We start from the raw sequence: 72089 nt of genomic DNA on the forward strand, positions 1-72089 counted from the left end.
GATATTTTCTAGATGCTTCTCAAAACCATTTCCTAAGCTGATAACGTCGTCCAAGAAAGCGAGACACTCAATCCATGTGAGACCTTGTTAGACAAGTTGTATGACTCGACTGAAAGAGGCTGGACTGTTACATAGACCAAAACTCAGTCTTACATGTTCAAGTAGACCATATTTTGTGATAAATGCAGTCTTGTATCTGTCTTTCTCTGCTACCTACAGCTGCCAATATCATGCCGCCATGTCCAGTGAACTCATTAAAGTACTCCCTCTCAATGTATCTGGTTTAATGGTCTGTAATCAGTCCACCATCTTTCTTGCGAACCAATACTGGACTAGCTGCGTGATCAGATATTGAAGGTTGTATGATACCCTTCTTCAACATTTGTTTTATATTTTCATGTTCCTCTTTCTCAAATTTCAATGGTGTCCTTCTCAACTTCTGTTTTGCTGGTTTAGGGCCTTCTGTCGGTATCTCGTGTTTTATTGCCCTATTGAAGAGTCCAAGGTTAAAATCGTTTTTTGCAAATATGACTTGAAATTCAATTAAAAGTTCAAAAAATTTCATAGCTTGCTTACATGTTAGGTTATTTGCTGAGTTCTTAAACATTTGTCTGAGATGTTCCGGAAGTTTTAAATCTAAGTCTTCAATTGTTTCCTTCTGAATACTTTGTTTTTCTTCTCTTTTTATTCTGTTAACTGTGATACTATCAACTTCAAGTCCTGCGTCAAGGATCTCTTCTACTTCTACTCCTGTGCCAAAAGTGAGATATTTTCGAAGCATAGTTTGACGTTCTGTAGGATTCCTCAGTAACGCTATAGGAGAAGTTTTATTACATACAAGATGTGGTGCTAGTAATATTTTTAAATCTTTCTGAGGATGAATTACTACATCTGATTCAGGTTCAGAATCACTTCCAATTGGTACATATCTCATTCAAAAAGGAGGAACAATAGCCTTCTCAGTCAGCTTTATTCTGTATATCTTGACTTCTGTGTTTTCTTCATTTTTAATAAATGTAAGGGGTAAAAATTCATTGTTAAGCTGTATTGAATTTTTCTGCAAGTCAATTATTACTTTGTTATGTTCGAGGAAATCTATGCCAAGAAGTACAGTATCTGGAATATCAGCAATAACCATGTTCCAATTAGACAATGTCTTTCCAATCTTTATAGGAATATCATTCGCTACCCTAGCCAGCATGTGACTGTCTTTTGTTATTCCTTTCAAATTAACATCATCTGTTAATCTTGGTTTCGGATTCATTTGATCGAAAACTGTCCTATTCAAAACTGAGACTTTCGCTGCTGTGTCAGTAACTGCATTAAATGTCATACTACCTATCTTAATTGGTAAAATTAAAGATTATTTCTGACGAATACTAGAGCTGTTTTTCTCATATAAAGTGACTTCATAAATCTTGTGTGTATCCTCATCTTTTTTCTCAACATCAGGTTCAGGCGGTCTTTTTTCTAAGTTGTTATAGGTTGGAAATTGGCCTACATTTTCAACCCGCTGTAGTTTAAATAACCATCTGTGTTTCTCACTCTGGGTGATGGTGACCTACTTCTGTCAAAATTTCTTTTAGGACAAGATGCAGCAACATGTCCAAAATTCCCACATGCAAAACAGGTACTATTTTCTAATCCTTCCCTCTCTGGACTAGGTGCAGGTGAGCTTTTTCTTAAAGCTATTGGAAACCTTTCCTCTTTTCCTTTCAAGATTTTAAGTATCTGTTACAATGACTTCTTCATTTCTTGTATGTCGTCTTCATTTTTCTTTACTCTGATGTCCATTTTGGATTACTCTGACTGTGGCTTCTCCCTATATATAGCACTAATAACAGCCTCTGAATCTTTTATTTCTGCAGGGTCCTCAAATGTTACTCTTTTGATATCAGTTGTGTTACTGCTTCCCATTATTAACCTCTGATTTGTATTTGCACTTTTCATATACTGCGTGGCTTCATCTAAAGAACTTGGATTTTAATCCATAGCTACTAATGCTGCTTGTTTTTCAATGCATCCATTAAGAAAAGCATCTACAGCTACAATCTGAATGAAATAATCTGGAGATTCAGGGTATCCATCTGAGGCTAATTCCTGAACTCTATCTTCAAACTCTTCCAGTGACTCATCTGATACTTGTTTAGCTTCTTGCAATTGACGCCTTCCTTCCAAATCTGTCATTCATCTTCTTACATAGTACTTGAAAGTTATCCATTATCTCTACTGGTCTTGAACTGTAGAATTGGAGTGCTTTATCACGAAGACAGACAATTAGATTATCTAACTTCTGTTCCATTTACAGCGATTGGCAGTATGACAAAACTGTGTGAAATATAGGCGCCAATCTGCTTTGCCATCAAAAGTGGACATTTTTTGGTGTTAACGGTCCATCATCGAACTTTTAACATATCTATCTTCAGTTGTCTGGTTCTTAGTGCTAGTTGGTAGCTTTCTCTTTGATCTCTTCTTTTATAGGAAGTGTCTGATGCTTAAGCAATGCTGTCTTACTAGGTATCGAAATTTCAGATAATGTTGGGTCTTTGCCATATATCCCTGAAGGTGCCATCTGATTAATTTTTAATTCTAATTCATGTTTTTGAACCAGTTCCTTTTCTCTTTTATTCCAGTGATGCTCCCTTTCTTCTCTGGATAGCTTTTATTTCTCCATGTTGTCTTTGAATTAATTCTGCATATAAGCCAGCTTTTCTTCAAATTGCGTATGTATTTCTGCTATGTTCTTATGATGCTGTGCCTCTATATCTGTTATTTGCGTCTTAAATTCTTGCCCTTGTTCTTCAATTGCAGCGTTAAAACTTTGTAATTGTTTGTTTGTCTTTATCTCGAAGATTTTCTTGTAAACATCTGACATATTCTTGCATTTCGTGATTAAATTTGAGCGAGCCTTCTTCCGGTTCAAAATTAATGTTCCCTGTATCAATAAGGTTGTCCCATACATTTTCAGGTATATCAGGTATCAATTTTAAATCTTGTATTGACAATATTTTCTTTTTTTTTCTTTCCTGTAAAATTGCATTTGTCCTTGACTTTCCAATGTTCTCGAGTAATAATAAATCGTCATATGTTGCGGTGTTGATATTCAAAGCCATGGTAACCTAAGACAAGAGGCTGTCACAACGACAGGAAACCGGATTTATTAACATTTATTTGTGTCCTGACAATATCACAAGAACCATTACTGATGAATGGTTAAAGTGAAAATCGTCAATATCAAATTTGACCTCGATTTTGTCATCAGTATCAACATATTAAAATTTGAAAAGCTTAGATTGAATGGTTCATGAGTAAATGCAACAACTTGAACGGAAACGTTATTTTACAATCTTTCAATAACCATTACTCCTAAACGGTAAAAGTCAAAATCGTCATTATTGAACTTGACCTCTTTTTTGTCATCAGTAACAACATATAAAAATTTCAAAAGCTTTGGTTGAATGGTTCATGAGAAAATGCAGGGACACGACTGGAAACACCATTTTTCAATCTAACAAGAACCATAACTCCTGAACGGTAAAAGTCAAAATCATCATTATTGAACCTGACCTCAATTTTGTCATCAGTAACAACATATTAAAATTTGGGAAGCTTTAGTAGAACAGTACATGCTTAAATGCACGGACACGACTAAAAACTCCATTTTTCAATCTTTCAAGAATCATAACTCCTAAACGGTAAAAGTCGAAATCGTCATTATTGAACTTGACCTCTATTTTGTCATCAGTAACAACATATTAAAATTTCAAAAGCTTTGGTTGAATGGTTCATGAGAAAATGCAGGGACACGACTGGAAACACCATTTTTCAATCTAACAAGAACCATAACTCCTGAACGGTTAAAGTCAAAATCATCATTATTGAACCTGACCTCAATTTTGTCATCAGTAACAACATATTAAAATTTGGGAAGCTTTAGTAGAACAGTACATGCTTAAATGCACGGACACGACTAAAAACTCCATTTTCAATCTTTCAAGAATCATAACTCCTAAACGGTAAAAGTCGAAATCGTCATTATTGAACTTGACCTCTATTTTGTCATCAGTAACAACATATTAAAATTTCAAAAGCTTTGGTTGAATGGTTCATGAGAAAATGCAGGGACACGACTGGAAACACCATTTTTCAATCTAACAAGAACCATAACTCCTGAACGGTAAAAGTCAAAATCATCATTATTGAACCTGACCTCTATTTTGTCATCAGTAACAACATATTAAAATTTGGGAAGCTTTAGTAGAACAGTACATGCGTAAATGCACGGACACGACTGAAAACTCCATTTTTCAATCTTTCAAGAATCATAACTCCTAAACGGTAAAAGTCAAAATCGTCATTATTGAACTTGACCTCTATTTTGTCATCAGTAACAACATATAAAAATTTCAAAAGCTTTGGTTGAATGGTTCATGAGAAAATGCAGGGACACGACTGGAAACACCATTTTTCAATCTAACAAGAACCATAACTCCTGAACGGTAAAAGTCAAAATCATCATTATTGAACTTGACCTCCATTCTGTCATCAGTAACCACATATTAAAATTTGGGAAGCTTTGGTTGAACAGTTCATGCGTAAATGCATGGACACGACTGGAAACTCCTTTTTTCAATCTTTCAAGAACCATAAGTCCTGAACGGTAAAAATCAAAATCGCCATTATTAAACTTGACCTTCATTTAGTTGTCAGTAACAACATATTAAAATTTTAAAAGCTTTGGTTGAACGGTTCATGAGTTAATGCACGGACAACATTTGATTGCCGCCCGCCCGACCGACCGGCCGCCCGCCGTACATCTCCAATTCAATAACCGACATTTTTGTCCCAAAAATCCGGTTAAAAACCGAAAACCACGTAAGATAAACAAAAATCACGAAAAAAATAATATTAGGAAATACAAAAATATTGATTTCAGAGCATCCGTCAACAATATATTTTCTATATGTTCAAAATAAATAAGTCAAACTACACGTATCTTGTTGTCAGAGCATCCGTCAACAAGTGTTTCATATGCGGTCAAAATATGTGTAAAACGGCACATATACAAATGAACGCAACACGATTCCAAATCAATAACTTTTTACTAGAAATATATTTTTTATTTACTAAAAATAGTGAAAAATTACAATGTTTGATCACAACATCAACGAGTATGTATGTACGTATGGATACACACACTACCAATGTTGTAAATGGGCGAATGGTGAATGAACGAATATATGAGTTACCTTTTAGTCGGGAGTATCCAACCAACTAGTTTATCAATCAGGTCTCTAGTTCTAAGTATACGTCTAGACACAGAGGTTGTTTGCAAGTAACTGATTCAAATCGTCAAGTTCCGGCTGTCAGCTGATTTATATTGCCGGTTTCCGGTATGACCAAATACCAACTTTATCAATACAACAAAACCAACAAATAAAAGCAACAGTAGTCTATCGGTGTTAAAAAGACAGAATAGATTGAAGAAAACAAATCCGGGTCACAAACTTAAACCTAAGGAAACACATCAACTATTACGGAAAACAAAGGACCAACAGGAACACATACGTCAACATACATACAAACGAACTGTTAGTATGATGATAGTAACTGCCATATTCCTTATTTTTTTTACAGGACACATGGTGGGGTGACATTAAAACAAAATAAAAGATTTAGTATAGTTGTCAATGAAATAACTCTTCACAAGAGTCCAAATGAGTTTGACACAGCATAGTCAGTTTTAAAAGGCCTCGAAATGACTTATGTAAAATAATTCAAACGCGAAAAATACCGGCCTTATCTATGTACAAAAAATAATCAAAAAACAAACATGTAACACATCAACAAAGGACAACAACTGAATACAAAGATCTTAATCATCTTCATAACCTGGGAAAATGGTGTAACAGTACAACATCAGAACGAACTATAGCAGTCAGTAGATAAGGCTTAACTTTCAAGTGGATACAGGTATCGCAAGATTAAAGATAAATTTGAGAAAGGAAATGGTGAAAGTATCAAAGTGACAACAACCCGACCATAGAGCAGACAACAGCCGAATGCCACCAATGGGTCTTCAATGTAGCGAGAATTCCCTCACCCGTAGGTGTCCTTCAGCTGGCTCCTAAATAATATGTATACTAGTACAGTGATAATGGACGTCATACTAAACTAGATTCATGAATGTGTATATGTTTATGACAATAATATTTAACCCGAACCTGGGTCACCTAAACCTACCGCTTAATGACAATGTTAAAAATATAGTTATAATGACAACACTACGTGGCAGAAATATAACATGTATATCGCAAATACATGCAAGAACATTCATCACTGCAAACCACTCAAACAAATAAGAGAAAAACCCGACACAAAAAGCAAACCGAGAACCAACAACGAACATATTCCAATATCTGTTCATTTCATGATAAGAATACGTATCACGGCTTGTGACGTCAATTGCGCTGAACCGACATCTAGAACTTTGGTCCGGACATTTCAGCAACGTCATGATGTTTGAACCGACGTAAATAAGTTTTACCCGAACGATTGAAGGGTATGAAGGGATTGTTTAATTTCTTGTTTAAAATTGTTTACTTGCCCGAAAAGGGATAAATATAGATTCTACCACTGCATCGAGCTCGAGTGTGATACAATATTTATCCATTCGACACAATTAATTTTTCAAATATCATACGGGATTTGGTGATGAAATTTATTCTCTAACGTAACGGTATCCAAATTGCAACGAGTACCCAAATTGCACCTATTTAGCAAAAATAGCAGTGGAAATCTTACAACATTTCCTAGAGACTGAATAAGTTGTATTTTATGATCCGATAGTATGCACGTCTTTCAACATAGGTAAATATATTTAGATATACACAAAACGTTTACAGTACTTATCAACAGAGGAAGTGTTTACTGAAAAAGCAAAATGTACTGAAACGTGGCCATGCGACGTCATCAAAATGTCATCTTTTTAATATTAGCAAATACAATATGTTTCATGTATCCATTTCTTAAAAAAAGAAGAGTAAGCATGGACAAATATCCAATTGTTCAAAATATTTGAAAAAAAATAAACAAAAGCTCTGTTATTCGACTCTTTACGATGCAAATTTGAGCATAGATGTAATTTGGGTACCCCTCATTACAGAATCATTGATGGTTTGGAGGTTAGTTTCAATGATTCCATATGAATTGAAAATCAAATTGGTGTACCTATACAATAAAGAAGGATACGGCTACAAAATAAACACAAAATGGAAATGTTTGTCTTGATCATAAAAAAAAAAAACGCAGTTGCAAAAACTGTCAAAATAGGTGCAATTTGGGTACCGTCACGTTAATGATTTTATACCATCTTTTAACTTACTTTTAAACGACCTGCAAAAAGAGGTGTTCTTTCTACGTGATGTCTCAGACATGGTCGCTTTTTTCATAATATCACAATAGGAATTTAAAGGGAAAAAAACAAGAAAGTTTGACGTCATAATGGAATTTTCACAAATTAAGTTTTGAGATCAAGCAAACCACATGTTGATTAAATTTAAAAAATCAACAGGTCATTAAAGGGAAAATCAAATTAGAGTTAGAAAACAGATTTTCCAATAGACTTAAAACAATGGCGCTTTTTATACATTTTATTACTTTGAATTCGCCATGATAATTGGAAGTCATCATTTAAATATTCAATTTTACAGACGGAATGATATGTATACCAGAATCAATATTGAACTTACAGGAATTGTGGAGAAAACAATCATTAATAAATGACTGAATAAATAGTCAACGATAAATCTTACGGGGCGATGGATCATATAAACATGATTCAGTACACAACAAAATATTTTATATAAAAAGTCTAAAAGGGTACAACATCACCAAAAACCCAATATGTTAGATATTTCGGATAACAGATATCCTTCCTCGGTAATATCACAATTAATGACAAATGAATCATGTCAATTCAAATTAAGACTTTATCAAAATCTTGAATTTATACAATTTAAGCGAACTCTAGAACACTTTTAAAAGGTGGTGACAGTTGAGATGTAAACAACTCCTTGGAAATACAGTCCTGACCGATCTAAGCTGGTATAATATTTAAAATATGACAACGGTAGAGCAGTTGCAACAGAGACTGTGTATTTAAACATTCCAAAAATATAGTAATTTGATGATAAGAAAAATGAGTAATAATTTTTAACTAAGGTTAAGTAATAAAACGTGGCTTGATCGGGCTTGATCGGGTCGATCTGATCAGCAGTGCAAACCTATTTTAATGTAGACTATCCCGAACTTCCTTGTCGATTGAAACAGACCAGTCTCCCGATCACGTAATTTGTCTTTATCGGGCTTGATCGAGTTGATCTGATCGGCAGTGTGAACCTAACTTAATTAAATTAACGGTACCAATTTTCTTGCACTTAACATTCGGGAAAACTCAGCCGATTTTGTCTAGTCGGATTACAATCGTGCCTATGTCGTGACAGACTGTTGTATCGTATCAAAATCCTAACAATGTTCTGTGTATTCTGGACGGTGTCCTGTGGAACGGGAATGATCTGGAGAAATTTTGCATTGCTGTTTTTCTGCCGATTGAGTCCCGATTGCATCTAGATCTTGTCGATTGCGAACCGTTCTTGCCGACACCGTTCCGGAACAGTCCCGTTATAAATACGAAATTCGCCCATGATACCCACGTCAGAGTCCCGACACTCACAAAAACAATACGACTGAGACCAGACAAAGCCGTTTGCAATGCGATTGAGCGGACCGTGATAGGATTACGTGTCGACAGAACATGATCATCCCGAGTTTGCCGACAGTTTTCGAACGGATAATTTCCGTCAGCGTCGGTTCACTGTCTGGTCACTGTCTGATATTTGTTGGATTACATTCGGTAGAATCGGGACGCAGTCGTGATACACTCGGTCGAATTTTACCAGGCGAAAGATACAAATTGGATTAGAGAACGGGATTATCAGGATAAATTCGCTTGGAAACGGTTGAATATCGATGCTTCCTGAACAATATCTGATTGTTGTCTTGATTAAATTATTTGTATTACAAATTTCAATTAAAGTTTAAATTTCCATCCACGATTCACATGATCTTGATCAGACTTTTGACAAATTTTAATCGGGAACGGTCCTGTCAAGGACGGCAGTAAAAATCGTCAATGTGTGACCCCAGCTTAAGAGAAAATCACATATAAAGTGTTTGTTTCGATTTTTTAAGACCGTAAACTCTAATTTCAAGTTCAACGTATTTTCCATAATTCATATAGAAAACGCATAGTTTAGAGCTTTAACCTCAATTTGCGTTAAAACCTTCACTTCTATCTATTCTGCTGTTAAAATTTTTTGAATGCAAAGTAAAATTAAAATTGTTTGTGTTCTATAACAGTAGGAATTCTAGTGTTTGCTTATTATTTATTTGAATCTGAAACTGATTATATAAATAATAAGCTGTTGTCCTGTGAAAGAGCTTGTTTTCCAACAACCCACAAAACTCCTTTTTAACACTAAGGTTAAATTATCAATTATAATGTAATGCGATTATGATTTTTTTTATTTGACTAAACCGGGTTATGCATTGTGAAATCTATGACCAAACCGGGTGATAAACATTGACGAAACCGGCCAGTTTCCATTTTGACATGACCTATTTCTTTCGTTCCATTCTCAAAAATACAAGTATTGGGATGCTATAAATGACAAGTTTTGCAATCTCCGTGTAAGTATCTATCTTGCCGCACCTTTCTTTCCGTACAATGTGAACAATTGAACGAGAAATTAAACAATTTCGAGGCAAGGTTCACTCAATTTGTCATTTTGACATGCATGTTTACTTATTTCACCGTTAATATAAAACGGTTGTAGAAAATATAGCATATCAAAATAGAAATAGTTGTATATGTATTTATATTCTTCGATATCATAAAAAAAAAAGAAATTAATGAGAAACCTATCTTTCTTCTGTCTATTGATATTCCGTCAATGTGCCGGAAGTAAGATACCATCGAGTTCGAACAAATTTTGCCGGTATGGTATTATATAGGGGAAACGGTATAACATTTTCCCAGCATTAGGTTGGCCTCTTGTGTACCCCACAAAAGGCCAACTTAATCCTGGGAAAATGTAATACTACCGTTTTCCCTGAAGTAGTCTATCGTTTTGTGTATTATTAAAATCCAGAATTCTTTTATCATACACGGCTGAATGTTCTTCTTTCAATTTTTTGATATTTCGTGAATCACATATTGATGTGTCTTTTCGTACGTCTGCGTATAAGGTAAAATATTTTAGCAGTTCACAGTTTGTATTGATAACCACTTCCATCCCTTTACTTCTCGTTATACCATAGGAAGAAGCAAAATTAAAAAGTTTATTTCCAATTCTCCCTGAAAAAGTAGGACATATAGAGTGTACTACTTTCTGCATGTGGATTGATAACAACACCTTTGCTTATTATAGTTATGTTGAATGTCTGTGTTCTAAATGGCGATGGACTTTCAACTCGTATAAAACTATTACAAGACTTGACATTGACGTAAAATATCACTGTTAAAATAAAAAAAATAAAAAAAGTTAAATCTGAAAAATAAATTAAAACACAGTTTGAATATAAATTATCTGTTATTGAACGTTTCTATAACTGCAGCAAAACAGCGTGGTGGATACAGCAGACAAATATAAAGATACAATTGTCTTTTTATTTGTGAACCGAAACGGTTGATTGAAGTAAAGAACTATCCAATGGAAGTATTAATTTTCTATTCTTCATCCCTTGCGATTCACTAGCCAGAACATATACCTATTACTTTATTGTTTTAAACGGGCAAACATCAACTTTTTGATATGGACGGGCTCTAACGTCCATATTTAGTGTGTGTTGCTTTTGAATAGACTAACGTGCATAGAATAAGGTCTCGACGTTTTCTAGACTATAACTAAACCAACAGTAAATACCCTGCTCAGTACAGCTTAAAACACGATAGCAGCAAAATTGTACACAAAATTTCAAAAAGCCGGGTCTAATGTTTTCGCTACTACAGGAAACTACCTTGCTATTAGTGGTGCGCAACATCTTCAGATATGAAAAGTATACTTGGATTCAGATTCAAAAAATACTGATAAAAAGTAAAATGCCCTTCAAATTACCCAGAGAAGCTTTGACAACGTAAATCTCGTGAAATCCAACACTTGTATACAATTTAAAAAGTACATGAACTAAGTCGTTCATATGACGTCCAACCGTTTATTAAATGAGAATTGTTCAAATATTCAAAATGTAAAAAAGACAGCTTTGCCTTTTGTGTTGGTTGATACCTTTGTGATAGCCTTTTATTGTACATTTATTTGAAAATTGAATACATATCAAAACAAGGCTTTTTTTATTTAACAAGTTGTAGATTTTTTAAAAATTGAAATTTCATAGCAAGTGAATTGACATTTAAAAAAAAAACAGCTGTCAAAGCTCAAACTACAGCTTTCAAGTTTGATTTGTTTTTTGTTTTCAAAATGAATTTATGTTGCACTGTTATATAACTGTCCCGGTTTGGCCCGGGGGAGGTTGGGATCCCGCTACCATGTTTATCCCCGACACAGTCTGTATGCGTGTGTCTGTCCCAACTCAGGAGACTGTAATTCAGTAGTTGTCGTTGTTAACATATTTGTCTTTCGTTCATTTTTTTGTACATACATTAGGCCGTTAGTTTTCCCATTTGAATTGTTTTACATTTATCATTTTGGGGCCATTTATATGGGCTTTTCTATTGTTGAACGCCGTATGGTGACTTATAGTTGTTAATTTCCGTGTCATTTAGTATCTTGTGAAGAGTTGTCTAATAGGTCATCATACCACATCTTCGTGTAACTAAAAAATGATAACCTCAATCAAAAGAAAATTTCATAAAGCACAATATTTGTAATCTTTGTTCTTACTGCCCTCGTTACTACAGGGAACCACAACATGTTCAGATATAAAAATATACTAAATAGTTGACTAGTATTTATATTTCATGATTTATTTGTTACAGATAGTAACTCAGAGTAGTTTTGACAACCTAAACCTCGACAAATCAAACACTTGTTTGCAAAATTAACATAACCAAGTCTGGTTAATACGACATCTGATCACCATTCTTTTAATAAGAATTTCAAAACAAAAAGTATTCCATCGAAATGTAAATGAAGCCATTAAAATGGACATTGCCTATTTTGTTGTTTAGTACCTTTGTCATAGCCTTTTAGTCTACGTTTATTTTTTATTTGTATACATATCATAACTAAGCTTTTTTATTTTAAAAGAAGGAGCAGATTTTTTTTTAAATTATAAATTCATAGCAAGTGAATTCCCTCACTTGTATGACAGTCGCTTAAAATTCCGTGATATTGACAACGAGGTGTGAACTGTCAAACAAAGCACCAATTATAGCTTTCAAGTTTGATTTTTTTCTTCTGAAAATGAACTTAACATGCTGCTAGAATACACATCTTTATTCGGACGTTTTTGTCAAATTTGGAACTGTAAATGCAAAGAACTATTAATAAAAACTGATGTTTTTTAAGCTAATAAATATACATCATTTAAAAGGAAATAGTTAAAAGAACCTTGGAAATATTTTCAACTGAATATAACACAGATTTTTTTTTTATATTTTCTATGGTATAAGTGCAATCAGGGAAACTCCATCCCTAATGCAATAAGCTTTAGACATTTTTTTAATATAGTTCGATATTTGTTACAAACTGTCTTTTGCCATGTCTCTCGGATCATAGACCGATCCCATGTGAATAGTAATATTCTTTGTAATCCTTGCAAGAACGCTCTTCGAAAACGTGTTTTTCTTTCTTTAATATCAACATTTATAGAATGTGCCATATCTTATCCTTGTCTGACAGTTATCTTTTAGCGTAGTATATGTTATTCCTTTCATCATGGTTTATTCCTCGTTTCTCGAATTACAGACCAATCCAATGTGAATAATAATAATCTTTGTAATCTTTACTATACGCTGTACGGAAGCGAGTTCCTTCTTTTGCCGGCCATTTAAAGAATGTCACATTTCCTCTTGTCAACCATGCCGCCCACCAGCTAAATGTTCCAGACGATGAAATAAAATGTTCACATAACGTTACAGTTGCTAAGTCTACCCAGGCTGAATTTCCCTCTAAAAACACAGCAGTTATATTTTTGGGCATGTTATCCTTCGCCCATTTTATTCCGTTTGACGCTACGACAAACACTAAATTCTCCATTTTAGATTGGTACCACTCAACTGCTTTCCTTAAATATTCCTTGGATGGCACATTATAGCCAGCATCCGGGTATTTTGTCCAGTCACCGCGTCGTATATGAACGCCGATCAATGTTATCTTTTTATGTGAAGTCTCATTATATACCTTCATATATTTATGCTTGTGGTTTTTGTGATATGTACTATTTCTGTAAATATTATATCCTTTAAGTTTATTGTCTAGAATTAAAGTCGCCTTTTTAATCATTTTTTCAGTGAAGGTAAATTGGTCTCTCAATTCCTCCTTATATTGATCAAAATAAAGGTAGGATTGTAAATATTGAAGTAGTCTAACGTTTTGTGTATTATTAAAATCCAGAATTCGTTTATCATACACGGCTGAATGTTCTTCTTTCAATGTTTTGAGATTATGTGAATCACATATTGATGTGTCTTTTCGTACGTCTGCGTATAAGGTAAAATATTTCAGCAGTTCACAGTTTGTATTGATAACCACTTCCATCCCTTTACTTCTCGCTATACCATAGGATGAAGCATAAATAAAAAGTTTATTTCCAATTCTCCCTGAAAAAGTAGGACATATAGAGTGTACTACTTTCTGCGGATTGATCACCACGCCTTTGCGTATTATCGTTATGTTGAATGCCTGTGTTCTAAATGGCGATGGACTTTCTAGTCGTATGAAATTATTACCAGACTTGACATTGACGTAAAATATCACTGTTAAAATGAAAAAACCAACAAAAGTTAAATCTGAAAAATAAATAAAAACACATTTTGAATATAAATTATCTGTTATTCAACGTTTCTATAACTGCAGAAAAAAAACAGTGTGGATACAGCAGAAAAATATAAAGATACAATTGTCTTTTCATTTGTGAACCCAAACGGTTGATTGAAGTAATGAAATATCCAATGGCAGTATTCATTTTCTATTCTTCATCCCTTGCGATTCACTTCCCAGAACATATATACCTTTTACTTTATTGTTCTCGTCCAGATTATGCATGTATAGTGTATTAATTTACGTTTTTTGATTGAGTTAAGCCTGCCAATTGATATCTTACCGTGTGTTTTTCTATGTTGCGATGTTATGCTATTGTTTCAGAAAAAGGGAGAAGGTTTGGTACCATTAAAACGTTTAATCCCGCTGCAAATGTTTGCACCTGTTCTAAGTCAGGAATCTGATGTACATTAGTTGTCGTTTGTTTATGTAATTTTTACGTGTTTCTCGTTTCTCGTTTTTTTTATATAGATTAGACCGTTGGTTTCCCGTTTGAATGGTTTTACACTAGTAATTTTTGGTCCCTTTATAGCTTGTTGTTCGGTGTGAGCCAAGGCTCCGTGTTGAAGGCCGTGCATTGACCTATAATGGTTTACTTTCTAAATTGATATTTGGATGGATAGCTGTCTCATTGGCACTCACACCACATCTTCCTATATCTATGTATTATACACTCATCACTGGATGTAAGAAAACCCATTCACTATTCCAAATATTTTATTAGACACAATAAGGATATTATCGTTTACTTACTATCATTTTATCCCATACAGCAAACATATAACACAACTCCGCACATGTAATTTAGATTACAAATATAAATGAATTTGTTGAGTGAAGTTTCATTCAGTGAAATATTAACTTTAATCTGATTACAGATAAGGACAAACACATATATAATTTAATCCACTTATAGTGCATTAGATTGATTGATTAATTGCTGTTTATCGCCACTTTTTAGGCACTATTATGCTATTATTTGACGATGAGTTTGTTGTTGTTTAAATTGTTGTGGGGAAATGCCGGAGTGACTATAGAAACAAACACCGTAGGAAAACTAACACCCCTTATCAATAAATATTCGGATCAAACGCACCTAGAATGTGACGGATTCGAAAGTACAACCTTAGTGTGGACAGTGTGTTAGTTATACAGCAGTTCAAATATTCAGACCACTTTGCCACACACACATAACATAAGTGCATTTGGAATCATACCACAACTTCTTTTTTTTATATTTGGATGAGGAGTTGTCTCTCCTTCCTTAGGTAACAGCAAATAGATACTTTTTTTTACTTCTGGGATGGAGAGGTGTCTTATTTGCACTCATACCACATCTTCTTATATCTACTTATATTGTACTGTACTTTTTCTATGTCTATAGCTATATAAATAGGGAGCCAAAAACACATAATGTATTGTATGAAACTTACATCTCTGTGCACCTATTCCTTTAGAAGGTTCATTCTTCATTACTTCTGTCAAAGAAAAAAAAACGTAATTAAATACCAATGAACATACATTTAATATTTTTAACACATACATCCTTGATAAAGAAGGTAACACTTAGTATAGAATAACATCGTTCATTACAAATGGTCATCTATGTAGCGACATTCTGCTATTATACCATATTATATATACTTGTTGACTGAGTATAAGTGGATTATTATAGATTATTACAGGGCATTTTCCGTGTTGGCCCCGTTATCAGCCCAAGACTCCCATATCATGCTAGAAGGCTTTAGTCCGAGAGCTTGGTGTGGGCCAAGGGCTGATTCCAATGACAACATGAAAAACGACATGTAAATGTCTATTTATCGCATATTTTCAAGCTGGATAAAAAAAAAAGAAAGTATTTATTAAATAATGTTTAATATTTTCAACAAAAGTTCAAAAAACATTTAAAGATTATTTTTTTTTAATGTATCACAGTGAGCTAAAAAGAATGTATCACAGAGAGTTACATATGTAACAAACTTATTAAACTTAAGGTTTGTGAAAAGTTTAACAAATAATTAAACATATGCATTATTTCTCAGAGTTATAAATATTAATTGTTATATTTCCAATGGAAGCTAGAGGCAAGGTGAATACCTGGAACTATTTCCACTTTTGAATTTTACTTTTTTTCTGCTACAGCAGATTTATAACTTTCTACTATAAGTTATATAGCTCGCTACTGACGGATCCATTATTAGAGGGCAAGTAAAAGCCATAGGGAGTAAGGTCCGTTGTGTTGGTTGTGTGAGGTAGCTAGAGTGTATTATAATTGATTCGATCTTAATTGAATTCTTGGTGTGCCATGTTTTATCCTTTTATTTTGACATCAAATTTTTGCATATATATTTATTATTTCGATTGTCATAAATGGGCTCTTACGTTGTATTTAATGACGGTATTTTTTAAATTATTACTTTTTCTCTTATCCTACCGATGGTCGGTGGTTCTCTCAGGGCACTTCGGCTTCCTCTACCATTAAAAACTAACGCCACAAAATAGCACACCAGTGTTGAAAGTGGCATTAAACACAAATCAATCAATCAAACCATTCGTTCTCTTACTATTTCTATGTTTCGTGTGTTTTATGTGATTATTTTACTTCTTAAAATGATTGAGCGAATGTCATAAGTAATTATCCAGACCAACGGTGAACCATAGTTTTACTACACGTATAAAATATAAAGAACCCCTCACCATATATCTTTTTTTTTAGTAAACTATGACAAATATAGTCAATTCCTTAACGTCCAGTGGAAAATATTTGACTATATGTTAATATCAACAATATCATTATGTGTATTTTTTCAAGCACAACAGATTCTGCAAAACCAAAGTAAAATGAGATGAAATGTCAACGTCACGTTTTCCATGTCACCTGTTTCAACTAAATAACCCCTAATTACTGAATACTAAAACTATTGTCACACCAGTAGTTGATACAGTTGTAAAACATGGATATGCAATTCTATTTTAGGTACTTATTTGTGTTTCTACTGAAAATTTACGAGACTAATATTTACCTTGATTATACCTGTGCAGAGCCAATTCCAGTAGATTGATTAAATTATGACAATGAGATTGGTCGATATAGAAAAATACACTTCGTATGCAGGTAAACTAAATCGGCTTACTGAAGGTAATATTCTACACAGAAATTCCAGTTAAATAAATGCATAGGCGAATGTAGGATACATTTTTGACTTGAAAGGGCCGTTATTTCATAAAAAGAAAGACTGTTTTCAATGGACGACTTGACTTGAATAAAGATATCAAAGGATATACTCCTAATGATAATCCCTGCTGATTCCGAGATCGAAGTGTGTCGGTTTTGAAAAATATCCTGTTCGGAAAAACAGTGTCCAAAATGAAATGTTACCCCAAATATAACAGTTAGCATACATATTTCTTATTAATTTTTCAACCTGATCCTATACCACGAGGCTTGAAAAATGGCACATTCCAGAAATTAATCCCGACTGGCCATTGCGTACATAGTTGGTACACTTTTGTTAACATCGGAAAGGGTGCTCACACACAGGTCCGCGTAATAAATAGTTACTCATATACAATTTTTCTAAAGTAAAAATTCGGTGACACCAAATACCCTTTTTTTCTTGAAAATTTTATATTGGTTATATATATAGGGAAATCTGAGATAGGGAATCCCTGAAGCGTGACAGGAACGGCCTCTTTTTTAGGCAGTCCCCACTTTTGCAAATTGTTGGGTCCGCCTCTTGAAAGAATCTTGAAATCTTGCCACTCACTGATAAGCGCAAATTGAAACAAACTAAGACTTCAAAACTACGTTGTAATATGTATCTCATAATCTTTACTCACGACTTTTAAACATAAAGTCATTAGCCACTCGTGTGGTTCAGCCGCATGACAGTTGTGCCAGATATTTTTAGATTAAAAGCAATATTTATTAGGTGGTTTATAAGTGTTACCTGGTGAAATACTGTAAAACACGATGTTCATAAACTTTTACCAGTCATAGATAAATGGTTTGCTTAACAAAGGCTAGGCCTAACACAGTTTTAAAATCATTCGGTTCTTTTACGCCTCTATTTATATATGACGTCATATATAAATTATAATTTCAAACACGGTCACAGTCTGCTTCTGTGCAGTTTTCCGAAGCAACTCAAAAATAATAATACTTGTAAAAAGTGCATTTACGGTTATTTACTTTTCTAATTATTATAGATGTACATTGCAAACCCCAATCCGTGTCAATCATATTAAATATGTTTTGGCAAATTAAAGAGTTCAATCACAGCGGATATCGGACTCAGATATCGGAGGATACAATTTTCTAATTTATTTCATGGTACCTTTTGTGAGAATTATGGTGGGTTTTTTTTGTGTTTTTTGTTCCTGCTTTTTTTTTATAGGATACTTGATAAAAGTTGTGTGAGGTTTTTGTTTGTGTGTGTGTGGATGGGTGGTTTTTTTTACAGGAAAAACTTCATAAAAGATCCTCTCCTATCACTTCGTGTTATCCCTCAATCTTGGTGTGGATGTGGGGGAGGGGGTTCTTTGGAACCTATATTTCCTCTTCGTCTGGTGTTTTCGAGTGTGTTTTTATCAATTAATTAGGTATAGGAGTGCTGATCATATTTGCCATTAAAAGTATATTCATATATTTCAAGAAAAAAAGCAAAAACAACAATTAAAATGACAAAAGTCGCCATGTAAGAACAATACCTCTTATAATATTATAAGTCGATAAAATAACCAGTAGGTAAGCCACCGTCATATTTTCATGGAATACGAATAAGTTTCCAAGATAACAGACAACACCTGCATTGGTTCCTTGTGTTCTATTTATAGATATTTTCCCAATGTTGTTGGGCAGTTAATAGATCATAGGACAAATTTCAAAAACAAGATACTTTAATGAAGATTTTGAAAAAAAAGCTTGGATAAATTTGGCCCAGTAGTCTCAGGGACAAACATTTATCGAACAATGACAACGACGGGCGACTGACGTCATAGTGTTATTGGAAAAGCTCTCTTGGTCTTTTGTGCCAGGTGAGCTATAAATTATAGATATGCATTATCTTAGTATTATATAGAAAGTTATCAAGTCTTCGCTAATGATTTACAATATCCGTTCACTGCAGTGTAAACAAGAGATGTGTCCAACCTTGACCTTTAATATCTCCGTTGTGGTATATGACTTACGACGATATTTATACATACATGTATACAGGACATACCTTTGGCCTTTATCAAATTCACAAATACATATGATTTAAAATAAATGATAATTTGTAGAATTCATTGACTTTTTACGCATGTTGAACAGATATGCTATTTCTTTTTTCTCTTTAATGTATGACATTTGTCCAACGGTAACACCTTTGTTAAAATGTTCGTTTTTATTTGAACAATATCATATTGTGAATTCAATTCAAAGTATGGCTGGTTGATAACAAGTTTGAGCAGCGAATTATAAACAGTTGTTAGTTGTTATTATTCAATTGTTAAGTATATAAATACATCTTCAGGTCAGCATGCGCGTATAAGAACAAACAACACAATACACCAAAGTACAACCTTTTCTTGAAAAATTTAGGTTTAAATAACTGCTCACTCATTGAAATAGTATACATGTATCATATCAAGTTTGTTGATAATTCTTTACTTCCATGTTTGATTGACATATAAGTAAAAAAAAAAAGGGCAGAAGCTGTTGAAGAAACAATCAAAAGTTATAAGAATTAGAAATTCCCACAAAATCAAAGAAAATTTTCTCTAAAAAAGAAACTAGTCTAAAATGAGAAACCCGACAGAAATACAATGGTCTAAATAATTCTACATAACAAACTGAAGATAGGCAACATGAATCCCACCAATAACATGCAGGGCTCTAAAAAATGTATCCTGCTAAATTAGTGCCATCTTGTTGGTCATGGCATGTACACATTTTGAGATAAGTCGCATTCTGTGACGACACAATCGAAGAAAAGATTATTCTTCATCTTTTTTTACCTTTCTTCATGTGAATTTCAAATATTAAATTCCTCCTTTATTGACCTTTTCTGCTTATTAATAATTCTAAAGATTGATAAGTAAGCGTTCCTCCCTTAACATTAAGGAAATGCAAGGTTAAAATGAGGGGAAATGGGTTCATTGTGTATTCAATTGACGGGTAACATTTTACCTTATTTAAAAGATATCAATAAATTTTGTTTAGTTTATGATTTTTTTTTATTTGACCATTGATACAACATGAACAGATAAAAGTTTTGCCAACTTACATGAAGTTCCCTTCTATATATACTATGAAAATAATATTTGATAAATTCTAAAATGAGTTTATATAAACCTTTAATAACTGATATTTGTGATAACTATTTATATATAAACAATTAAAAAATATATTAAACTAGCAGAGAAAATAAAACATTTGTTTAAACAATGTTATAAATAACTCAAGTGATCACATCCTGAGGAAATAAAATACTGACTTCCGTGCTCTCGTATACAAAGATAAGTTTGACTTCCGTGCTCTCGTATACAAAGATAAGTTTGTAACTAGTACTTAACATTCAGAATTTTTAATCTCGATAAGGGGGCGATATTGAACATGATATAATTTAAACTATAAGGTTACAAAAAAATGGAAATAGTTGAAGCTAGTTTTAAGTTTTACCTCAAAATTTAGATTATATTCTTAAGATGGGATGACCACCAAAAGATTGTTAAACAATCACATACATACAATGCGGTATGGGCTTTACTCATTGTTGAAGGCCGTACGGTGACCTATAGTTGTTAATTTCTGTGTTAGTTGGTCTCTTGTGGAGAGTTGTCTTATTGGCAATCATACCACATCTTCTTTTTTATATTATATACTGTACCAATTTTTCTGCACCAGATGCACAATAAATGTCTCTTCAGCGATGCTCGAGGACAAATTATTTGAAAATCCAAAGCTTATTAAAAATATAATGCCTCGTTCACACGGACATTTAATTCGAATTGAATTCGAATCGAATGCGAATTGAATTCGCTAATCGCGTTCACACACTCTTCTTTTTTAATTGAAATTGATTCGAATTGGTTATAAATGGTATTACCCAGTTCGAATTAGAAATACGTTTTTGTAAATACGAATGAAAAGTTGACGTCGTTTGGACAGTAAAGCAAATTTGACGCACAATATAATTCGAATTATAGTTGACGTTAGGACGTAAAACGTTTCGAATGCGAATTAAACCAATTCGAATTAGTAAATGCGAATCGAATTCGAAATACATGCTAACTCAGCATAAGAGCTATAAACAAAAATGGAGCAAAAATTATAGCCAAAGCCAGGCAAGAAATCAGAGCTTTGCATGAGGCAGATACATTCCTTAATTTAGATCTTCCCGTTGTTTAGACAGATGTTTTGCTATTTCTTCTCTGGACAGAACCATTTGATCAATTACATTTTCCCAACTATGAAAAAAATATAAAAAACTGCTTTTATTGATGATTTCTGAAATATCAAATTCCGTATAAAAAAAGATATGGATTGCCTGTAGGCTATCAACATGGCTAACAATATAAAATGTGTGTTTTCACTCAAACGAAAGCTCTCACGGTTATCAAACCATGTAGACCAAAATAACTTGATTTATCACGAAAGTTTTTTAAGGTCACCGTACGTCTGTTTACAATTATCCAAACATACAGTACCACCTATAAAATGGCCCAGTTCAGCGTCCTTAGGGGACTACAAAATGTGAACCAGTTCAAACGCGAAAATCAATGGCTCTATGATAACTTTATTTACAATACCTTTGAATTCCCGTGGGTCCTCATTTTGTATTCACATACGAAAAGTTGTAAAAAATCAAAATAAAATAAAATTTGTAATCATCTTACCTGTTCAGGTATTTACATTAAAAAAACGAAAGAAACATATTAAGTTTAGTACAATAAATTCGATCAATTTCCTATCGAAATCCAACAATCACTATGAATTATTCAACGTAAATATAATTATGTAGTATGTGTAAAACAATCTTTCGTATATGCTAATATATTACTGTGCCTGGCGATCGTTTTACCTGTTCAAATGTCATTCAGTTTTATTGTCGGTGACTTGAAATTTTGTCGTTTAATCATTTTATTGTCGTCATCATGTAAATGTATAGCATACACAATTTTCTACGTGCACTTGATACACTATTGTAACTCGTGATTTGTCTGTTCATTTTATTGTATAAATAAGGGAACAATAAACATCATATATGACTCGATAAGGGACTGGTCTTTTTCTTTCAATAGGGGGAGGGTCTCTTAAGTTATTAATTCTAAGGTCGCATATTCAAATAAAAAAATAATTCCAAGACCCCTCATGTTCAAAAATTAAAGACATGACAATCCCCCCTCCCTTTTTTCCATATTTCTCAATACCATTATTTTTTATAACAAAATCCAGATGCATACAATTTCTTTTGTTGCATTACTATTATATATTCAATAATATATTGCATTAGAAGGGGGTCTAGATCTTTAAGTGGGTTAGTAGACGATGACTTCGTGGAACTTTAGGGGTGGATCCAGTCATTAAAGGGGGGTCCAACTATATGTCCCCATTCAAATGCATTGATCGTCCAAAAAAGGGGGATTTCAACCCCGGAACCCTCCCCCTGGATCCGCCATTGAACTTTATTTAGTTATGCCTGTTATGATATCACTCCCATTCACTAAACATAAGTTAGTTACAGACGCCATCATGAGTTTGGTTGACCGTTATGGAATAACCGTTTCACAAATGATATCTTATATGTTCCTTACGTCGCACTACGTACAATCCCCCTCCCTATTTCATGAATGTGACCTACATAATTAGACTATTTACCGGGTTTGTAATAACATGAGCAACATGACAGGATCTGCCTACCCTTCCGGAGCACCTGAAATCACTCCACCTTTTGGTAGGGTTCGTGTTGCTTAGTCTTTAGTTTTCTGTGTTGTCATGTGTACTATCGTTTGTCTGTTTGTCTTTTTCATTTTTAGCCATGACGTTGTCAGTTTATTTTCGATCTATGAGTTTGACTGTCTCTCTGGTATCTTTTGTCCCTCTTTAAGTTACAAAGTGATGAACTTCAGAAGAAGAAACCACTTTCTGAGAGGACCGTGTTGAAACTTAGGATAAGTATTAGTATAATTGTGGCGAGTAGATCGAGGTGAAAAATAATTGTTACCAAAAGTAATATTTTTATTGAAAATGGGAATTGTTTTATGTGGTTACCAGTATACATCTCCATATCATAAATGAAAACTATTCACATTAAAAAAATTAGACAAATGCCACGTTTTACTTTTATATAGTACCATTAAAATATATGCGCGATCATGAGTTTTAGACAAATCATGTTTTAAATGAAACAGCTATTTTAATTTTAGTATCAATGTTCCTATGATATTGAAAGGGATATACTCAGAAAAGCTTCGAGAAAACCGCAAAACTAAGATGTTAAATCATCAGACTATAATATTGTTATTCTTCGTGTCCGATCATGGCTCAGATGAAACAGATATTTAAATGACAGACCCGTAGCCAGGAATTTCCAAAGGGGGGTTCGTTAGACTCACAAACTCGACTTTAACAGTCACAATTCGAACAGAACATTGACTTTAACAGTGCTTATTTGTTTTCAAGGGGGGAGGGGTTCGTCCGAAACCCCTGGCTTCGGATATGAATGATGTTTGAAACCAGACATGCTGACAAAAGAGATATTCAATGTATATATGTTTCATTTGAATCAAGTGTTTTGCACTTCTGCTGATGACTAGCTAAGATACCGATTTAATGTATTCTTAAATGGGCTACAATGTTTAGATGTTTGAAATATACATTTTTACATGCTTAAGATGTAAATAAAAAAATGTATTTTTTTGTTTTTTTTAAACTTAAAAGATTTCTCTTTTCTCAATTCTAAAATAGAAATTAATGTACATTTTTATGGATTGAGCGATGATCATGTTTAGATACAAATTGCAAAACGTTTATGTGCATGCATATTAAGGTCGAGGACAAATTAACAATCAATCAAAAGCAAGTTATATACAAGGTAGGACAACCAAAATGACAAAAATATAATTTAACTACCAATGGGAAATGAGGGTATATTAGTAGATTCAGACATTTCAATTTATCATAGCAAAAGGCCACCTACGGCCTATAAGTGTAATTATGTATATTTTATTGGTTTTTCAGTAGAAATTCTAAAATGATGTGCTTCTTTAATTCGCTTTGTGAATAAACCTATGATCCAAATCCAATAAAATTTGTTTGCACATGCGTAAATTGACCACTGCAGAATAATGAATTGTATCAAATTGGCATGCATTTAATATATTTCATTAACTTATAACACTTTAAAACTCTTAAATGATGCACATGTTGTTACAAATTCATTTATTATGACTGTAATGTGTTGCAATCAGAAATTGACATATTTGACCTAGATACGACAACCATTCTTGCTTGCTGTCCCCCCTTCTGAAAAATCACATTGCAAGTCGATTGCTTGTTTACAAAACAAGGGAGGTTCATGGTGACACTCGAATAAAACATAAATCAAAAGGCCAAAATGAAGGAAAAATTTAAAGAGCATTGAGGACTAAAAATTCCTAAAAGTTTTGCAGCACAGCTAAGGTTATTTATTCCTAAGGTAGAAAAACACTATATAAGTTAAATCGTCAATCGACAGTTTAAGTTAGTTCTTTCCCCTAAATATTACCCTTGTTGCTAGATTTTCCTCATTATATTGATAACTAAACTGGATATACAGAAATTTTGTACTGAAAAACGTATCAATAAATGTTTGCAATAGCAATAGATATCCACAGCAATTTACTTAAAACGACTGGACTTGCATTTTGAAAATGATAATTATTATAATCTAAAATGGCTTCACAGTGGTATCATTTTATCAGTGTCTTATTTTATAACACTTATGATATTATATTTCAATTAAGTGGATTCAAGGAGGTCATATAAATCTCCTTGGTGGAGATTATGTATACATGGATAGGTTAAATATCATAACAAGCCGACTAATTTTTATTTTAAAAAAGCAACAGATGTCAATAACAAAGTGATGAATGCATAAATTAGCATTGAACACGTTGTGCCTGTATGACAGACCTTAAAAGCATATAAGCCATACAAACAATGATCAAGCACTAAGAGTATTTTGATCCACAATAAAGATCATATCCTTTTGTTATTATGATGTACACTTTTTACTATATTACATCAAATGTGATTATAGTAATGCAGCATTTTTTCAATCACTTTTAGTTTATTTATATCAATTTATTCATCGAATAGTGTAATTGATATTCTTCTTTTTATTTCTTTTTTTTTTTTATCTATTTTTAAAATCGTTTTTGCTATCTTTTTGTTAGTGGTTTTGAACCTTAGAAATGTATAATTAAAATGTTCTTCGAGTCACAATGACATGCATGTGCGAAAAAGTTTTCACTTTCGTAGGCACTGCATGCCCAATGTAATAAAACGTACACTAGGTAAATAATGTATTCCAATATGTCTACAAAGTAGTGTCATTTTATCAGCACATAAGTGTATGATAATTATGATATAATTTTAATTTCAGTATTGTGGAATTCAAGTAGTTGAATGAGTCTCATGGGAAAGTTCAATTTCTTAACTGTATATTATATGCTGATACAAAACACGACTAATAGTAAAGTGCTTAGTATCTGCATGAATGGCAAAACACAAAATTAGAAACTAATAAATAACGAACACATATATATTTTAACTATTTTTCTCTTTTTTTTACAAGTTAGATTAATTCATCGTAAACAGTTATACAAGTAATCTTATAAGTTATCAAAGGAACCAGGATTATAATTAAATACGCAAGACGTGCGATCGTCTATATAAGACTCATCAGTGATGCTCTCATCAAAATAGTTATAACGCAAAAAAAGTAAATAGTTGAAGAGCATTGAGGACACAAAATACCCAAAAATTGTGCGAAATACGGCTAAAGTAATCTATCTATTAGTTTATCGAACAATTTAAAGTTTTGTAAAAATGACCATATAATTGATATTCATATCAATACCGAAGTGCTGCCTACTAGGCTGGTGATACCCTCGCGGACGAAACGTCCACCAGCGGTGACATCGACCCAGTGGTGTAAATAGTTGTCAATGGTAATTTAATACGCAAAACTATCGATGCTTTGACATGGTTGTTATATTTGACTTGAGTCATCCACATGCTTAAGATATAAATAAAAAAATGTTTTTTTTTGTTTTTTTTAAACTTAAAAGATTTCTCTTTTCTCAATTCTAAAATAGAAATTAATGTACATTTTTATGGATTGAGCGATGATCATGTTTAGATACAAATTGCAAAACGTTTATGTGCATGCATATTAAGGTCGAGGACAAATTAACAATCAATCAAAAGCAAGTTATATACAAGGTAGGACAACCAAAATGACAAAAATATAATTTAACTACCAATGGGAAATGAGGGTATATTAGTAGATTCAGACATTTCAATTTATCATAGCAAAAGGCCACCTACGGCCTATAAGTGTAATTATGTATATTTTATTGGTTTTTCAGTAGAAATTCTAAAATGATGTGCTTCTTTAATTCGCTTTGTGAATAAACCTATGATCCAAATCCAATAAAATTTGTTTGCACATGCGTAAATTGACCACTGCAGAATAATGAATTGTATCAAATTGGCATGCATTTAATATATTTCATTAACTTATAACACTTTAAAACTCTTAAATGATGCACATGTTGTTACAAATTCATTTATTATGACTGTAATGTGTTGCAATCAGAAATTGACATATTTGACCTAGATACGACAACCATTCTTGCTTGCTGTCCCCCCTTCTGAAAAATCACATTGCAAGTCGATTGCTTGTTTACAAAACAAGGGAGGTTCATGGTGACACTCGAATAAAACATAAATCAAAAGGCCAAAATGAAGGAAAAATTTAAAGAGCATTGAGGACTAAAAATTCCTAAAAGTTTTGCAGCACAGCTAAGGTTATTTATTCCTAAGGTAGAAAAACACTATATAAGTTAAATCGTCAATCGACAGTTTAAGTTAGTTCTTTCCCCTAAATATTACCCTTGTTGCTAGATTTTCCTCATTATATTGATAACTAAACTGGATATACAGAAATTTTGTACTGAAAAACGTATCAATAAATGTTTGCAATAGCAATAGATATCCACAGCAATTTACTTAAAACGACTGGACTTGCATTTTGAAAATGATAATTATTATAATCTAAAATGGCTTCACAGTGGTATCATTTTATCAGTGTCTTATTTTATAACACTTATGATATTATATTTCAATTAAGTGGATTCAAGGAGGTCATATAAATCTCCTTGGTGGAGATTATGTATACATGGATAGGTTAAATATCATAACAAGCCGACTAATTTTTATTTTAAAAAAGCAACAGATGTCAATAACAAAGTGATGAATGCATAAATTAGCATTGAACACGTTGTGCCTGTATGACAGACCTTAAAAGCATATAAGCCATACAAACAATGATCAAGCACTAAGAGTATTTTGATCCACAATAAAGATCATATCCTTTTGTTATTATGATGTACACTTTTTACTATATTACATCAAATGTGATTATAGTAATGCAGCATTTTTTCAATCACTTTTAGTTTATTTATATCAATTTATTCATCGAATAGTGTAATTGATATTCTTCTTTTTATTTCTTTTTTTTTTTATCTATTTTTAAAATCGTTTTTGCTATCTTTTTGTTAGTGGTTTTGAACCTTAGAAATGTATAATTAAAATGTTCTTCGAGTCACAATGACATGCATGTGCGAAAAAGTTTTCACTTTCGTAGGCACTGCATGCCCAATGTAATAAAACGTACACTAGGTAAATAATGTATTCCAATATGTCTACAAAGTAGTGTCATTTTATCAGCACATAAGTGTATGATAATTATGATATAATTTTAATTTCAGTATTGTGGAATTCAAGTAGTTGAATGAGGCTCATGGGAAAGTTCAATTTCTTAACTGTATATTATATGCTGATACAAAACACGACTAATAGTAAAGTGCTTAGTATCTGCATGAATGGCAAAACACAAAATTAGAAACTAATAAATAACGAACACATATATATTTTAACTATTTTTCTCTTTTTTTTACAAGTTAGATTAATTCATCGTAAACAGTTATACAAGTAATCTTATAAGTTATCAAAGGAACCAGGATTATAATTAAATACGCAAGACGTGCGATCGTCTATATAAGACTCATCAGTGATGCTCTCATCAAAATAGTTATAACGCAAAAAAAGTAAATAGTTGAAGAGCATTGAGGACACAAAATACCCAAAAATTGTGCGAAATACGGCTAAAGTAATCTATCTATTAGTTTATCGAACAATTTAAAGTTTTGTAAAAATGACCATATAATTGATATTCATATCAATACCGAAGTGCTGCCTACTAGGCTGGTGATACCCTCGCGGACGAAACGTCCACCAGCGGTGACATCGACCCAGTGGTGTAAATAGTTGTCAATGGTAATTTAATACGCAAAACTATCGATGCTTTGACATGGTTGTTATATTTGACTTGAGTCATCCACAATGCATTAATGTGTGTAGCAAATAAACTCATCATAGATACCAGTCTACAAAAGACTCATCAATGACGCTCGAATAAAAAAAAATTAAAACGCTAAATTATGTACGATGTTGAAGAGCATTGATGACGACTGAATCAAAATGTTCCTCAAACAATATAATTCGTACTTTATCAAATTTCTAATATAGTTCCAAAACTAAGAATACAAGAATTTCCCCATGCAGTGCGTTTAAGAGACAGTTTTATGCCATTATATGTATGCAAACAAATCAATATACACTGAACGAATTGGTTAAAATGGATATATGAGTAACAATTCTCTGATAAAACGACACGTCTAACTCCCTGAAGATAGACTACGAAATATCTAGCCATAAAACTAAATTATCGTTAGATGAAAGTCTGAAGAGACCAGTAAAATCATTTCTGCTGAATAACACAAAATTTGCAACAGTATTTTACTGATGCTGATATCTTATACAAGTTAATTAAATTGAAAAATCAAATCAACAAACAAAAGCTGATGGAATCGCATGAACATTAAAAAGAGCGCGACTGAATACATCGATAGGATATGCGTCTCTTTTATAGACGAATCATAGCCCATGGCAATAGACACAATTAGGTCAAAATGTCACAATCTGGAATAGGACAAAACAGGTAAATATTACAGATGAGACGACGATGTTGTACTATCTAAAGATCGAAGACTTAAAAATCCTGCCAATCGCTTGTGAGTTTATACACAAACATATCATTTCGGTCGGGAAACAATTCGTGAGTTTGACACTAAAACTTACCTACTGTCAATTTCAGTCGGTCTTCTTTGTTCTGCTTCGGAGAAGTTTTGTGTGAGGAGCACATTCTTGCTAATAAAGTCCGTATAGTGTAAACATGTAAGAGCGTATAACGTATCAGTTATGGTACGGAAACAATTTACGATTGAGTAGAATGTATTCTACATTTTATAAAGGAGAAGTTGACGATTGGAAAGTTGGACTCATTAGTAAAAACGATTATTACCCGATTTCGTCGATCTGTGTCATCATCAACAAAAAGATAAAAAAAAATCTGTCTTTCTAGTTTCGGAATTAAGTACCCTTCATTTCAAGTTCACTGGGATATATGAGATACAAGCGCGTACTAAAGCAAGGGTTATTGAGTGACATGATTTCAAAAAAAATATCTGAAAGTGAAATTACTGTGAGGGAATTTGTATTTGTGAAATACAAATTTTTGTAGTTTTCGAGGATAGCTTTCTCAAAGAATTAAAGTGTTCATCTAAATATAACTGTAGTCCAATTCTAGATATGGAAAGATCCCCATGTAGGTTTTACTTCTCAGATACAGTGATATAAACCAACGCACTATGAACTAAATATAAAAAAAAATTCAAACCGGATTTTACGCATTTAATCTGTTTATCAAAATAAAATTACTGTTAATCTTTTAATTCTCACGAGAAATAAGTTTCAATCGACGAAAGTTAATTTTCCGGTGATGATATTCATAATGAAGTGTTCAATTTTGTTTTCATAATTCTCATAGGAAAATGATTTCGTTTTAGGCTTGTTTTTTTTATTTCATTATGATTCATCAATTCAACTACTAGTTTTCAAAGTAAATCTGTAGAATTTTCTTATATGTAACCGATTTGTTTTGGTCAAATTAACACATTTAATTACACACGTGGAACAACTAAAATGCATTTCCTTCAATCGCGACAATTTGCGGTATAGCCTTTTTGTGCTAATACGACGTAAAGCAACCAACAATAAATCAATCAATCGAGACAATTGGTGGACATAGATTAATCAGCTTATATCCAAAAGCAATTATTTTACTAAACATTATTTTGAATTTTGTTATCTGGATGTAACCTATCAATATAGACTACTTACCGGATTTGTAATAACATGAGCAACACGACGGGTGCCACATGTGGCACAGAATCTGCTTACCCTTCCAGATCACCTGAGATCACCTCCAGATTTTGGTGGGGTTCGTGTTGCTCAGTCTTTAGTTTTCTCTGTTATTTCTTGTGTACTATTATTTGTCTGTTAGTCTTTTTCATTCCTTTAGCTTCTTACACTTTTAAATTTCTCAGTGAAGTTCTTATAATTGTTACTAACTTTATATATATATATTAAGTTAGAGTTACTAATTTTAGTCTGTTACGTACTTCCTTGTTCATTAAAGAGCATATGCAACATATATAAACAGATTTTATAAAAATGGGTCTTTTTGTTTAATTCGTTAATATGGAATACAATACCTTATCGTGTAATTATAAAGAATAATAAAGAGACGGGGGATGTGTAAAAAAAACCAGACCAAATTCACCTTATCTAAAGTTACAGTCGCGTCATTAAATTAGGTGTTTCATAATCTAATTAATAATTTCAGGGAATTTAATCTTTCGACACCGATACAATTGGTTATCAAAGGTACCAGGATTATTATTTAATACGCCAGACGCGCGTTTCATCTACATAAGACTCAACAGTGGCGCTCAGATCAAAATAGGTGTAAAGCCAAACAAGTAACAAGATAATATCAATTACAGAAAATAACATTCACAAAATCAACAGCAGATATGGATGGTATCGTACCGTTTTAATGTGAGAAAAAACACCAAACCGTTCAACATATTTTTTAATAAATCAATATAAAAGACGAAATCTCTAGACATCACTTTCCATTAATAATAGACACTAATCCGAAAAGACCAGTAAAATATTTACTGTTAAATCATAATATGCACAATACAAATCAAACAGAAAAAAATAGGAATTTTAATCAATCACGTGCACATTTCTTTTTTATAAATATGACATAGTTTCGAATCAATATCATTATATATACTATATACATCGTGAAGAAAACTGGTGGCAGAAGTCGGAAATGCTTAATTTCTTTTTATGAAAAACAGTAAAAAAGCATTGTTATGATTTATTCAATCTTGAAGGACACATATGCCATATGTTGATTGTTATATATATATATAGCCTATGTGTATACTTGATTTTTGTTTATTCAAGACATTAATTTTTGCTTTGTTTATTTTGTATTCATTGAATAAAGTTTCATTGAAACAAATTAGAATTACATAATTGTATTCTATACATATATCCCCCAATTTGTTTCGATCTTACCAGGCAAGCCATAAAGCCTATACATATTATGTATGGTTTAATTTAAATTTAGTAATAGGTTTAATACCCACTATTAATATTTCTAATATAACATTGTTTTTTGTCCAGATATTGGTCAGCCAAAATAATTTGTTTTGATGAAAAACCCCAAATAAATAATAATATAGTGTGTAATAATTAAAATATATATATATAGTTGTGCTTCTTTTCAATGTGTTAAGGTAATTATTTTATTCTAAATGATTAAAATTTCAAATTATATACATAGAGATTTACAAATAAAAGCTAATATTTGTTGTTCATGTTTTTGTTTTGAATTCCCTTCAAGTACACCATATATATTTTAACACAAAATATGAGAACAATAAAAAGGAGGAAAATAAAACGACATAATACAATGTACGGAAAACAAATACGACAAACATGAACAAGCATGAACTGAAGAATAACACGCTCTTTTGGGTTTGAAAAACAAAATGCTTTTACTTTTTTATATATATATATTTAGTAATCCATGCGCCAACCTTTTACGTTTACATCTGTTGAGATTTGTAAGTACGGAGAATAAATTGTTTGATAAACTATGACATGTTTGCTTAAAAATTATGTCGAAATGTGAAGCGTTATTTAACTTATTTTACATATATTTAAAACACAGTACAGATTTTATTCTAACTTACCCGTGTTTGGTTTAAGAGCTATTAAATAATGCATACAATTCCATCAACAACTTAGCAAATTTGTTTTTTCATATTGTCATATGTTATGTAATTATCTGAACATGCTCATTGATTAGTTAGTAAATGATATACTCTTCAACATGTTGAATATTGACATAGGCGTTCAAAATACGGAAGGAAAGGGATATTCAGTTATACTATTTATATGTATCTATATTTGTATGTGTTAGTGTCTAAAAACTAACATCGTGTTCAATAAATGCAACAGTATTTATCAGTGACAAATTTCCATAAAGCGTTTACGAATATAAATTAATAAAACAAAAGAAAAAATGAAGGATTCAATGGAAATCCAAAAAGAGCGAGACGGGGTGCATCAATAGGGCGATGGTCTTTACTAGAACTTCAAACAACAACGCAATGTAATTGGTATTAGACTGACATAATTGACCACCTACCAATTGAAATAGCAGATTAGCTTGAAAAGCGTTTTTGTCCTTTGTTAATTTATATATCATTGTCATTTTGTTCATTCAAACTTGTGCCTATCGCTGTTTTTAGAAATTTACAGGTTATTTTCCCAACAAGTTTCATAATCTGTTGTATTGTATTCTTGTCTATCGTTTTTGCTAATGTGCTTTGTGTATTATTCGTTTTTGTTTGTTTTCGTTGACATATTTGCTTGTTTTTGTAGTGATAAAGGTTATAACACCATGTTAACTGCTGTACCTCTGTTTATGGCATATATGCATGCCTATCAAGTTTGTTTTTTGGTTCACAGATCGTTTTCAATATAATAAAATTGTATGTGACTGTCAAACACCTGAGAGGGTTTAGCTAGCAATAAAACCAGGTTTAATCTACCACATTCTATATAAGAAAACGCCTGTATCAAGTAAGGTATATGACAGTTGTTATCCATTCGTTTAAAGTTTTTGAGCTTATAATTTTGCCATTTGCTAAGGGACTTTTCGTTAAGATAGTTTTTAAATTAGCGGGTTCTTAGTTTGTTTTGAAATTGTTTCTTATTTTTCAGTCCAAATTGAACTGCTATTTGTATGTATGCATTGTATTCAGTACATTAATACTTCAGTACAATAATGTATCAAAAGCAATGACTTATTATTAAGATAAGATAAGTCCTAGGATATACTAACCTCTTTTCACCACAAATTCATTAAGATTGTTTCGAGAACAGTTTTGCTCTGTGTATACCAAATTAACTTATATCGATTTAAATGTAAATGTGAATATGGTATTATCTGCATTTTTAGGGAAAATTCAAAGTATTTTCTGATTTGCTCTTTTTGTAAGCTTAAAAGAAGGTACATTGTTCTATTTGGGTTTTTTTTTATGTATAATTATTTTATAATTATATAAGTCTCCGTCTTATTTACTGCAATAGTTTATAAATAATAAAATGTTGTTAGGTTGTCAAATCGCCAAATTCCAATTGACGATGATGTACAGAATACCGTGCTGCCTTTAACTATGAACAAAACCCACACCTCATAGTCAGCTACAAAAGATCCAGATATGATGAACTATTTAATTGTGAAAACTCAATTAACAACAAATGAACAATATCATTCAAATAATAGGTTGTAAGGATCGCTCTCATTGATTATAAGAATGTTTGTTTTATTAGCAAATTGAGATATTTTAAGTTTATGTGTCCTTTATTATAGCTGAGTCAGAAGATCGATGAAATTTACAACATACGTTTAATATATTCATAATAGATTTTTATAATAATAACGATGTTCGACAAAATCAAATAGATAATAATGTATTAAGTATAGTATGTCAATACGATGGACTGATGAATCATATAAAAATAAGAATTTATGGTATGATTGTCAATACTATAGGGGAAAATATAGTTTTCACTAATTTCATACTGCATATAAGCTATAGAAGATGTCAGTATCATAAAATAACAAACTATTTAAAAGACAAACCAACGGCTTGTTTAATACAAGAACAAAATTGCAATAGTACAAAACAATACAAAACATCAGGAACTTAAACAAGCTCCTGACTTTTGTCATACACATAAGAATAATGCGGGATCGAAAAAAAAAGTGTTGTATGTGCTGAACTCTATAGTACACAACATTGGATTTAATAACATTTGCTTACCTAATAAAAAAAGGAAGCAAAAGATACAAACGGGTTGATCAAAGTAATAAGTCGTTAATAAAATAATAAAATATTTGAAATATGAAATAAACTGACAACGCCTTAGAAAAATCACCAGAATCAGAATTAATACTACCTTTGTACAACATTAGTAGTTAAACATTGCTTATTTGAAGGATTTATTGTTTTAGAAATGTATCAATCTTTTCAAATTATTTATACAGCTGTTCAAAGATTGACATACTTATGATATATTATCTTTTATTAAACATGCTCTCAATTGTCCGTTCCTTTTTCATCTCTGGTTTTCATAAGTGCGTATGTGTTCTACCGGTAAGTGCAAGATAATTTAACAATTCTAGGACCCTTTAATATTTCGACGTTTATGTTTTATCTTTGCTTTCTGACAAAAGATGTTTGTAACATGACATTATGTTCTAAAATATCTTTATCTTTTTCTTATTTCAAAAAATTATCATTAAACATCATAACTAAATTATATCCCAAAAACACAAAAAGAGAGAAATGCACCACTCTATTTTCTCATTTAATTTAAGTGCTTAGAGAAATAAAGCATTTCTTATAATAGTTGTCGCAGTCCTATGTGGTTGTTATTGATTCAGAAACGTATTAATCAATTGTTATAGTCAGGTAAACATGATGATTAATCTTACTTCTGATGTTTTTATAATTGTTTAGTAAAATAACAAGCTGTTGGTGGGGTAAATTGAATTTTGAATAGCTTGGTGTAATGGAGGAGCACTGAATTTAAAAAAAAATGTTTTCTAAATCAGTCTGTATCTATATGATAATTGAATTTTCTTTCCAATGTATTTATAAATAAACTCATCATAGACATCAGGACTAAATTTAGTATATACGCCAGACGTGCGTTTCGTTTACAAAAGACTCATCAGTGTCGCTCAAATCTAAAAAAGTTAAAAGGGCCAAATGAAGTACGAAGATGGAGAACATTGAGAACCAAAATTCCTAAAAGTTTCATAAAACTATTTCTGGCCACATGGAGTTTACACTTATGACTGAAATTGAAATTTTTTCAGTAGAAGTAAATGAAAGTAACACAACACATTCTGTGCGTCCAAAGTACTTTCCTCGATTGACTTTCGTCAAACTCTCAAACCCAAATAGTTGAGAGATAGGGGCGTAAAAATGCGTTAAAATAAAATCATAGGAGTTACACATGCAAAAGAGACCTTTACAAAACTAACCAATTTTTCAATACTTACAATAGAAGCGTATCACAACGGAGCCTGAATTTGCTTAATGTCAATAACTGCACGGAAATAACAGGTCTTTAAAGCTGAAATTTGTAAATTACTTAATGGTCGTATATCACATGAACGTTTTTTCCTTAACGTATATAGAAATGGAAGATTTATAACATCACAGAATGCAAGAACAAAATAATTGAAATAAACATTATGCTATTTGGAGAATGAAGCATTCAATGTGCACAGTCAAATAGGGCAGATGAATGTTTTAGAGTAGGTTTGTTACTTAAATTTGAGAACCAACCTGCACGATCGAAACTATATGTGCTTTTTTTTCAGTTTTATACACAGGTCTTCTTGACCAATATGCAAATACGTTAATTTAGTGTTAATTATTAAAAAATATTTTTTTTTCATTCGATACATAGATATATTATGTTTTATAGTTTGGATGTAAATAACTATAAGAAAGGCTTGCGAACGGATCTTCACTTTGATATAAATCTCCAAAGTGTAAATAAAATATAGCGCAAAGGAGGAAACATTTTGTTGAAATGAGCAGGAGGCATAACAAAAATACGTGTTTGCCTTGAAAAAGTAAACATAATAATATAATCAAACCGTTCAAATCTATATTAAATTCTCTGATACTAAATATGTTATTAGAATCTGGAAATATGTGATGTCACTATGATGTCGAAACAAGTTAATGTGTACATGTAACCTTAAATACCCTTTTTACGTGTAGTTTTTGTCGAAATATATATATATATATGAGCAACACCATTATTCAAAGAGATAATTTACACACAGTATCAATTTTAAAATACATTTAGTTACAAATAAACTCATCATAGATACCGGAATTGAAATTTTATATGTACGCCAGACGTGCGTTTTGTCTACAAAAGACTCATCAGTGACACTCGAATCATGAAAATGTTTTAAAGGACAAAGTACGAAGTTGAAGAGCATTGAGGACCAACATATCCTTTGGATAAAGCTGTTGGCATAAAAATATCATAACTCAAAATTAGGCCATTTTTCAGTTTTTTATGAAGTTTAATGTCCTAATACCAATATGTAAGACAATATACATGTCCAACAAACAGATTATATCATGCACACCTGGACATGTTGAAGGAAGATATTTGTTAAAATTATCATACATTTTGATTTACGTATGCACGGTGGAAAATGAATTCATAAAACTTTCTCCTTTTGACCAATGATAATATATCATTACTATAATGGATATCTTATTGCCTCTACTTGCTGACTTGTTTCTTTATTATTATGAGGCTGACTTCATGCAGGAACTTCTTAGGAAGAAAGATAAGAAGTTAGCAATATCCTTTCACTCTACTTTCCGCCATATAGATGACGTTCTTTCACTAAACAATTCAAAATTTGGTGACTATGTGGATCGCATCTATCCCATCGAATTGGAGATAAAGGATACTACAGATACAGTTAAGTCGGCTTCATATCTTGACTTACATCTAGATATTGACAATGAGGGTCGGTTGAAGACAAAACTTTACGACAAAAGAGATGATTTCAGCTTTCCAATTGTGAACTTTCCATTTCTAAGTAGCAACATTCCAGCAGCACCTGCATACGGGGTATATATCTCCCAATTGATACGATATTCCCGTGCTTGCATTTCCTATCATGATTTTCTTGATAGAGGGTTACTGCTCACAAGGAAGCTATTAAACCAAGAGTTCCAAATGGTGAAGTTGAAATCATCCCTTCGTAAATTTTACGGAAGCCATCACGAGTTGGTTGACCGTTATGGAATAACCTTACGTCGTAACTACAATCCCCTTCCCTTTCATGAATTTGACCTACCGAATTAGACTATTTACCGGATTTGTAATCACATAAGCAACACGACGCATGTGAAGCAGGATCTGCTTACCCTTCCGGAGCACCTGAGATCACCCCTAGTTTTTGGTGGGGTTCGTGTTGTTTATTCTTTAGTTTTCTATGTTGTGTCATGTGTACAGTTGTTTTTCTGTTTGTCTTTTTCATTTTTAGCCATGGCGTTGTCAGTTTGTTTTAGATTTACGAGTTTGACTGTCCCTTTGGTATCTTTCGTCCCTCTTTTATTGCGTAGTGATATATATTGTTTTCATTTTTATTTGAACGCATTTTAACCTTCGAATCGATGTAAAGATGAAACATTAAACAGTATAATAAACTCATCATAGATACCAGGACTAAAATTAGTATATACGCCAGACGCGCGTTTCGTCTACAAAAGACGTCGGTGACGCTCGAATCAAAAAAATAATAGAAAGGCCAAATAAAGTATGAAGTTGACGAGCATTGAGGACCAAAATTCCTAAAAGTTTTGCCAAATACAGCTAAGGAAATCTATACCCGAGGTAGAAAAGCATTAGTTTTTCAAAAAAATAAAAAAAATTGTAAACAGTAAGTTTATAAATAGCACATGTTACAAAGGGTCGATTTAGGCAGCAGTGATTTACCGCTGTTTAAATAGCAGAGTGTAAACTGACAAAGCGGGAAGAATAGAAAAATATCTATTCTAATAAAAAAAAAACTAGAGGCTCTAAAGAGCCTGTGTCGCTCACCTTGGTCTATGTGAATATTAAACAAAGGACGCAGATGGATTCATGACAAAATTGTGTTTTTGTGATGGTGAAGTGTTTGTTCATCTTATTTTACTGACCATTCTTGCTGCTTACAATTATTTCTATCTATATTGAACTTGGCCCAGTAGTCTCAGGGGAAAATGTTAGTTAAAATTTACAAATTTCATGAAAATTGTTTAAAATTGACTAGAAAGGGCTGAATAACTCCTAAAGGGGTCAACTGACCATTTTGGTCATGTAACTTATTTTGTAGATCTTACTTTGCTGAACATTATTGCTGTTTACAGTTTATCTCTATCTATAACAATATTCAAGATAATAACCAAAAACAGCAAAATTTCCCAAAATTACCAATTCAGGGGCAGCAACCCAACAACGGGTTGTCTGATTCATCTGAAAATTTCAGGGCAGATAGATCTTGATCTGACAAACAGTTAAACCTATGTCAGATTTGCTCTAAATGCTTTGGTTTTTGAGTTATAAGCCAAAAACTGCATTTTACCCCTATGTTCTATTTTTAGCCCTGGCGGCCATCTTAGCTTGTTTGACGGGTCACGCCACACATTTTTTAAACTAGATACCCCAATAATGATTGTGTCCAAGTTTGATTTAATTTGGCCCAGTAGTTTTGGAGAAGAAGATTTTTGTAAAAGTTAACGACGACGACGACGACGGACGACCGACGACGGACGACCGACGACGGACGACGGACGCCTTCGGGCCAGGTGAGCTAAAAAAGGTAAAAACAATCAATGTTTCGTTTGCGTTGTTGGCAACCATTGTTATTAAAGATACGTGGTCTTGCTTTTCCCAGACTAATAATGATGTCTTTACTGAATTGTAACAAAAAGCAACAGCGGTCAAAAGGCAAATGTAGGATAAGTGGAGATATCATTTTGCTATATCTGTATTATATTTAATATGCCTTGTTATTGGCTCTGTTTCATAATAAGTATAAAGTAAAATCACAAAAATACTGGACTCAGAGGAAAATCCAATCGGAAAGTCCATAATCACATGGCAAAATCAAATAACAAAACACACCAAAAACGAATTTTAGCTTAATAATAAATGTTCAGCTAACAAAAATGCATATGAAACCATACTAAAACAGATACATCTATTTTGTTAGAACAAGGATAGAAGTTAATACTAAGGTCATCAAAAAAAAAGGCGACCATGACTTTACTGATTATAAAGACTACAATAAACATGAAAAGAAAACTACGATCTATATACATTGTCAAAAAGGAAAACATTTACCTTCGTCCGTTTCGTAGCTATACATGTTATAGATCTGCTCCTACGTGCCATACTTTGTGTGAAATAATATCAACTTTACTATCATAAGAAAAATGTAACACATAAACTATTTACAACTAGGGGTATTCCGCATTACACAAGTTGGACAATAATAAAACAATCAAAATTATAGAAGGGCAGATAAAAACTTAAGTTATGCTATACTAATATACTTCAGGTTAGATAACAATATATCAGATAAAGTCCATACGACAAGTAAATGCCCAACATTACTGCCAATTTGATTCATTTAACATATAGCAGATATCAGGTCATTTAGTATGTTAAGTTAATATATGAACAAAACAAATCAACAAAAGATCGTGTAAATGATGCAAGTTTAAGGAAATTTTAAAAAAAGAAAAAAAAGAAAAAAAAAAGGATTCCACCTTGCAGACCATTTGTATAAAAGCATGGCACTTCGTTTTGGTCGAATGATTTATTTCAAATATAGTATTTGTTTTTGTTGAACCAATAGTTAAATTATTTAAACATAAAAGTTATGAGACATTCTTTCTACTAGTATATCAGCATGTCAAAATATTTCTAGATGACAAATTTAAATGTAAAACATACTGATATGAGTATTAATGATTGAAACATTGTATCATAAAAAAAACACTGGCTACGCTTACATTGAGATTTAACAACAGAAAAATATATTGTTACATTGAAGACTTATTTTCGGAATGTTCTAACGTGTGGAATTTGTAAATTACAATATGTTGGTGAAACAGAAACACCATTTAACATCCGACTAAATAACCATCGGTTATTTTCTACAAAAGAAAGGAACTGCCCAATTACAAGGCACCTTTTAAGAGCAGGACATGATTTTGAAAACGTCACAACTTTTATTCCAACTTCATGTAGTTGTAGCTACAAACATATTTGATGCCCCATCAATCAATATGTTACACTGTCCCTCAACTCTTGTATAGATTAAGCTACAAAAATACTTGTTTGTCATGCATCCGATTTCACCTTGAGAGATGCACACGCCTGATGAAGCTAATTTGTTTAGCGAAATATAGCGTATTTCTATTTTACATCTAATAGAACTTTTAAATGTATCAATAAGGGTGTTTTAGTTATGTTCTTAGACATTTATATATATATGCTTCCAACAAAAAGACTGGACGAAAATATAAACAACGCCATAGTAAGATTATATGTTCACCTGAAGCATGGGTATACATTGAAAGTTTCTTCAAAAAGGGATAGTGTAATATTGAATTTTTCAGTATGCAATATAGACGTGCACAATGCCGCACCACTGGTTTGTGATGCATGCTTGAGTGGTTCATAACAAATGCGTCGGACTAAAACATGCTCAAATAAAAACTTACTGGATTTGTAGAGACTGTCATTGTGAATAAAAAAAAATGTATTCAATTTTGACTATAAATATCAAATAAAAGTTTTCAAGATCAATTTTGATACATTTTACTACTCCCATCGTACATAGAAGTGCTTTAATTTAACAATAACGCAATTTGACCGTAGACACAAATATTATTTACAAATACGTTTTTTTACGATTGTTAGCTGGTGCCCATGAAAACATATCTCATGGTATAAATTCATATGTTTAAATGCCACAAAACTGAATTTATGTCGGGTCCGATCAGGCGATTTGAGACGGCGTAGTACATGTATTTCTATGATAACAAAGATGTTTTAACTTAAAAAAAAAAGAATATTGCATGTTTATGAGACTTGGGCTTCTCTTAAACTGAGTTTTACTGTTAATATTGTTTTGCGTTTATTTTTTTCTACATTGGCTAGAAGGATAGGGAGATTTGAGATCTCAAAAAAAACATGTTGAAACCCGACGCATTTTTGCGCCTGTCCCAAGTCAGGAGCCACTGGTATTTGTTAGTCTTTTATGAATCTAATTTCTTTTGTATTGAGAGTTTGGTATGACGTCCATTATCACTGAACTAGTATACATATTTGTTATGGGGTCAGCTGAAGGACGCCTCCAGCTGCGGGAGTTTCTCGGTGCATTGAAGACTCATAGGTGGCATTCGGCTGTTGTCTGCTCTATGGTCGGGTTGTTGTCTTTTTGAAACATTCCCAATTTCCATTCTCAATTTTATCATAATTTGTGCATATATTTGATTTTTCTATTTGCCAATTGTGAACATATCGTTACCACCTAACGTTCCGTAATTTACCTACCAATAAAAATAGGACAATGGTTTGCCGAGGGACAAAAAAAGCAGGCGAATGTCAAAACAATAATTACTTATTTGAACTATAAACTTTAAATGTTCGAAACAAAATACAGAGTAATATTTATAACTATATGTACATGTTGTAAACCATAGGTTAGTTTTGAACCTAAAACGTATTATTTGCACTAGACTAGTATGTACTTTATAATGTTACATTCAATATTTTGTAAAATTGAGATTGGAAATTGAAAATATTTCTAAGAGACAACAACCATTTCAAAAAGTAAAAGGTCCACCAATGGGTATCAACGCAGAAAGAGGGCAGACATCATAGCACAACTCAGAAATAAATTAACTAACCTAAATAAAAACAATAACACACACAATTTACAAAAGCCACAGGTTCCTGACTAGGGACAGGCTCAAAATGCGGCTGGGTAAAACATGTTTTGCGAGATCTCAACCCTTCCCTTATTCCTCACAAGTCAATGTTGATAGTTATCAAAGGTATCAGGATTATAATGTATACGCCAGACGCGCGTTTCGTGTATATAAATAAAGTATTATACCATGGTTCAAAACTCATAAATCGATAGAAAAAAAATCCGGGTCACAAACCAAAACAGAGGGAAACGCATTAAATATAAGAGGAAAATGACGACACTACATTCAAATGTAACACACACAGAAACGAACTAAGCATTGGACAAAATTCGATGAGAATAACATAAGACTCATCAGTGACGCTCAAATCAAAATAGTTATAAAGCCAAACAAATACAAAGTTGAAGAGCATTGAGGACCCAAAATTCCAAAAACAATTCCAACAACGGAATAAACAAACACACAGAAATCCTCAGAGTAAAACAAAGGTTGAGTCCGATGTTAAAATAGCAAAAACAGAAGAAGAAAAAACCAAGACAAATGAAGATGATTAAAATAAATTAACAAAGAACTACTAACTGTCACTGACATACCAGATCAAGACCTCAATCGAACGGAGGGGAAATTATGTCTTCATCATATGAAAATCAAGCATAATCCCTCGATCCCGTTAGGGGTTAAGTATCATAATATCATAGAATATACAAGAAGAACATAACCCGTACCATGCTAACAACTGATTTTAAAATAAATGAGTTTATTTCCGATGCAACGAAGACCCTATGAGTGAATCGATATTAATTCAAAAATGCCATCTGTTAATTAAGGAACAACGGTATCGAAACTATATCCCTTCTAAAGAAGTCTGTGTAAAGGTTTGGTTATCTTTTGAGATGAATGGCGACATTGTTGTGTTTTGTATATAATATCAAATTAAAATTTTGGTGTGAATAACCTGAACTTGTACAGGGAACTTTTTACTTACGACTTATGTCCTTGTATCAATTAAAGCATTTAGTAAATGTTTGTGATATCGATAACAATGGTGTAAAGATTTTAAGTACAACAGCGATTTAGTTCGTTAAAATCAAATACGTTATTACATACACAAGCGAATCCAACAAAATGGGATAATTAGAACCACCATAATATGATGAGGAAACGTCAGCATCTTAAGATGGATAACTTACAAAAGGAAACGAAACACCATCCATTGTTTTAAACCCTTTTATGTACAACACTGTAAAGGACATCTACCCAAAAATTTCAATTATAATTACAACTTATGTAAGAATCCTGGGTTTTGATTGGTTGATAGCCAGTGTATTTTTCACCAATTTACTGTTATCAAATAAATACCGCTAATTTTTAACGCCGCCGGGGTATTTTCAAAAAGAATATGCCTTTTTTACCCTCTCTGTCATGGTATTTGCCAAAAAATACTCTATCCGACTGGACGCTTGTAACGTCACGATCAACAGTGCGTTTTTGAACGTTTAAATTCGGTATAATTAAAACAGATATAGCATGTTCTTGAGGAGTATTTGCGAAAAATACCAGTCTTGAGAATGAATTTCCCTCGCCTTGCGGCTCGTGGATTTTTTACAATCTCTCGACTGGTATTTTTCGCAAATATCCCTCCTTAACATGATTTATCTGTTCAAAATTCTTTGAGGCTCTAATTGGTTGAAATATATTATAAACCGAAGTGTCATTCGTGCAACTGGGTTTTGTTAGTAAATGTTAACATGTTTTTCAATAATAGCATTAATGTTATGTTCTGAGAGCTAATTTTAATAAAATTGGTAGTGAGTCACAAATCCCTAAGAAATTTGAATATTTTTCCATCTAAATATCAATCCTAGACTTCGAAAAGATGTCTCCAGTGAGTTGATATGCAGGTTGATAGGCAGGAAAAACAAAAACGTGTTGGTGACCCTAAAATTAATGAAGTATCAATGGGTCTTCAACGCAGTGAGAAACACCTGCACCCGGAGGCGTCCCTGAGCTGGCCCTTAAACAAATATGTATGCTAGTTCAGTGATAATGGACGTCTTACTAAACTCCGAATTATACAAAAGAAACTTAGATTAAAATGTATACTAGACCAACAAAGGACAGAGGCTCCTGGCTTGGGACAGGCGCAAAAATGCGCCGGGGTAAAACATGTGTATTTAGGTTTAAACCCTCTCCCTATATATCTAGCCAATGTAGAAATACAAACGCACAACAATATGCACAGTAAAACTCAGTTTAAGACAATTCCAAGTCCGATATCAGAATAGGTAACAAAAAGAAAATAAACAAAATGACAATAGTAAAAAAATAATAAAAGACTACTCCAGTTACTGACATGCCATCTCCAGACCTAAATTTAACTGATTGAAAGATTATGTCTTCATCATATGAATATCAAGCACAATCCCTCCCATTGGGGTTTAGTATTTAACCATCATAAAATATATGAGAAGAACATAACTCCTGTCAGGCTAACAACTGATTTAGAATAAATGTGTTTAATTCCAATGCAAAGACCCTATAAGTGAATCAATATTAAAGCCAACATATGCAATCTTTAATGACCTAACAACAGTATGGTAACTATATCCCATCTTAATAAGTCTGTTAAAAAATCGTTAGTTTTTGAGATGAATACTGACATTTTTGTGCTTTGTAAAGAATATTACCATAACAGATTGTATAGATATCAAAATCGAGGAATGGGCAGTGGTCATTGTTGGTATTAGCTTTATTTAAAGTAAGTTCAACAGGATACATTTCTTTATTATAGGTACCTTTTTTCGACGGGAATATTGAACATAACATGATTAATAAAAAATAATGTATGTCTATTATCTCTCATCCCTTTTAATTTTGACAAAAATTTCAGTTCATGGTTTAAAAGTACTGGAATGCTAAGATAAAACATAACGTATAAAACAAATCTTATAGGTTTTCAAAAATTTATCTCATTAGGATTGTTAAGGAGGAGTTAAATGGTCAGATACTTTGCCATATGTTGAACGAATGGCCTGAAGGACAGAAGGACAGGAGAATGGGACTCGGACTTCTCTTGAATTGCACTTTAAATGTACGTATTGTTATGCGTTTACTTTTCTACATTGACTAGTGGTATAGGGGGAGGGTTGAGATATCATAAACATGATTAACCCCGCCGCATTTTTGCGCCTGTCCCAAGTCATGAGCCTCTGGTCTTTGTTAGTCTTGCATTATTTTAATTTTAGTTTCTTGTGTACAACTTGGAAATTAATTTGGCGTTCATTATCACTAAACTAGTATATATTTGTTTAGGGGCCAGCTGAAGGACACCTCCGGGTGCGGGAATTTCTCGTTACATTGAAGACCTGTTGGTGGCCTTCCGCTGTTGTTTTTTCTATGGTCGGGTTGTTGTCTCTTTGATACATTCCCCATTTCCATTCTCAATTTTATGGAAAACAAGGGAAACAATATTCCCCGATATTTTGTAGCGAATGCACAAAAAGTTAAAAAGACGTGTGTAACCCCGCCGCAATTTTGCGCATGTTCCAAATCAGGAGCCACTGGCCCTTGTTGGTTTTGTATGATTTTTAATTTTAGTTTCTTGTGTATAATTCGGGGTTAAGTATGACATCCATTATCACTGAACTAGTATAAATATATTTGTTTAGGAGTCAGCTGAAGGACGCCTGCGGGTGCGAGAGTTTCTCGCTACATTGAAGACCCAATGGTGGCATTCGTTTATTGTCAGCGCTATGGTCGTGTTGTTGTCGCTTTGGCAAATTCACCATTTTCATTCTCAATTTTAATTTTATGTATAACTTGAAATTGTAACAAGTATCTCAAGTCCTCAGACTAATTTAAGACTAAGATATCTTTAAAATAATCACACCTATACATATATAATTTATATGTACAATATAAATAAATAGAAAATAATAGTCTGCTTCTTATCAAAAATAGATAGGGTATATAGCAAATGGCGAAATATACAAAAATAGTATGTTAATTATAATTACCTAGATAATATCCAGATCTCAAAACTATCACCAGACTTGAATATGAAACAATCGTGCGGAAACAATTGTGGTATGTGTATAATATCAACGTCACTTTATATCGTATCACATATAAGTATCTCTTTTAAGATAGGCTATGTTGGGGATGAACATTATATCAAAGTTCAGTAGTGTCAATAGCATTGCTCGATTCTAACAATGACCTAAAACTAGTACAATTGAATATTTTTGCATGCATCCGTAACTCTTAATGGCAAATTTTTCACTATGACAAATCCAGCAGAATGTATCGTATGTATTCCAAACATTTTGAAGGTGTATGTTATTCCCCATAAACCTTCGAAACTTATCAATGTCTAAAAAGAAGTTCGGATCACTGTTATGATTCATGCTTTTAAATGCTGAATATTCTAGAATTTTCATTTTTATCAACATATAAAAAATATTTACGCATGAACCTAGTCAATAGACCTTTGAGAAATGTCTGTTATATACCATATAAATAAAAGTCAGCAGTTAGGATCAATTGCATTAACCATTGTGATACTCCAGTTAATAAAAATCTACTTGATGTAGAGAATTATTCCCATTAAAAAAAAATACCAATAATTATTCAAGTTAGAGAAACAATGTTTATGATGGAAACAATGAATTATTATAGATATAGATATATACTCTTGTAAGATCACTGGGCACAGTAGACGCTTATTTCCATTTCATGACTATTACATAAGACATTGATAAAATGCCATAAAGTTATGAATAAATAATGCCTTATCAATATCGTTTAATATGCTGCAAAACATGATAATGTCAAACAATGCCAGTTTATCCAATTAAATGTTAGTTGACGGAAAAAAATAAAAATGCATTTTCTACATGGGTCACTTCCCAATGAATTTTTTAATTATAATAAGCATGCACCAATTTCATTCAGAATTACTGAAATATTAAACAGAACATTATAAGTCATTATAAAAAAAAAACGAATGAAACTCTTTATTTTTGCACAAACTCGACTTCATCATAGCTGCCATGCAGGTTGGTAGAAGAATCGACCTTTGAAATCAAAAAATGACATTTGATAGAAAAATTACTATACAATGAAATATTTTTGTAGCATCGAGTTTTAGCTAGTTGGATGGTCATTTGTCGGTAAGATTTTTTAAAGATAGTTCCTATCGGGTCAGATGACAATCCAAGTCACAATCAGCTATATATGTAGTTCGATTGACACAAATATAAAAATTCGGTTATACGTTTCACAACCCTGTATATCATTTCAAATATTTAATCTTTTTTTCCTGAAAAAAAAAAAACTTTTTCTGCATATTTTGTATAAAAATCCTGATGGAACGATCATTATGGGAGGATTTACTTTGATTTAATGGCTATAACCGACACGGGTGACTGTCCACATGCATTAGTTGTCTTTTCATATAACCATTTCCTTTTCAATACCCGTGTATTAGCAATCTACCAAATCTAGTTTTGCTGTGGTTGTTTAAATGTTCATACTGTGTGTCAGTAATTTGCTACTAGATTGTCTAATAAATAGGAATAATATTAAATTTGTACTTTTTAATTTGCTATTTGTTATTAAAATACCATGTCTCTTCAACTACTCGTTATACATGATGGGTTTTTTTTCAGTTTACATGTTTATGTTGAAACTCATACAAAGTTGACCACAGATGGGATTAAATTTTTTAAAGCCCTCATGTTGTTTTTATATTGCTTTTTATGATTTGTTTTGTCGTTGTTTAGTTTTGTTCACTTTGCATACATGTACAACGTTCTGAGTTATTTGTTATTTGGGGATGATTACAGAAACTGGTATCGTTCGAACAGAACTAGGTATTTGTCGTTAAACGGTACCGATGCAGGTGGACTAACAGCTCTGTGCACTGATTAAAGCGCATTGTATTGGAATGATTTAAATCATTATACATTGTGAATGTGAAATTATGTATTTTTTTCCATTGTGTAAGGTTACAACTTCCTAGGGCAAAACGACTTTAATTCTTCCTTTAAGCAATATGCTTAAGTAACGCTTAGACTTCTGTTATACATATTGTTTGAGCAACAGGTGTCACCGTTTTCAATCTAATTAAAATATTGATCTCTGATTACGTTATACTACATATTGATAGTTGTAAGATCTCATATATAGTATAACCTAATCAGAGATCAATATTTTAATTAAATTGCACCGTTTTAACATATAGAAACATTCTGTTATATGTCGTTTTAACTGTTCCAGAATTTCGCATAACAAATTATTCTCAATTTAAATTTGTTCTTCGCCAGCTTGCTGTCATATTTGTCGGCTATTCATATTTTCGATGTGATGTTATGTGATGTCTCCAGTGGTACAGTAGTTCACTTAACAAATTATCAAGCTATGAATGTCCAGTATTCTCAAAACAAATATAATTATTTTCGACCATATCCGTTAGCTATATTATCTTTGATGCGATTTAAAATTATATAGCTGATGTGTAATACAGATTTTTTTGTTTTTATTCTGTATAATATCTCAAGAAGATATCTTTACCAAGTCTGGAATTACGATAGTTGTTATCTATTCGTGTAAAATGTTTGAGGTATTAATTTTTCCTCGATGAAAGGACTTTCCTTTTCAAATTTTCCTCGGAGTCTGGTATTTTCGTAAATTAACTTTTTTTCGTAACTGAATGACATATTCACAATTGTTATGCCCCACCTACGTCGTCGTCGTCGTCGTCCGTCGTAGTTAACTTTTACAAAAATTTCTCCTCTAAAACTACTGGGCCAAATTAAACCAAACTTGGCCACAATCATCATTGGGGTATCTAGTTTCAAAAATGTGTAGTGTGACCCGGCCAACCAACCAAGGTGGCCGCCATGGCTAAAAATTGATCATAGGGGTAAAATGCAGTTTTTGACTTATAACTCAAAAACCAAAGCATTTAGAGCAAATCTGACATGGGTGAAATTGTTTATCAGGTCAAGATCTATCTGCCCTGAAAATTTCAGATGAATCGGACAACCCGTTGTTGGGTTGCTGCCCCTGAATTGGTAATTTTAGGGAAATTTTGCTGTTTTGGTTATTTTCTTGATTATTATTATAGATAGAGATAAACTGTAAACAGCAATAATGTTCAGCAAAGTAAGGTTTACAAATAAGTCAACATGATCAAAATGGTCAGTTGATCCCTTTAGGAGTTATTGCCTTTTATAGTCAATTTTTAACCATTTTTCGTAAATCTTAACAAACTTTTACAAAATACTTCTTCTCTGAAACTACTGGGCCAAATTAAACCAAACTTAGCCACAATTATCAATGGGGTATCTAGTTTAAAAAATATGTGACGTGACCCGTCCAACCAACCAAGATGGCTGCCATGGCTAAAAATAGAACACAGGGGTAAAATGCAGTTTTTGGCTTATAACTCAAAAACCAAAGCATTTAGAGCAAATCTAACAGGGGTTAAATTGTTTATCAGGTCAAGATCGATCTGCCCTTACATTTTCAGATGAATCAGACAACCCTTTGTTGGGTTGCTGCCCCTGAATTGTTAATTCGTTTTTTGTTATTATCTTCTAAAATTATTGTAGATAGAGATAAACTGTATACAGCAATAATGTACAGCAAAGTAAGACCTAAAAATAAGTCAATATGACCAAAATGGTCAATTAACCCCCTACGGAGTCATTGTCCTTTATAGTCAATTTTTAATAATTTTAATAAAATTTGTAAATTTTACTAACATTTTCCACTAAAACTACTTGGCCAAGTTCATTATAGATAGAAATAATTGTCAGCAGCAAGAATGTTCAGTTAAGTAAGATGAACAAACACATCACCATAACAAAATTTTGTCATGAATCCATCTGCATCCTTTGTTTGATATTCACATAGACCAAGGTGAGCGACACAGGCTCTTTAGAGCCTCTAGTTAACTATTATGTCTGTTTTGTTCACACATCGTTTTGAATATTAAACTGTCTAACAAGTGAGAGGTTTAGCGCTTTAAAACCAAGTTCAATCCAACAATTTCTACATTTGAAAATGCCTGAACTAAGTCAGGAATATGACAGTTCAGTCGGAAACCAGGTTGAAATAGAACAAAAGAATCGAAGCTCTTTATTAGAGAAGGCGATAAACGTTTACTGTATTGTTTACCATAGTTACAAAAAAATTTAAAAGTTAATAGAAACAAACAAAATTGCAATTTTCTTCTCAATTACGAGGTGTTTTATTTTAAAAACACCATTTGCATAAGTTTTCAATTTATTTAGTTCGTAGTTAAGCAGAACAATTAGATATCAAGTCGACGACATGGGTATCTTTCAAGTTGGATGACAAAAATGCATAACCTCCGATTTTTTGGAAAAAATTACCAAGGACGGAAAACATATCAATCTATAAGTTCAGTAATTTTCGTGTCTGCCCTTCCATTATGAGACTGGAGGAAAATATCCAAAAAATGGGTAACAATTGTATCGAAAAGAGAAAATCGAGTGCACCTTTTTATGTTAGGGCGTGTTTGAGTTGGGTATTTTGTCGTGATATCGTACAAAGTAAGAATATTTCATACATCGTCTCGCTTCAGATTCTATCATTTTTATATATTTAAAAAGCTACAGGTTGATGTTATAACACAAAAAAAATCACAGTACTAAAAGATGAAATATATGGGTCAAGTGAAATACCTATCTAATGAGTCACAAAAACAGAGAAGGTGTGTTCGAATAGCTATTTTTTAACTGAAAGTACTTGACGGCAGTCTTTCAAGTTGAATGATGAAAATGCATATATTCGAAAAATTCAATTTTTTTTTTTTGGTATGTGATAACTAGAGTTTATAGTCTTCATACACTAAAAAATCTAATCTGCCCTTCCACGAAATATTTAATTAGAATTTTTTTAGATGTTTATGAATTTTCGAAAATTCCACATGACAACCGAACAGACAATAGTTTTAAGTTGAATCAATGCAGACAAGATTATTAACTGATGCTCATTAGCTAGTTGATACATTTGTCTTTAAAAATACAATTGACATATAAGGATCGTAATGGTGCAATGTGGATAAATTTATCGGTTTTCAAGAGCAAAATTGGTAGCGCGTCATCCCTACAATGGCTTCCGTTTCTACGATTGTGAAAATGAACTGGCGTAATGGGGAGATAATTTTGACGAAGTAGGTTCCTGACTGAGTTGTTGTCCATTCGTTTGGTGTGTTTTATCATTTGATTAGGAACTTTCCGCTTTGAATTTTCCTCGGAGTTCAGTATTTTTGTGATTTTACTTCCGCTATGCAATGTTTTCATTAGTTTTTAGATTTTCTCATTCTTAACTATATATGCCTCGCGATTTTAACTGACGAGACCATTATTGTCGAAATCCGTATAACAATTGATACGGTTGATGTTACTGGACATCTTCACTTGTTAATATATTTACGTTTTGTAGCTGTCCAAAATCAAGAATATTACAAGAGGTACTTGGTCACCGCAGCGCAGTATTACCGATCTGCCCTTACATTTTCAGATGAATCAGACAACCCTTTGTTGGGTTGCTGCCCCTGAATTGGTAATTCGTTTTTTGTTATTATCTTCTAAAATTATTGTAGATAGAGATAAACTGTATACAGCAATAATGTACAGCAAAGTAAGACCTAAAAATAAGTCAATATGACCAAAATGGTCAATTAACCCCCTACGGAGTCATTGTCCTTTATAGTCAATTTTTAATAATTTTAATAAAATTTGTAAATTTTACTAACATTTTCCACTGAAACTACTTGGCCAAGTTCATTATAGATAGAAATAATTGTCAGCAGCAAGAATGTTCAGTTAAGTAAGATGAACAAACACATCACCATAACAAAATTTTGTCATGAATCCATCTGCATCCTTTGTTTGATATTCACATAGACCAAGGTGAGCGACACAGGCTCTTTAGAGCCTCTAGTTAACTATTATGTCTGTTTTGTTCACACATCGTTTTGAATATTAAACTGTCTAACAAGTGAGAGGTTTAGCGCTTTAAAACCAAGTTCAATCCAACAATTTCTACATTTGAAAATGCCTGAACTAAGTCAGGAATATGACAGTTCAGTCGGAAACCAGGTTGAAATAGAACAAAAGAATCGAAGCTCTTTATTAGAGAAGGCGATAAACGTTTACTGTATTGTTTACCATAGTTACAAAAAAATTTAAAAGTTAATAGAAACAAACAAAATTGCAATTTTCTTCTCAATTACGAGGTGTTTTATTTTAAAAACACCATTTGCATAAGTTTTCAATTTATCTAGTTCGTAGTTAAGCAGAACAATTAGATATCAAGTCGACGACATGGGTATCTTTCAAGTTGGATGACAAAAATGCATAACCTCCGATTTTTTGGAAAAAATTACCAAGGACGGAAAACATATCAATCTATAAGTTCAGTAATTTTCGTGTCTGCCCTTCCATTATGAGACTGGAGGAAAATATCCAAAAAATGGGTAACAATTGTATCGAAAAGAGAAAATCGAGTGCACCTTTTTATGTTAGGGCGTGTTTGAGTTGGGTATTTTGTCGTGATATCGTACAAAGTAAGAATATTTCATACATCGTCTCGCTTCAGATTCTATCATTTTTATATATTTAAAAAGCTACAGGTTGATGTTATAACACAAAAAAAATCACAGTACTAAAAGATGAAATATATGGGTCAAGTGAACTACCTATCTAATGAGTCACAAAAACAGAGAAGGTGTGTTCGAATAGCTATTTTTTAACTGAAAGTACTTGACGGCAGTCTTTCAAGTTGAATGATGAAAATGCATATATTCGAAAAATTCTATTTTTTTTTTTTGGTATGTGATAACTAGAGTTTATAGTCTTCATACACTAAAAAATCTAATCTGCCCTTCCACGAAATATTTAATTAGAATTTTTTTAGATGTTTATGAATTTTCGAAAATTCCACATGACAACCGAACAGACAATAGTTTTAAGTTGAATCAATGCAGACAAGATTATTAACTGATGCTCATTAGCTAGTTGATACATTTGTCTTTAAAAATACAATTGACATATAAGGATCGTAATGGTGCAATGTGGATAAATTTATCGGTTTTCAAGAGCAAAATTGGTAGCGCGTCATCCCTACAATGGCTTCCGTTTCTACGATTGTGAAAATGAACTGGCGTAATGGGGAGATAATTTTGACGAAGTAGGTTCCTGACTGAGTTGTTGTCCATTCGTTTGGTGTGTTTTATCATTTGATTAGGAACTTTCCGCTTTGAATTTTCCTCGGAGTTCAGTATTTTTGTGATTTTACTTCCGCTATGCAATGTTTTCATTAGTTTTTAGATTTTCTCATTCTTAACTATATATGCCTCGCGATTTTAACTGACGAGACCATTATTGTCGAAATCCGTATAACAATTGATACGGTTGATGTTACTGGACATCTTCACTTGTTAATATATTTACGTTTTGTAGCTGTCCAAAATCAAGAATATTACAAGAGGTACTTGGTCACCGCAGCGCAGTATTACTACTGCGGTGACTGCTTGACCTTGCACCTCATGTGGCATACTGTATGATACTATCTCGCCATATTATAGTCTTATGAAAATGTTGTATTCGTAACAACTATTTGTACGTTTCGCTTCTATTAATATTGTTGACGCATGAGGATTAAATATCTTGTCATACGGGTTTGAATCTTGTCTGGTGAACACTAGATGTTATATACTAGTATGCTAGATATAGATATCTTTTGACGTTCATTCGTTGTTTCATTGATGCTTATATTCAATTTCTTTTATTGAAATATATGAATATTTTAAAATGAAAATAAATTGTTTAATTTTCAAAAGACAGCTATTCCATTGGAGACCAAATGACCTATAGATGTGGCAATGTGTTAGACCGTTGTATTTTATATCAGAGACATATCATGAAATACAGTATACATGTCTCTGTTTATATATATAAAAAAGCAAAGCTTTCTGATATGTATATTATTTATCCAAATAACTCAGTGGTTTTCCCGAATATTTTTTACATACATATTTTGAAATGCATATGTTGAATTGTTACATATAATCAATAATATAATGCATAATTTACGTTCAGTTACTTTATTTTTGAAATGATTTCTGGTTAATGAAAGATAACTCAATTTTAACCATATTCAACTTGAATACAAGGAAAAAAATTACGTAAAGTAATAATATACATAGACATTGTGGATGTATAACAATGTGTGTATCGTTTGATTCATAAGTTTTGTTAATCATAAAATTGTGATTAAAGACCAACGGGGGTGGTCCATTCGTCACTTTTGGTGGAGATGTGAGGTGAAGTCTAGGAACAAATTATTTGTTGAACATTGCGGATAACAATATTTATTCAACTAGATACAGAAACAGAAACAGAAAGAATAAAAACATTTGCACAATCATTGTTGTTTTTATTGTCATGTTTAAAACAAGTATATAAAGAAACGTGCTTCGTCCTTATGAAACAAAATAATAGTAACGCATTTAAACCGCCCTCTTTTACATACACAATATGAATGGCTGTGGCCTTAAACTTAAAAGGATATGTTTTACTTTAATTTTTCTAGTATCATATTTAAGGTTCAGCGGTAATCTGTATCTCATCCGCGATTGCTGCTGTCAGTGTAAATGTTTATTTTGAACTCTGTCCATTTATCAGTTATTTTCTTTAATCGAACTTTTTCTTCAAAGGCTAATTCTTAATCTTCTCAACTTTTTATTCCAAGGTACTATTTGAAATAAGATCATGAGAATAATATTTTAGTTTTATTTATCTATTATATGGTCTATAAAGATGAACTGACATGGAAAAGAGAAGATAAAAAGAAGCTGATAGGATGGTTTGCAAATTGATTTGGTCTTACACGGAAAATACTGGGTACCCAGAGCAGGGTATACGACCTGATTGGAGGAAACAGTATACAAATGACAATTTGATTCAAATATGTTCAATTTATGCATGGTACATGGTATAATCTGTTTATTTGAAATTTTTTGTTGTTGTTTTTCATAACGAGTTAAAGCAAGAAGTCGTCTGATTTTTATACTTGACTAATGTATACTTATTTAAAGAACTCTCACCAATTTAAAGGTACCTGCATTGCTTTTGTCAAGCTTTTTTGTTCCTTTTATCTAGGACATAACATATAATTATATAATTTGTATTTTTACTTTGTACTCAGTGGGGCTTTACTATAGTCCCAGCTTCGTACAAATTAGTGTAATTTGTATAAAAGGTGCTTGTCAATATTATTACCTTTTACTAATTCTCTTTTTTTCATTTTTTTATTTCGTGGAAATTATGATTACTAGTAATTAATGTATACGTATCTTTCACAAATTTTGCAGGGATATTCTTTTTTCTAAAATCATTGGTCAGAAATCAATATCTTTTCTTCTTTTTTTTTCTTTCTTTTTTTCAGTTTTTTTTTTGGGGGGAATAAAAAAAATCTTATGTATTTAAATTCATTTTTTTAATGGGACTATTATACTAGTTAGTACAATATAGTCCCAGTTTTAACCATTTTTTATATCTTTTTGTTTTTCTTTCTCCGGCAAATTTTTTGCTTTTCGGAAATTTTGAAAGCTAACTAAAAAAATTCAAAATCTTCTTTAAAGTATAATATTCCGGATATAATGTAGGGGCTTAATTGCTTTCTACGTTAATCATTTGATGGTGTTTATTGAATTTTGTGCTCAACTTAGATAATCCGAACAAGTCCGGATCTTTATGTCAACGCCGAAGTCTGTTCAACATTTATATTTTAACCTTGACCTGTTAGATGCTGCTGGTTACTTGTTCCTTTTTTCCGTTGAATCTACACCTGTGGTGAAACAGTAGGACACTTTGACTTTTGCAGAATGGCACAAATGAAACGGAGAAACAGTTTTTATCGTTCTTTCAAAAATGTCGAGCCTGATATGGATGAGTTTGAAATGGACAGAGGAGAAACGGCAGCTGTGCAGAATAAATGGGTTTTCGAAATTGCATGGGAAGTTGCAAATAAAGGTTCGTTCGTCATCTTGCATGATCGCTGCCTGACCTACAAGTGTACAAGTGAAAATTACCAATATTTTTTTTCCATTATATTTTTTGCACAACAAACTTGGGATGTATACTATGAAAAAATTACAAGTCAAATGAATCAGATATCATATGCATGATATAGGGAAGGGGTGGGGGAGGGTGTTATACTAGTCCAAATAATTATGACGTCTGGCAAGGCTATTTTAATTTTTTTCTGGGACGCCTTCCTGGCGTCCCAGAAAAAAAATAAAAAATAGCCCTGCCAAACGTCTTAATTATATGGACTAGTGTTATACATGTAATAGCCCAAGTGGTCGTGTGGTCTACATGGTCTAGCCCGACAGCTACAGTGCAGGCGATTTGGTGTCATGATATCTCACTAGCATGGGTTTGAATCCCGGCGAGGGAAGAACAAACAATTTGCGAAAGCAAAATTTACAGATCTAACATTGTTGGGTTGATGTTTAGACGAGTTGTATACATGGTATACATGTATATACACTATGTACACAGCCATTTAAAAATGTATCACCATCACTGCTGGAAATCTGATGGATAAATCTGTTGTCACTGGGTCAGACGTAGTTATAAATATAATTATTTTCTGTGACTGTATCTTACATTTATTTGTAGGATCCTTTACTCAAAGTTACTATAGATAATTTAGCTGATCTGTAAAAATAGCATCTCCATGCCTTATATACATGTATCATGTATATTATGTACATGAACGGTAGTACGACGCTAGGTTAAAACACGTGGAAAGGTAACACCCCCGGCCACAGAAAGCTTCATTTTTATGAAGCTAAGGTGATCGTGTGGTCTAGCGGGATCGACAGCTACAGTGCAGGCGATTTGGTGTCACGATATCTTAGTAGCATGGGTTTGAATCCCCTAAGGCCATTGAAGGGAAGAACTAAAAATTTGCAAAGCAAATTTACGGATCTAACATTCTTGGGTTGATATTTAGACGAGTTATATATATAGTTATATCTAATTCCTACTTGATTGATCCTTTTACTGTCAACCTGTGTTTAGTTTGATCTCATTAGTTCTTCATTGATTAAAATTTTATTATGACATCAAATTTACTTGCTTTCCTAATCCACTGAATTTCTTATTGGGACGGCATGAAAAAAGGCGACCATGCCCGATGACGTCAAGAAGAAAGAACACATCTTTTTGCTGGTTGTTGTAAAGTAAGGATTAGATTGTCTGCATACAAATGTATCATCTAAATATCATTAGAGAAACAGATTCTACCACATACAATCCTGCATGACCTATTATCTGCTAAATAATATTTATCCACTGGAAAGTTAGTTTTTTGTTAAATTTTAAACATTTAAAACTCTTAGCAAGCCTTGAACATTTTATTGGAAAATTAACTGTTTGGCATGGATAAATATTGTATCACACTAGATACAGTGGTAGAATCTATATTCATTACTTTCAGTGTATCCAAACCTCTCTGGAATCGACAAAATGTCAATAAAAAAATCATTTGTTCATACAGAATTTTTAGGATTATTTGGTTTAATATATTTCAGTGTTCTCAGTCTGCACGGTTAGCCACAAGTACGATGCACCAGACTAGTAAAATTTCATTCGGACTAGTGAGTTTTGCAAAACTTTGTTTGCAGAAATAAGAAGAGAAATAAGAAAAATGTATGAATATTGGTCTGCAGACTAGTAGCAGATAAATTTTGGGTGCAGACTGTGTACTCCCCAGGCCCTTAAAGGACAGCGGTCTGTAATGTATAATTTGTGACCATGGTTTTTTCTGTCTTACCATGCTTACCGCGATGTACAAATATCTTTTTTTGTGTCATCATGGTCATTGAATTGGCCTGGTGCATGAATATATTTGTTGGCTTACTCATAAATATGTGCTCCTTGAAATTTGCAGTTTGATGAAAATAAACTACAAAAATTCTTATTATCATTCAAAGGAATCTTGGTTTTTGTTATTGGGGAAAGACGGCTTCAAGCCGTCAATCCCCTATGGGGTTGACCAGAGTGACACTCCCTCACATCATTCATTTTGTTTTTATACATGTTATAGTGTGGAAAACCCCCCAACAAATCTTACTTAGATAGAAGAAAATGAGATCCAGAAATGAATAGTTTGACTTTAAACACTTTTTTACACATTTCCCTTCTGTTTCTCACGAAATTATCGTATCTTGAACTCTCCTTTACACTATTTACGTTTATTTTACAATCCGGAAAAATTAGTATGACGAGATATTCTAAATATATCCAACCTACATTGTATTTTATAGTGACGTCATTCTTGGAAGAAGCAGGGATATCCTTCGCCAGTTCACTGGTTATTTAAATCATTCTTAGAGATCGTGCACTAATTACAAATTTGTATTTGTTAAATCTAAACATAATATTGTTTACTGTAGATGATTTAAACATCAACATGCAATACTTTAATTTGTAGGTCAACAACTTTCAAAATAAATAAAGATCGTGGGGTTACATGAGACAGGGGAAAGAAACAATTTTATTACTTTTTTAGGGTCTCACTAATTAGAGACAAAAAGCGCCAAGAAGCGACAAGAAGGTCAAGAAGACTCTAGCGACAAGAAAAAATATTCTTCTTGTCGCTTCTTGCCGCTAAAATTCTTCTTGTCGCTAATTAGTGAGACCACTTTTTTCTGTAAAAATTCTGAGAATCTTCCTTCAATTCAGGATCACCTCAATTGATGAGTAATTATCCACTAAAATAAAAGTTAATGTATTAAAACACTTCAAATGTGACATTTCGTTGGATTAGTAGTCTTCTATTAAAACAAAATTTTTGTGTACCTACATATTGATAATCATTGTAATGGTAAAAAAAAAAATGCATTTTGTAGTTTAAACATATTTATTATTTACAAATATTTCAAAATTAAGATTTGGAAACAAGCTTCACACAGTTTACATCACTCATATTGTTTTTTTATTAGTACCTGTTTCCCTGTGATGAGAGTTGTAACTCGGAACTTTAACAATGGAAATTTAAAACTGAATAGATTTTTCAGTCCACACTTTCTAAAGAAAAAACTTACAGATCCAAGAGTACTGTCACAAAAAATGGAAAATGGCCCTAGCCTGCAGTTCAGTGGTACACAATCAAGATTTCAAAAAATATTGTAGTTGTTGTGAAATGACAGAATTCAGTTGAGTTATAGATAATTAGCTATCAACTTTAATCAAATGTTTAGATTTAGAAGATGCAGATCTCTTCCATTGGTCCAAATTGAATCCTAAACTAAGGAAATGAAATTACATAAACAACAATTGATTTCAATATTGTCAACCTTTCTACATGTTCTAGCTGTTCTCTTTTTCATTCTTCATATGAAAACTATCAAAAGATACCCCCCCCCCCCCCCCCCCCCCTTTTCCAAAAACATAATCAAATAGAAACAAGGGCCGTCTTTCCCCTCAGAGCTATTCAGCTCTTTGATTTTATTAAACGATTAACTTGCTGTGAAATAAATTTTGTTAACGTCTGTGTTATTATCACCGCCATATTGTTTACATTGGTTACAAAAAGAAGTTCGGTCAACATCGTCCATCGAAAAATAACCAATGTCAAGATAGACTACCGGAGGTCCTCTCAACCTCAACGTATTCCCTTATACATGTTATATATATGCAAATCATTTAAGAATTATTTCTAAATACATATAGGTCATATTATGTGCAAATGTATTTTATTATAAAGTATAAATACAACTAAATTTGTTCCTTAGACATGGTTAATTTACATGTTTATCAAATAAACTTGTCTGTTCTTATAACTAAAACGCACACATACATGTACATGTATGTACTGGATTCAACATTAACAATTACATTATGAATGTATACAAGAATGAACTAAATGTATAAAAATCAGTTGTAAAAGGTTTACATGTAATAACTCATCAGACATTTAGTCAGATGGATTATACAAGTAGAAATACATATAACAAATTAATAAACACAGTGTGGACATGGCCTGATACTTGTACATCCTAACAACAAAATGTGTGTACATCATTTTCACAAATAATTTTTTTTACATGTAAACATCAGTTTTAGCTACAACGTTTATATTTGACAGCCATGTTAATCATGTCAGGTAGACAAGCAGATATAAATATACTATAGCTTTATCTTTTATTTACATGACCGAGATTTAAATTTTGACATACATTTGAAATATATAGGTCACTGAACTGTTTATCAAGACAGTTATATTATTTAACAATTGTTTACAGAGTTTGTATGGGAAATCATTCTTTTATATTGAAGAATTTTAAAACATAGGTACATGTATACATGGAAATTTGAAATTAATTTTTGGGAAAGTACATGTTAAATTTACCTCTATTAATTTCATTGCCATATTTATCATGTGTTTATATTTCAAATTGGAAGCTGTTTTTAAAAGTGTATAACTGCTTTAAGTTTAACATGTTTAAACAGAATATTGTTACATGTAGCATAACTGTTTTAACATTTTTAAGGCATTAAGCACACTTGTCATATAAAAAACAGCATAATATAAAATAAGCACATATGTACTTATACAAAATAGACAGAGGTAAAATACTCAGACATTTTTTTATTTTTTTGTTAAATTATCTCTTTTTTTATATGTCGTGTTCGTAAAAACAGAATGCAAACTGACAGCAGATGTTCTAACATGTTCATAATGTTAAAGATTCATATTCATTAAAATTCCCAATGTACTCATTGTACTCATTGTACTGAATGTAAATACTGTGTATGAAATACTGTGTCTTGAAAGTGGATTGTACACGATCATATAAAGATTAATTTGTGTACAAATGTAGAATATAATTTATGAATTAAAGATCATGATAGATTAAAAGAAAATAATAAAATGAAAAGATAAAATAAAATATGAAATTTTCGTTGGTAAAAAAATAATTTTAACAAACAAAAAAGTGATGTTTATCAAAACAGACAGAAAAATTGAAGATTGACAATAGTTACATGTATTATGACATTTCCCCCTATTCTGAATATCAATGAATATATAGCTGAATCAGCAATTGTATATAAAAAAATAATTGTTTACTACCTTTATCATGTTTATTATGTAGTGTTTTAAGTGTATTTAAAAGTGTGATAAGTGTATTAAGATGGTTAAGTACAATGTAAGTAGGAAATGTCAAATATATAAGATTGGGTAATAGATGGGATTGACTGTTTAACTTCCAGCAGATTATCTTATAACCCAGGACACACAAACAAAAAGGTTTATTTCACATGAAAAAAAAAGCCTACACTTTTCAGAAAATTGAAATACTCTAGAGAACTCTATTCTTCCCAAGGTTTAAAGCTACATATATGTAAAAAGTACACATGATGTCCAAAAACAATTCTTATCAAGGTTATAGTCTTTAAGAATATTTTGTAGAAAAACTGCTGATTCAGCTAATTTAAATGTTTAAAATTAGCAAAATAAATTTGTGCATTCATAGCTTATTTTCGTGTCACGCATGTCCATGATGTCATGCTTAGCAGATTTTTTTTTTTTTTTTTATGAATGTTACGTACCAATTAACAGTTCTAGAAGGTTGTGTCATGGTTAAGGTCAGAGCGTATATTTTAACATTTGTTGACACTGACTCTCTCTTCCTACAGCATGAAGGTCACCTTACATGCACTCATGTCTGTATGATGTTGCAGCCCATAGGTACAACATGTACATGTTCTCAAATCTACGATCATCAACATGTGTTCATCCATTATCTCAAGCACAGTTTTGAGATCTATGTAGATATTTTGTAAGATTGTTAATCCTTACCATGTGGGGGCTGTATTATTACAGCTACACCCAAATTCCCAAAACACAGTTATTTAGCTCCAATGGTTCTCCATACTTTTGGATGTCAACTTTATGACATATATTCTCTGATTAAATGTTCATTTTGAGTTAAAAAAAATGACCTAAAATATATACAAATCGAATAAAACTGGGTTTTTGTCAAGCCTTCGACTTTTGTTGAAAAAGCCAGACATAGCAATCCTACATTCCTCCATTGTTGTCGACGGCGTTGTTCACAAATATAAGGCCTAAAACTTCAACAAATAGTGTAAAACTGCAGGCATATATCTACTGATCTTGTTTATTATTGAAATACACCTGGGAAACAACTACTTCTGGTTGTAGGTCCAGCTTTATTTGTCTAGTTGAGTAAAAAACAAGAAAAAAATGGAATTTTTGGTCAAAATGACCTTCTTAAGACTTATGTACCAAGTTCAGTTACACTCTGATCTAAGGACTGATCTTGATAAATATTTTCACTGGGTCCACTTTATATGCAGACTACAGATTGATTCCTTTATCAGCATCCCTTAGTCTTCCAGATAAAGAAATGGGGCAAACATTGTCAAAATTGATTCATTTTGCACCTGATAACCAACTTTGGGGCAAAACCCATATTGCATAGTCAAAGCCTTAAAAGGCTTTAAAATATAAAAGAGTGTGTGTTTTTATATGGTGATGGCACTGGCATATAATTATACCCAGTATGGTTATAATTATATACATGATATTATGTATCATAAATGTACAAACTAATCTGTCCTTTTTTTGGTTTCAGTTGGTGGTATATACACTGTGATTAAATCCAAGGCACCAGTCACTGTTGAAGAGTTAGGTGAACAGTACTGTCTGTTAGGACCTTACAATGAGTCATGTGTCAGGACAGAAGTAGAGTTACTGGAACCTCACCATTACGTATATAGACAGACCATACAGCAGATGAGAGATTGTGGAATCAAGGTTAATAGCTACAGAAAAAGCAGTGGTCTTGTTAGCCCAAAATAGAAGGGAGCCTCTTTTAACTTTTAACATGTTTAAAGTGTACTGTGGATTCATTATAATTCGTTGGATGACAATTTTTATGGGTTTCGTGTGTACAAGTGAACCACAAATTCAAATGTCATGAATGTTCAGTAAATATCACATTTTCAATAGGCTTTGTATACAGAGATTGGCAAAACCATGAAATCAAATATTAACAAATATGCAAGTTTTCAGCAATCCATGAAAGTTGATACCCGCGAAAATAAATGAATCCACAATAGATAATTTTCATCAAACACAAAGATGAATCATGCTTCACTTAATTTAGATTTAGACTAATGTGTTTTATTGTGAGATTAATAAATCATTTATTCTTTCATAACTGAAAAGAGGGGGGGGGGAACCAAGGTAGCATTTGGATAAAAAAAATTGCTTTTAATCCAGTTTTAAGAAATGTGTCTATGGATTTAGCTCTATTACTTAAAAATATAATAAATTAAAACTAATACATTTTTCTAGACTTGAAAATTTGTCATAGTGTTTATACTTTCTTTTGTGTTAAATCAGCAAACCTCCGTTGATATTATTATGTACCCTACAAGTAAAATCTGCTGAGGTGTGCGGAATGGCAAAATTTTGTATGTCAAATGTATGTCAAGCATGCAATTTCACTTTAATTTGTATATAGATATAGGAAGATGTGGTATGAGTGCCAATGAGACAACTCTCCATGCAAGTCACACAATTTATAAAAGTAAACCATCATTAGTCAAGGTACGGTCTTCAACACAGAGCCATGGCTCAAACCAAAGACATGTATTTGAATACCAAAAGGTATAAGTACGTAATACGGGCTTTGTCCTCTTTCACATGTAACACCTCACATAAATCTTTTCAAGGTATATTTATTTTCTATTTTTTTTTAATTCTCATAGTATTTTACTTATCTTTTGATATAGGTATATTTTGGACGTTGGTTGATTGATGGCTACCCAAAAGTAATTTTATTTGACATTGGTTCAGCAGCTTGGAAACTTGATGAGTTTAAACATGAATTATGGGAGAAAGCTAATATTGGTATACCATGGCATGATAGAGAATCTAATGATGCTGTTATATTTGGTGCTTTAGTAGCATGGTTTCTTGGAGAGGTATATATGTGATTTGTGTATAAAAAAAGCTATTCATTAATGAATGATTGATATTTTCTATTTTAATAACAAGATAAGATAAGATTAAAAATAGATTTACAAATTTTTTTAAATAACCACTTAAAAAATATTATTTAACGAACAGGAAATATAAGATAATTTTTGATAGACGTTATTTTATGATAAGGAAATTTTTGATGAATTGAAACTGTTAAGGTCAATATAGCCATACTTTAAGAACCCAGCTCTTCTTGCAAGGGTAGTATCAAAAAGTATAAACAGGAATTTCTTAATAAATTTCTGTGTCTGATTTATATTTTATAATTACTTTATTTTTTTAGTTTAGGAAGAATTTATCAGATGAAGGAAAACCACTGATGATCACCCATTTCCACGAATGGTTGGCAGGGGTTGGTTTGATATATCTTAGAACCAGAAAAGTAGATTGTACAACAATATTCACAACACATGCTACCTTACTAGGAAGATACTTGTGTGCATCGTCAGCAGATTTCTACAACAATTTAGACACAGTAAGAGGTTTTTATGACCTGCATGATAAGTAGACCAATTACTGTTTTGCTTTTTTTTTCTATTTTTTAATTAATTCATTCAATATAACATTAGACATTATAGCTAGCAATTGTTAAGATCTTTAAACATACATATTTTAAAGTGATTGTGCATTTAATAAAATTGCTTCTTAAGGAGGCTCGTGGGTACAAAAATTTCAGCAAAAAATTAAACATTTGTTTTTTTATAACAAATTTTATTTATTACACTGTAAGTAAATACTTTATGATATGATAAAAAAATTGACTAAAAAATTGATTTGGTTTGGCCCCAGGTGACTTTTAAAATGCTTATATCATTGAAAAAGCTCCAAATTATCTCCCTTTGATGCAAAAATGCTATTTTTTGGCATTAAAATTGAAATATCTTATTTTACTCATCGTTGACCTATTTTTTTATTATTATTGTTTTCAAATAAGCTATACATTAACTAAACAATTGTAAAATTTAAGAGATTTCTGTAATTAAGTTCTTTTTTTATTTCGATATTACCTCTTTTTCTCCTGTAAGTTCAACAGAAAAAAAGTACCTTTACAAAAATGTATGCTTCTTTCGAAGGCAGATTATGAGCATAAATGATTTTTATTTTATTTTTCTATTAGGTATAAGATAAAGTTCATTTATAGAAAAAAATAGCGAAATCTTATGTTACATAAAAAAAATTGATTAAGACCCACAAGCCCCTTTTAGATATTATTGCTAGTTAAACTTCCAGTTTACCATGTTTTATACAATTCAGCAATGAGTATAGATTATAAAGAATGAAACATGTGTATTTTTTTTCAAATTTTAGGGCTATTGAATAATTGGTCAGCAACCTGACTCTGATGTTTTCATGTTTTATAAATAAATAACACATATATATTTATATAATGCAACCATAAACTGAACATAAACTATAAAGAATATAACCTTTTGCATCATGTCACATGTTAAAAATTGTTAAGAAAACATTTGTTGCTAAAAATTATATGAGAACAATAATGATTTACCAGTAATTAACATCAAGATTGTTTTCCAATTAAAATGTCTGATTAAGCCATCATGTAAGATACATGATTATTGTTGACTTTTAACTGAGAATCTGTTGTTTTTTACAGTTCAGCCTTGATAAGGAAGCTGGTGACCGACAGATTTACCATCGATACTGTATAGAAAGAAGTGCTGTACATTGTGCACATGTGTTTACAACTGTGTCTGATATCACGGGTGTGGAGGCTGAACATTTACTCAAAAGGAAACCAGGTAAAATTTGGCAAGTCGAGCATTCATTAAGGTGGAACCTAACACTACAGGGAGATAACTCTGTAATATCAGCTAAACGTGTTAATGACGTTGTGTTGTTAATAGAATAAAAAGCTTCTTAATGATCAAAATTAGTGTTTGTCAAACTGCTATATAATCAGTGTAATTTTTCTGATAAAATTCTTGGTTCAAATTTTTTGAAATTTTTATATTTTTGTCAGATGGTCAAGGTAAATATATATTCAATATTTTATGAAAATTAAACGAGCAAAATTAATTTAAGTCAAGGTGTTGGGTACCACCTTAAGTATTTTTCAAAAATTGTTAAAAACATGTATTTCAAGTGATGGACAATAAAATATACTGTATTTACCTACGTTAGATGTTTTCTCGTGTGTAGTTTTGAAACCATCTCATTTAATTATATCTTCAATCTCCTTCCATTCATAATTTATTTCAATATAAGATAACACATAACTACTTTTAGGATTTTTTAATTGGCAATGATCAATAAGAAATTCGTCAATTTTTTTTTTTAATTTTGATTTTTTTTCAAAATTGATTTTTTTTTCTGATATTGATACATGAATATAGATATAACATGTATATCGTGAACCCTTCATTTATTGTTTGATGTGAGTAATGGAATTTGTCTTTTGAACACTTTGTGTTGCAGATGTTATTTTGCCAAATGGATTAAATGTAATCAAATTTAGTGCTATACACGAATTCCAGAATTTACATGCTGTAGCCAAAGAAAAGATCCATGATTTTGTTAGAGGCCATTTTCATGGGTATGTTTAAAATATTTTTTTAAATGTTTACATTCTATAAAACTTCAATATTCATATTGATGAGAATAATTATGCACAACATAAAATTTTTAGTCTTTACAGGTACCATAGGGCTCCAGTTTTGCACCTAGTTTTCATCTCATTTAACCTTTTACTAGTGGAAAAGTTTAACTCAAATTCATTTGTCATTAACTTGCATGGCATATTTGCCATTGGATGGCTCATAACAATCAATCATTCAAGGATGTAAATGCATAATGTCAATTTTGCATATATGGTTCAAATTTGTAGTCTCTTTTAAAACTGTAGTCTTGAACACTTTTGTCATTAAAAAGCATCCAATGTATATGAGTTTCTGGATTTATAAGTAATTTAAAGCATGTGCAGTCCAATGATATTATGGGAAAAATAGCCATTCCAAATCAAGAGTAGAAAATTAGCCAATAGTCTATGTATGATAAGCCAATTACTACATGCAGTATAGATGTGGTCATTTATTGTTAATTTCTGTGTCATTTTGGGATGTTGTGAACAGTTGTCTCATCAATAATCATACCACTCATATTACATCTTCTTATATATATATATATCTAAAAAGAGTTTTAAAAATAAGAATGTAATTTTCCACAAATCTCTCTAGGATTGTGGATTGACTGCCAAATTATATCCTGGCCAATGGATTTTCTTCATCTGTTTTATATTGACATTAATTGTTGTATTTTTCAGGCATTATGATTTTGATTTAGTTGTTGTATTTTTCAGGCATTATGATTTTGATTTAGTTGTTGTATTTTTCAGGCATTATGATTTTGATTTAGACATTAGTTGTTGTATTTTTCAGGCATTATGATTTTGATTTAGATAAGACACTATACCTGTTTAGTGCTGGTAGATACGAGTTTACAAATAAAGGTGCAGATATGTTTATAGAAGGTCTTGCCAGACTTAATTACTTTCTTCAGGTAAGACATTTGATTATTAGAAATATTGCTGTTTTCTTAATGTTATCAAAAAATACTTGGGTTTATTGGACAATAATTTCATAATATATAATTTGAGTTAAGTGAAATTCTACAATACACAATTGAAACTCTTGCCAAGTCATGTTATACTTATTTTGTCTTAGGGCTGCGTTTATTTCTATATCGGTTTAGTTTAATTTCATTGGTAATTCAAACTTGTGAATGAAAGTTTCATATTTTGAAGGTGTAAAACATGTAAAATGAGATATGGATTCAAATTCTTTGTAACTAGCAGCTCACACAGTAAATATAATAAGTTTTGTGTTTCTTTTTCAATTAAAAATGTATTCAGTAAATAACAAGTAAATATTTTCATAAAACTTTGTTACAGTGAGTGATGGACGGTTATTAAATTCCTTCAGTCATTTCAAGTAATATGTATACTACATTGATCAAATATGTGTGCAAATAACATCAATTTCAATCAAAACTAACTGGAAAATGAATTTGAAGCTTTCATTCAAAAAAGTTATGCATCTTAATGGAAATTAATTGAAGTCAATTATATTTTTTTTTTCAGCAAGCCAACAGTGAAACAACAGTGATAGCCTTTTTAATATTCCCTACACGGACAAACAATTTCAATGTTGAGTCTTTACGAGGACAAGCCATAGCTAAATCACTAAAAGAAACTGTACACCAGGTACAGGGACAAGTGGGGAAAAGATTATTTGAAATCTGTTTACGGTAACTAGATGTTTAAATTGTCATAACAACAAATAGAATATTAGAATAAAAAAGAAGATATCTTGGATATATGTGATGATGCAATAAAAACAGCACAATTTAATTTCAAATGATGAAGATTTGCAATAAATGAATGCCATTAGGACAGCTATTCATAATAAACAAAATGAAGTAGATGTAAGCAATGATAGATCATTATTTCTCTAATTTTTGTGCTATTTTCACATATCCTGATTGGTGTGAGAAAAATATTTCTCCTCACTGGTGAAAGAATTGTTCTTGGCAAACGATTAGTCGATATTTAATTATCACGTCTAAATGTTTTGTTTTCTTCTGAATTTTCCTATTGTGACGTCATGAAAAAAAGGCGACAATGCCTGATGACGTCGCATATAAAAAACAAAAGTTTCTGAAAATCTTTGAAAAAGAAGGATAAAAATTATTAGAGAAACAGATTCCGACACTATAACTCGTGTATTACAATATTTCTCCACTCTCAACAGTTAAATTTTAGTTATTTAAAGGGCTCAGCAGGCCTCGCTCTTTAAATAATAAAATTTAACTGTCTCGAGTGGAAAAATATCGTAATACATTTGTCGCAGTGTAGGAATCTATATATGTCTTCAGAGAAACTAATGCTCTGAGACTTATGTATACAACTATAAAACGCAGCAACTAATGAGTCAGCGAATTACAGGCTCCTGACTTGGGACAGGCACGTATTCTTCTGTTTTGAGTATATTTTAAAATTAAAACCTCAAAATATATATAAAGTAGTATTAAAATGTTAATGGAAGGTAATCAAATATCAGAACATAAAAGGTCAAATAAGAAATGGGATGACTCATGGTATGTTTTAAGATATTCTTTATATAGTTTCCAATTTTTTTAACTAGCTTTAAACCTTGTCTTTCTTTTATTTTGTTCAGGGGAACAATTCCTAAAGGAGAAGATATATTGTTACAAGAAGATTTAGTAAAGCTAAAACGATGTATATATGGATCTCAGGTATGTAATAGAGAAAAATGGGATATAGGACTTCATTCAGTATTTATTTAATTACATAATCTTTGCTTTTTACAGGATCATATTTCAGGGGAAAACAGAAATGTCTTTATTAAAGTGAGCTTAATTGTAGTATTTGAAAATTGTTTTTAACTTTTTTTCTAAGAACATGCTTCAACTTTTTATCAAATAAGGACTCACATTAGAACAGTTATTCTGATACATGATACAATATGGTGTGAAATATGTAAATTCACCCACCAATAATCAAATACAAGTGTTTGATAACTGACTCTAATTGGTAAAGGGTGAAATAAAGTAAGTTTGAATATTTGAATATATTGCAGACCTAAAAAGTTTTAAAAAAATAATCCTGAAAGCATTTTTGTAATCAAAGAATTAGTAATATAATACATGTGGGAAGGATTGGAAGAATCAAATAGCATTAAGATCCATTTTGTCTTTATAGATCATTGAAATGATAAGAAATAAAGCTTAATGTGTGTTCATAATTATTCAAGGGATGCCAATTTTCCTGGATTTTGTTGGTACTTTTAAATCACTATTTATACTTCAGTGAAGTCCTAATTTCCTATATGCTTGTGTATGCAAGCTAAAGGAGTAGGTTCGGTAAGGACTGATTTTGGTCTCAAATTTCAGGTTCATCTGACAAAAAGATTTTGACCATTTTTCAAACACTTAAGTGTCTATTTCATTTAAATTAATTAGTTTATGTGAAAAATTTGAACTGATTTAGTCATTAAAAACGATCCAATTCAAGCTCAAATATGAAAAATCAACCAAATATTCCGAAAAATGTCACTTTTCTGTTGGTTTTTGTCAAAAATGAAAGTGTTCATTCTCAACTTTTATATATGTTATGTATTATCATAAAATACAACTTCCATTTCAATATTAAGAATGAACACGAATGCGGCCACTTTTGTTTTATATGAAAACCGTCTAAAGTTTAACTAAAATGCTAGAATTGTGAAGAATTGAGTAATTTAGCATGACTTTAAGGTGCCAGTACCCGATATATGTTCATTGTAAAGTCAAAAATTGCCCATATTTATGTTGCAGAAGCACTCTACTGTTCAATAAATAACTAAAAGTTTACATTTTATCAATTTTGTAAAACTGCTATATTTTGAGGCCAAAAAGGGCTTTTACTTGACCTACTCCTTTGCAAACCCATGAATTCAAATAACCACAAATAATAATTGCCCTCGATCCAAAAAAATAACTGAATTTACAGTATAAATGATATATATTTGTTCCAGTTCAATTAATTTTTAACCGGTAAGGGACTTTTTATTGCCATGCAATACTCTCAGAATGCTTGTTGACATTGTTGTGCCATTAGTTTTTGTTAAGGCGTTTAGCACATGTATATATAGTCATTCTTGTATCTTTACAGACATCTGGTTTACCTCCTATATGTACCCATAATGTAGCTGACGATTGGAATGATCAAATACTGAATGCATTACGGAAATGTAAACTATTTAATCAGAAATATGACCGAGTTAAAGTAATCTTCCATCCAGAGTTCCTTAATTCAACCAATCCTTTGTTTGGATTAGATTATGAAGAATTTGTACGAGGATGTCATTTAGGTGTCTTTCCATCTTATTATGAACCTTGGGGATACACACCTGGTAAGAATATTCTTGATGTTAGGAGAAAGGAAAATTTTCCTTGAATTTAAAAAAAGTTACTCTATTACTCATAGTTTTATATCTATTATAGAAATTAAGATATATCTAGGATAGATGTTATCTTGAGATATACACTAAACTTACAAGGTTCTCCCAATCAGGAAAGCAAAATTTCTGGAAGTTATTAAATTTCGATTTTTTTTTTTGACGTAACCAAAACCAAAAAAATATGAATATTACTTTATCTAACTAAGTTATGTAGAACACCATCAGACCTTGCCAAGACTTCTTGCAGAAGTATTCTCTTTTTAAATTATAATGAACAAATCTCCTAAAACATAACCATTAGAGACCTTTTACAAAAATCTTCTCCTCTGAAACTACTGGGCCAAATCAAACCAAACTTGGCCACAATCATCATTGGGGTATCTAGTTTAAAAAATGTGTGGCGTGACCCGGTCAACCAACCAAGATGGCCGCCACGGCTAAAAATAGAACATAGGGGTAAAATGTAGTTTTTGGCTTATAACTCAAAAACCAAAGCATTTAGAGCAAATCTGACATGGGGTAAAAATGTTTATCAGGTCAAGATCTATCTGCCCTGAAATTTTTAGATGAATCG

The 72089-nt window shown here is 31.9% G+C and overlaps 2 protein-coding genes across 5 annotated transcripts in view; one reads left to right on the forward strand and one right to left on the reverse strand.

The window, feature by feature from the left end:
• Positions 1-12500: 12500 nt before the first annotated feature.
• On the reverse strand, positions 12501-32690 carry LOC134685277 (galactoside alpha-(1,2)-fucosyltransferase 2-like). Of its 4 annotated transcripts, none has more exons than XM_063544880.1 (3): positions 32550-32690; positions 15494-15538; positions 12501-14029 (listed from the first exon to the last, which is right to left on the reverse strand). In XM_063544880.1, exons 1-3 carry the CDS (start codon positions 32581-32583, stop codon positions 12981-12983), a joined length of 1128 nt encoding a protein of 375 aa, XP_063400950.1. In that variant the 5' UTR covers positions 32584-32690; the 3' UTR covers positions 12501-12980. The 4 variants fall into 4 exon arrangements, with proteins under 4 accessions (XP_063400950.1, XP_063400953.1, XP_063400952.1 ...); XM_063544883.1 differs by lacking the exon at positions 32550-32690 and adding an exon at positions 22127-22236; XM_063544882.1 differs by lacking the exon at positions 32550-32690 and adding an exon at positions 21942-22120.
• A 23538-nt stretch (positions 32691-56228) lies between these two features.
• The window catches only part of LOC134685279 (glycogen [starch] synthase-like), a 22611-nt gene continuing 6750 nt past the window's right edge, over positions 56229-72089 (forward strand). The window contains exons 1-10 of the mRNA XM_063544884.1: positions 56229-56482; positions 63124-63305; positions 64289-64480; positions 64822-65013; positions 66154-66298; positions 66975-67092; positions 67934-68054; positions 68635-68801; positions 69731-69809; positions 71227-71467. Coding sequence (XP_063400954.1) covers positions 56335-56482; positions 63124-63305; positions 64289-64480; positions 64822-65013; positions 66154-66298; positions 66975-67092; positions 67934-68054; positions 68635-68801; positions 69731-69809; positions 71227-71467 — 1585 coding nt within the window. The 5' untranslated portion in view covers positions 56229-56334. The remainder of the gene's footprint in view (positions 56483-63123; positions 63306-64288; positions 64481-64821; positions 65014-66153; positions 66299-66974; positions 67093-67933; positions 68055-68634; positions 68802-69730; positions 69810-71226; positions 71468-72089) is intronic.

The sequence above is a fragment of the Mytilus trossulus genome, chromosome 9, assembly GCF_036588685.1.
Source record: "Mytilus trossulus isolate FHL-02 chromosome 9, PNRI_Mtr1.1.1.hap1, whole genome shotgun sequence".
NCBI classification, from domain to species: Eukaryota; Metazoa; Mollusca; class Bivalvia; order Mytilida; family Mytilidae; genus Mytilus; species Mytilus trossulus.

Coding starts and splice junctions, on each gene's coding strand:
- LOC134685277 (XM_063544880.1), bottom strand. CDS start 32,583: ATGCATTATTTAATAGCTCTTAAACCAAACACGG. Junction 15,539..32,549: donor AGCTCTTAAACCAAACACGG/GTAAGTTAGAAT, acceptor TTTCTTTGACAG/AAGTAATGAAGAATGAACCT. Junction 14,030..15,493: donor AGGAATAGGTGCACAGAGAT/GTAAGTTTCATA, acceptor TTTATTTTTCAG/ATTTAACTTTTGTTGGTTTT.